The sequence below is a fragment of the Patella vulgata genome, chromosome 3, assembly GCF_932274485.2.
Source record: "Patella vulgata chromosome 3, xgPatVulg1.2, whole genome shotgun sequence".
In the NCBI taxonomy this organism is placed as follows: Eukaryota; Metazoa; Mollusca; class Gastropoda; family Patellidae; genus Patella; species Patella vulgata.
In genome coordinates, this window is record NC_065881.2 from 15,775,374 (window position 1) to 15,847,462 (window position 72,089).

At 36.8% G+C, this 72,089-nt stretch overlaps 2 protein-coding genes across 4 annotated transcripts in view; both read left to right on the top strand.

The window, feature by feature from the left end:
- Positions 1-12,627: 12,627 nt before the first annotated feature.
- LOC126816204 (glycine N-acyltransferase-like protein 2) lies at positions 12,628-45,501 on the top strand. 3 transcript variants are annotated; one of them, XM_050542484.1, is made up of 6 exons: positions 12,628-13,490; positions 28,129-28,223; positions 39,319-39,432; positions 40,811-40,925; positions 42,109-42,229; positions 44,149-45,501. In XM_050542484.1, the coding sequence occupies exons 2-6, from the start codon at positions 28,143-28,145 to the stop codon at positions 44,723-44,725; spliced, it is 1,008 nt and encodes a 335-aa protein (XP_050398441.1). In that variant the 5' UTR covers positions 12,628-13,490; positions 28,129-28,142; the 3' UTR covers positions 44,726-45,501. The 3 variants fall into 3 exon arrangements, with proteins under 3 accessions (XP_050398441.1, XP_050398443.1, XP_050398444.1); XM_050542486.2 differs by lacking the exon at positions 12,628-13,490 and adding an exon at positions 27,786-27,996; XM_050542487.2 differs by lacking the exon at positions 12,628-13,490 and adding an exon at positions 27,786-27,986.
- An 11,771-nt stretch (positions 45,502-57,272) lies between these two features.
- Positions 57,273-72,089, top strand: part of LOC126816214 (hematopoietically-expressed homeobox protein HHEX homolog) — a 17,475-nt gene continuing 2,658 nt past the window's right edge. Inside the window, exons 1-2 of the mRNA XM_050542508.2 lie at positions 57,273-57,989; positions 70,924-71,105. Of these exons, the coding sequence (XP_050398465.1) occupies positions 57,560-57,989; positions 70,924-71,105 (612 nt within the window). The 5' untranslated portion in view covers positions 57,273-57,559. The remainder of the gene's footprint in view (positions 57,990-70,923; positions 71,106-72,089) is intronic.

Below are 72,089 nucleotides of genomic sequence, written 5' to 3' on the forward strand. Positions count from 1 at the left end.
TTGGGTCAGACTTCTCACGAAATCCATCAGCGTTTTATTACTTTTTGGCTGAAGATAATTCTGACTCGGTGTAAACCGAAGGGGATAGGAAATCGTAGACGATAGTATCGACATACTCAGATTGTTTTATTAGCGCGAACCCATAATAAGTTCTTCAATGCCTCTACGTACATGCAATAATTGCCCCGCTTTATAATTGACAATAAAGATTCGTGCATGGCTGATAGTTTTTATTGGAAAGAGACTGGCGGTGTTGTTAAAAGAACTAATAACTGTATAGAGTTCATGCGCCACGTATAATACATACTGTCGATATCATCAAATAGAAATTGACAAATACCGTGGAAATTATATCTAGAGGAAAGTTTATGCTTATATTGTTATGCTACATTTACAGATGAATGGAGATGAAATTGATTTTAACGTCCTACTGTTCTGCTCCGACTAGGCTAATGAAGACGGGCATACGCCATACAGTGTGTTATGAGGGGGGGGGGGATTTTACGCGGACAGCGGCGTTAAGCTGCCGGGTGATCTTACACATGCACACCGGTATGTACACGCGATCTCGGTCTTTCGTCGCATCCGAACGACTAGACAGCTACCCTTGTCAGGACCAATGACAAGGGGAAACCCGGTGAACTTCCTCGGTCACCCCCTGTCTTACGAGCGCACAGCTGAATTTGGTTTAACGTCCGACTAGGCTAATGCATTGTGCTATGATTGTTCACGTTCAACTATTGGAATACGTGTGAACTCGGCTTTTATTTGGTTAAGCCAAGTGGTTTCGAGCCCAAGGTGGGATCGCCGGTCCAACTTTGTAGGTACTTAACTGGTCCCCCAGTTTCCCTCACTGCTAAAGACCGCTACGTACAACCGAATTATTGAATTAAAATTTAACCATATGTTAGTCGTTAAACGACCAAGTTTGTGTCGAATGGACGTTAAGAGAGATAGAAATGGGGTTTAACGTCCACTCGACACAAACTAGGTCATTTCGGGACTAACACATGGTTCAATTTTATTTCAATAATTCGCTTGCGCGTAGGAGTCTTTAGCAGTGGGGGGAAACCGGAGGACCCGGAGAAAACCCACGAGGTTGGACAGGCGATCCTAATCCTTGTCACGTACAACCGGGGAATCGAAACCCCGCCAGTTGACTCATGACAGACCGAATGGACGTTAAACCACTATATCTCTCTCTATAACTTAAATGACTGATCGATTTTAATAACTCTCGGTCCACGTCTATATGTGGCACTGAACCGGGAATACTGGAGTAGGGGTGACAGGCCTTTAACCTCTTAAATAATGTGTCATATTTATTTTATAATATCGACATGAGAATGGAAATCTGTTATATCTTAGTTGATAAAGTTAAAAAAAAACCCAAAAAACAAAAAACAAACCAATGCCAATTAATAGAAAATTTATGAAACAGCGATTTTCATTTTTTTTAGAAATATTTTATCTGGCGGTTTAGTAAAGAAAAATAATTCTTTTTGTATGTCTAGCAGGAAAATATGTCAGTAAATTGGATTAACTTTTTTTTATAAGACTCTATTATCAAACGGTCGATGTACTGAGTTGAATAAATAATCATTGCTTGCAGTCTTCTAGACTCGAACATACACAGTGTTTTTCTTTGGCATAATTTACTTCAAAAGACAATTCGTCTTAAGCATGAAGACGGTGACTTCCTAGTACTAATTACCTCCATTGGTTATCATCTCACGTTTAGACCTTGTCAAGAAATAAAGAATTCTGTCTCATTTACAAAAAGTTCAACTGTCTCAAGGCCTAACACAGAATGATAATTTGATCGAGTTGTCCATCGTAATTTATAGGCAAAAACATAATACATTGTACTTCAATGACTTCTAGAATTAGACCCTTTGAGAAAAAGTCAGCGGCTATTTCAGTTATATCAGCATGGATCCAATTTGAAACATTTCTGAATAGCGAAGGTATTTCCGTGCTTTTAAATATTCTCCGAGGGTTGCTCTCAGAACTTAGGATAACGATAGCAGATCAAAAAAAAAAGAAAAGAAAAAAAAGGTGCATCGTGAGAAAATTCTCATAAAAATGCGGAAGCTTAACCGCTTTGCACGTGATTATTTTTCTACATTTAGCAGAAGAGATCAAAAACATAGGGGCGTTCCCACTAATAAAACATACAAATACGATAAATGAATTAAATCCTCGATAAGGGCCAATGCTTACGATCGATTATTATACTTTTTTGCACCGACTGGGTTAATGAAGACGGTCATACGCCATATAGTGCGCTATGAGGGAAATCTTGCCCGAGCAGCGGCGTTTATTTCAAATTCCATCGGTTAAGGGTTCTTTAACGGGCACACTATAATCTGAACACTACTTAGCTCATCTGGAGAGTTAACATGTTACTTAGGGGCTCTTTCATTGAATTCCAACTGCCAAGGGTTCATTTATGTACACGCTAATGTGTACACTGGTGGCCGTAGGTTTTACATATCGTCCAAACGACTATACACATCTTTCTTTCTTTCTATTAGAATGGTGAACCAAATGTGTGTTTGAGAGACTTGGTACGCAAGTCTATGTGTATTTGAGAGACTTGGTACGCAAGTCTATGTGTATTTGAGAGACTTGGTACGCAAGTCTATGTGTCCGCTCAAAGTTAGAGTATTCATTGTTTAAATTAGAATTAATACTGCTCTTCCTAATATCGTTACTTACAGAAACCTTGTTGATTTGTAATATGGTGTATTATTTCATTAAGTACGAATTAAGTGACTTATTATTAATTTAAGCCATTATTCGGCACGATATTCGGGGCCCAATATCTGTTTACTCGCCCATTTCTTGCACGCTTTCCCGCTGGCTTACATAATCATCCATTACTATTATTAATCTTAATTAGCATAACAAACAGATTTTTGGCTGTGTTAAACTAATACATCAATCTGACCATCATAAAACATGGCCTAAAACATTCACGGGATTTTTGGCTGTGTTAAACTAATACATCAATCTGACCATCATAAAACATGGCCTAAAACATTCACGGGGTCATGCTGGTAAATTTGATACCACGTGTGTGGGGGTGGGGCGTGGGGACGAAGCGTGATGGGCGAACACACAAACACATCTTTGATTTTATTTATATAGATAACTCATTATTACCGTGAGTCGTCCGGTATCTAGATATCTTCAATAGAAGGCTTGATCTCGCTTTGACTACGTACAGCTTATCAAGGCCTTCGCGTAATACCCTGCATATTTCGGCACTAATTTCGATTGGGTACAAGCCCAGCTTCAGAGCCTATCAGATTCCTCGATCGTCGCGAATACCAAGGCTCGCGCTTTCAAGCTAAAATGTCTACCTGTGATAATCGAGTTGCAGAGTCCAAGGTTCATTCAGTGTCAAGGTTTCCGTGGAGGTCGCGATGCCACAACCTCTGATTGAACGCTACTGCTCACGTGTCTGTAGATAACATAGCTATAAGTTAGGGAATTGTGTAGTAAACAAGCAACGTCTAGATGTTGTAAAACTCGCAGTCGTTGCTTCACCTAGAATACTGTTTCACCCAAAACAGTCTAGTTAAAGTAGCTAAGTCTCTAACTCAATATCATACAAAGTCTCACACGTTGAAAACACGAATTATTATCAATTCAAATAAACATTGATGCTGTAATCTTACCGGGAAAAGGTAGGCTTCTGATATCCAATATTTAAGACAAAATAAACATTTTACCATTGGTACACGAATCGTGTACCATAGTGCGTTTCATCGTCATTCGAAACAAGTGACCAGAAAGAGCGAGGCTAGACATATTCCACAACTTATATCATCCGGCATGCAGAACAGACTGGAATAACCAGACGCTAGAAATTTCTATTCGTTTGAGACTCATGCCGTATTTCGCTGGATCTAACTGTTTTGAAATTAGAGTCAAAACGGAAACAATTGAATGTAAATCAGTTTATATACAATCGGATTACATTATTATATGCGTTGCGACCAATTTGGGTCAATTTCTAGGTCCCAAATATTAGCGATTTAGCTCCTTTAAAATAAATTATATTTAATAGGTCAGTATTCTTCCAAATTAATCATTAATAATCCTGATCCTGATTACTCCCAAGTTATTCTTAAACGTTCCATTGACGTCACAATTATTTTATTACTAGCAGGATACCCGGCTTCGATCGGGGGTCATAAGTCCAAAACCGGAAGTGGTAGACTAACGTCATCCGGGCCTATGTTACTCCCCGGTCCGAGCTACCTCTATACCCCAAATTTCAGACTCGGGGCAGACCTAGTGTAGCCGCCAACCCCGAACAGACCGGCTTCGCTCGGGGGTCATAACTCCGAAACCGGAAGTGGTAGACTAACGCCACCTGGCCTGTGTTACTCCCCGGTCCGAGCTACCCCTATACCCCAAATTTCAGACTCGGGGCAGATGTAGCCGCCAACCCCGAACAGACTGGCTTCGCTCGGGGGTCATAACTCCGAAACCGGAAGTGGTAGACTAACGCCACCTGGCCTATGTTACTCCCCGGTCCGAGCTACCCATACACCCCAAATTTCAGACTCGGAGCAGACCCAGTGTAGCCGCCAACCCCGAACAGACAGACAAACGACAGTCACAAATATATATATAGATATAGATAAATACCGCACGATTCTCGATAACTAATCATATTACTCCTTCGTATGTAAATAACTTAATTAAATCAACCTGTCCATAATATCATATATTATGTACTGGACGTTAAATTTGTAATAAACAACAACAACGATAACTAATCATTACTGAAGGACTCCTCATGTCCGAAACGTTTGATTAATAAACCTCTTGATAATACTTATGAAGTTCTCAGACTTATACTGTTTACGAGGGTTATTTTATATTTATAATATGATGGTTTATTCACAGATGCGGTAGAAATCTTATCGATATAGTAATACCTATCCAGTAGTGACTAGGTCCAGTATTTAAGTATTTAAGATGAATATGGCATAAACTGTGTATCCAGGTTTGTTTTAATAAATTTGTCAGCAGTAATGAATTTCAACTTTTTTATCCAGATCTATATTAAACTCACCACGATCGTTAGAACTCACACCTCAATCACCGATTTGTGCCATAAAAGAGGTGCCGGCAGTTTTAGTAAGTATAAATCTTCAGTTTATTGTAATGTTTTATATTAATACTTCGTATTTAAATTACCTTTAACACTTATATTATAGTTGATTTTACATATATATTTAGTAGATACAACTTAAGATTCTCCGCTTCCGTTAACCGCTATGTTAACTGGGAGAAGACGATCACGTGTTCGTTTCAAGCGTTCCCATTGGTAGGTCAGTGAAGCAATATTATGGCCGCCATACGCACTAGAATGTAACTCATTGTCCCAAATTCGCCCATGTTTACCTGCTTGTGTGAAAACAATACTGTTGAAATCTTTGAGAGTTTTTATACGCCCACATTTTCATGTGGACGTATTATGCCGTCGCCCCTGCCCGTCCGTCCACTATTTGTTTGTGGACACTCTACAGGTCACAATTGTTATTCGATTTTGGCGAAACTTAAAATATATGTCAATCTCCAAAAGATCTCGTTTCTTTTCGATATTTGCATGTATCGGACCATAACTTCATGGATTATAGCCCCTGATTGTACGAAAAATCACGTTTTTGGCTTGTGGACACACTCTATAGATCACAAATTTCACCCAATTTCGATGAAACTAAAAGTACATGTTTATAACCCAAAGATTCGCGCATATTAACTTGATGCATTATTGCCCCTGATTGTACGAAAAATCGCATTTTTACCTTGTGGCCCCTCTAGAGGTCACAATTATTTTCCGATTTACAAAATCGTTTGCATATGTGACCGTTTGACAATAATGTTGACCGAGTGCAAATTTCGTGAAAATCGGACCAAAACTGACGGACAAAATAGCCGCCCATCGTACGCAAATAGTGTAAACATCTGGTATATCAAGGTTGTAGACCCTCTAGAGGTCACAATTTTGATCTTGATGAAACTTGAAATGCATGTTTATATCCCAACGATCTTTGTTCCTTTCGATATTCGAACGTAACTTCCTGGATTATGGCCCCTGATTGTTCGAAAAATTGCATTTTTAGCTTGTGGATTCTCGAGGTCACAATTTTTTTTCCGATTTTAAAAATCGTTTAAATATATCACCGTTGCACCATAATGAAGGTTGAATTCCAATTTCAGGAAAATGAAACTGTCCTACAAAATGGCCGCTCTTTGTACGCAAATTGTGTAAAAGTATGTAATACAAAGGTTGTGGACCCTCTAGAGGTCACAATTTTTATCTGATTTTGATGACACTTAAAACATATCTTTATATCCCAAAGATCTCAGTCCCTTTTCATATTTGCGCATTTCAGACTATAACTTTCTGGATTATAGCCCCTGATTGTCCTAAAAATCGCGTTTATTCTTAGCTTGTTCTTTACCCATCTTTTGCAAAATGTGGGCGTATCCTGCCTGGCAGCCACTGATTTTATAGGATTAAATTGTGTAAAATTGCACAAAAGTACTTTTTATGAGCTACTCTCGTTTCTGATAGTAAATTATTTTTTTCCGTGAGTGTTGTTTCTCTCGATCATGACAGCGTGAGACGTCAACATTCCGGGATATACCTTCACGAAATGGATTATTATCGCTGGTTCCTCATTGGTCACTATCACGATTTACGAATCGGAACAGAAGGGATGATCCTGACAATATACTGTATAGATTTATGTGACCCCATTCACCGATAATTTAAAGAAAATGATAACTTTCCGTATGAAATTCCCAATAAATAACAAGTCACGGCTCCTGAATAAATTATACACCTTTCTTCTTCATTATTATGCCAAACACGCCAACAGTGAGGCTGATGTCTCCCGCCGAAATCCCAAAATAAATAGACGACACATATACTATTCAAAAAAAGTAGGGGATATTTGATTTTGGGGGCATAATACTAAAATATGCAAATGACTACGAAAAAAGTCACTATAGAACCTAACAGAAGAAACATTTCCAGTTACATGTGACGCCCAAACGCACCAATAGCTACCGCATGGAATGCAGGTGATGCTTGGGATCATCATGGGGGTCCAACCCAAGATTTGCACGACTCTGACTTTGAATGTTACAGTCATTGTGGCATTGAATTCCAGGGTGGAAACATCAGTTTAATTGTTTTAGTGACCAGAAAACAAATTTTGATATGCGTCGGCTTCCCCAAAATGAAAGGTTACGTGCCCTTGGCATGCTACAGATCGGCACAACACAGGCGGTTGTGGCGCGGACGATGAATGTTTCTCAGTCTGTCATAAGCAGGCTATGGTCCAGATACCGTGATACACAATCTGTACAGGACAGACCACGCTCAGGTCGACCAAGGGCGACAACTCCAGCCCAGGATCGATTTATCCGTACCTTGGCCTTGAGAAATCGTGTCATCACAGCAAATCAGATCAGCGCTCGTCTTCAAACAGACACTGGTGTGAGAGTGAGTGGCCAGACGATTCGGAATCGACTGCATAGGGGTCACCTTCGCGCCCGACGTCCTCGCGTGATCCCTTGTTTGAGAGATCATCACATTCAGGCAAGACGTCGTTGGTGTAGGGATCGTCAACACTGGGATAATCGACGCTGGAGCAATGTGATGTTTTCAGATGAGTCAAGGTTCACTGTTGATTTTTTGGACAGACGTAGGAGGGTGTGGCGTCGTCGAAACGAGCGCTTCCAAGACGTTAACGTCATCAGACATGATCGATTTGGGGGTGGTTCTGTTATGGTGTGGGGAGGCATCACTGTTGCTGGAAGAACGACTTTACATGTTGTTGCAGGGCGTGTTACAGGCCAGTACTACCGGGACAACATCTTGGCAGTCCATGTTGTGCCGTTCGCACGACGTCATGGCCGCCGTTTCATCTTCCAGGATGACAACGCAAGATGTCACAGGGCCAGGATCGTTACAGGTTACCTCCAACAACAGAACATCACCACATTACCTTGGCCAGCACTGAGTCCCGACCTCTCCCCCATCGAGCATGTCTGGGACATGCTTGGACAGAGGTTACGTCAACGTCAACAACGTCCTGCCAATGTCCAAGAACTTGCTGCTGCGTTGCAACAGGAATGGGACAATCTGGACCAAAATGACCTTAGACGTCTCATTAGGAGTATGCCACGTCGGATCAATGCTTGTTTGGCAAACAGAGGAGGATTTACCCGTTACTGACTTGGTTTTGATGGTGTGGTAACTTTGCTGTTTGACCCCGGGTATCATTTTACCCTTATAATGGTCAGTCTGTGCCTTACTTAGTCTAACGATCATTTGGAATAAATCGATGAATGTGAACTTCATTTCATTTTGTCATTTGTTTCTTCGTCAGTTTCATTAGGTGACTTTAATAACACTTAAAAATCAAATATCCCCTACTTTTTTTGAATAGTATATATAATCATATATCAAACACGCATGAAACTCACAGTTCGCTTTCACAGTCATCTATTAAAAGAAAGTTAAACTAAGTAGCTTACCCATTTGTGGAAAAGAGCCGGTGTTGACCTTCACTATTCTGTAACATGTGGTAATAATGCATGCATGTAATTTAGTTTTATCCCAGCTACACTTCCGAATAACCAACCAGGACAAAGAATTACATATCACCTGATAAACAACTTTTCAGACAGAGACCACATTCATAACTGAAAGACTCCAACGAGTTATCCTTTCAACTACCCAAAAAATATTAAAACTAAACCCACATAAGAAATAAGACATTTCAACCACTAACATAAAATAAACCATAATCCAGACAATATAATTCCAGACCCTTACAATAGAAAATCCACCACCAGAAACATCTTCACTAATTTATATTAGCTCAAAACCAAAACTATAAACTCACAAATTCAAAACTACCAATATTAAAGACACTGGCTAGGACATTCATAACCAATGTCAATTGACAGAGTCCCGAAATACGACCCTGTTACAATGAGAAGAAATGAAAATGCAGATATAATCCATAGTATGAGAAGCGATGCAATGGAATACCGCGACCTTAAAACACGACCAGTTGCTTGACTGACAGGTTTTAGCGACTAGTCATGATTTAAGAGCGGAAGATAACAGAGTCTGGTTGCTTTGATAAATGGTTACGTGTTTATTGTATTCTGTGGTCAACCACACAAACATGTGTTGTTCCAGTTGTGTGGGTACAGTCCAACTAACTGTTAGGAAGTGGCCTGAATCCTTGGAACACAACATATTTTGGAGTTACTTCCCTTACAAATCATTAGTACCGCGATCATTCTGTGTAGGATAAAGAACGAGACTGAGGTTATGCTGGGGAAAGAAAGACTGAAGAAAATAACCCGAGAAAAAGAAAAACCCATGCCGGTAGGCCAAGGTTTTTCTGTCGAGGGTTTTTTCTGAAGTCTTTCTTCCCAAGCATAACCTCAGTCTCGTGCTTTATCTTGTTTATAAACCGTCTGTTTACACGTACGCAAGATGAGAATATCCTAGAATTCCCGCAAGAAAAACCTTATATCATGTTTTCTTATGGAAAAAAACCTACCCTGGAAGAATAACCTGTTACAGGTTTAAAGAAAAACTTTCAGAAGAATAACCCCAAATTTCCCTGTATATATCCAAAACCTCCCCTGACTTTCAGACCGCAAGTTATTCTTGGCATAGAATATACCACAAAGATCAAAGAGATTTACCGTTTCAGGTTTATAAGTCCTATTAAATGGTTTTCCACGTCCTATTTTTCGGCACTAAACGTAATAATGTAGACAGACATCCGCTATGCAGTGTAATATGAGGGAATTATTCCGGGACAGCGGCGTTTCCGCCTATTCTATAGCGATTTTGGGTCTAGGACAACTGTCAGCGGACAATTGCCGGCGAGGACAACTGCCGGCCATTTTATTATTTTTTTTTAATTATTATTATAGTTTATAACTGTTGATTTTATGGGGTGTTTTCACTTTCCCAGCAGGTATTGTTTTCCAGGTAAAATCATTGGACCAGTACTAATTAGGGTAACAATGGTGTTAAAACTATAGTCTTTTTCATATCAATATTAACCACTTTACATAAAAGTTATTTTATTAACAAATTTAGCATGTACATATATATTTTTCATATCAATATTAACTACTTTACATACAAGTTATTTTATTAACATATTTAGTATTGTACATGTCCATATTCATATAAAGTCGTCAAACCAGTTCATAATCTTTGTTTTTCATCATGTATTCTTCTGTTTAATTCTATGTATTTTCTTTTCTTTGGACTGAAACGCCTCCATTTCCATATTGTAAAATTTGTATCTCTGTGTAACCATGTTCTGACGTAGTTCTATGAATCTAAAAATATTCGGGTGGTTTGACGATACTTTCTTTAACTTTGAATGCCAACCTTCAACATATTTTTGGTTGTTCTTGCACCTTCAGTGTAGAAATGGTTCCATAAACTTATATCTACACCTTCGACCCTTTGACATATGAACGAAAAATCAGACAGTGATTTATAGTTCATACATGTCATAGGTTAAATTGAACTGTTTCGTGCAATAATTAAAACAGAGTATAACTCACTAATCCATAACTAATCCATAATCCGCTTAATTAGTAGGGTTAATCTGCTGGGAAAGTGAGAACAAACCGATTTTATTGCCAGTGATTTTATTTGTTCTATTTAGTATAGTTTATTAAATGATAAATGAGGCAACAGTTATAAACTATACTTTAAAAAATGTATATATATGTATTCGTTATAAAAACATAACTGTTAATCTTATTGAAAATGGTTTCACTGTTGTTGTTTTTTTAGTATAGTTTATTACTTGATCACAGACACTGCACAGCGTGTACTAAACATTGTCCGTAAGTTCAACGGTTGCCATGTGTTGGAATATTCACGTGGCATTGCACATAATATTCACCTGTGATAATTTGTGTGTTAGTGAGTGCTATTAAAGATAGCTAGTTAGTGAGTGCTATAGACAATGTGTTTAGTAGACTGAACCTGCGTGATAATAATCAAGAATGTTTAATTAACAAGTATTGGTTATTTTTAATACAGAAAAAGAAATATCATCGGCAGCGTTGTCCCGCCCCCAGTTGTCCTGGTCCCGAGATTTAGTGGGGGTTGGGGCATGCCCCATTATCTGGAGGATAACATTCTTATTTCTATAGCATTCGTGGCCGGCTGTAGAATTTCGACAATATTTTTGGGAAATGCCTATAGGAAAATGAAATGAAATGGGGTTTAACGTCCTACTGTTCTGCTCCTAAACGGGGCTAATGAAGATGGGCATACGCCATGCAGTGTGCCATGAGGGAAATTATGCCCGGGCAGCGGCGCTACGGTCTACTCTTATATCGACTTCCAACTGCCAAGGGATCTTTTACGTGCACTCCAATGTGTACACGGGACCTCAGTTTTTTGTCCCATCCGAACGACTAGACAGTTGTCCTTGTCAGGCCCTCCGTCCTGCATCACTGACAAGGGGAAACCACGCCGGAAAATCGGGATGAACTTTCTCGGCCAATGCAGGGATCGAACAAATGCCTATAGGAAAATACTGTAGTATTGTAAAGATTGAGAGTGCAATTTGTAGGAAGTTCTACAGTATAGGAATAAACATTCTGAGTATAGGTTCACTACAGTTTCTGTAGGAATTGGTATATCGAAATTCTACATATTTTTTATTATTATTTTGGAAAAATATAGTTGACTCATGACATCTTCTAAATTGATTGGCCTATGTTGATTTCTCTGCAGATTAATTTGAATTCTACCGTTTGTTCACCAGGTAAACCATGACAAGTTCTCTACTTGGTAACTGAAATACAGGGAAAAACTATAGTTTAATGAAGTCATGTAAGAAAAATGGGAGCTATAATGCCAACACATAGGGGTAGTGGGAGTACCCAGATAAAACCCATGAGGTTCGACAGCGACCTTACTCCTTGTCACGTACAGGCCTGGGATTCAAACCACACCAGATCGTGTGATCTAAAGCGAAAGTGTTAGACCACCAGCGCCTCCCTCGGTGGCCTTAAATGTACAAATACACAGAATGAATTCTTTTTCCTGTAGTATTCATGAATAATCTATCGCATTCTCGAATCCCACAAAATTCTATAAGAACCCACACCATTACCATAAAAATAGTACAATATGAATTGAAATATGAGATCATTCATTGATGTAGCCCACACGTCTATCGCTATTGTTAGCTTATGTGTAGCATTCGATATGTGCACTCTCACTGTTCTACAATAATTCGTCAAAATACAAAGTATATCACCCTTCCGTATCCACAAAGTCGAATACATCGACTATACTGTTCTATATAGTATGTTTGACATTGACCTTCACCCATTCAGACACGTGCTCATCACTCGAACGAACAATTTACGCATCAGTGACCTTCTACCACTTTCATGTCAAAGTCTGTTAAATTACTGACTCACTGGTCTGTATACTGCGTGATTCGGATACCCTCTAGTTATTCCGCTTACGATTACGAAAAACACCGATTATGTCCGAATGCTTGCGTGTCTGCGTGTGTACACCACGTGATCGGTCGATGTGAAGTGTTGGCACGATGGGATATCGACTGATGTAAGGTAGATTATATACGATCGGCAAGCGAGTGAATAATATTGAATATTGCTTGTAATAAGCGAGAAAGTGACTGGATAAAAAAAGCTCTTTGATTCTCTTCACGGAAGAAGAATTTGTTGTTTCGCTGAGTTGAATTATTTGGTAGCTGATCAGACGTTTGTTTTAATAACTATCACATGTGAACCACGTGTTATCTGTATATTGTACCATATAGTTTGTGACTGGATAATGTTACTGCCTGTCATTTGTATGGATTTTAACACTGTACGGTTGAATTATTTATAGCCGGAAAAAGCTGCATATTTATACAGGTCGACTGTTTATGGATTTTTAATCGATTTGCTATTGACAGGAACGAATTGGATAATCATCACCCGGTTTTTAAAAAGGAAGATTCTAGAATATATCCGATGATTAAAGACTTGCTTGGTGACAGACATGACATTATGTAACGATAAATTCAAAATGAATTATTATATTTGTAGTAAACGATATTAAAATAGCATTTCTACGTGGGTTGTGCTTATATTTTATTTATATATTGGGTGCGTTAGAGATTGTATGCACATAGACATCATTCGATTATTCAAATAAGTTAACCACATCTGTTGCTGTTCAACGCATGATCGAGAATCAGTTGCAATCAAAAACTGTCAATTAACGAATAATTCCAGGACTCAGCCAGTATATGATTAACAGTTAGTGATGAACAAACTGTAAGACTTGAAGACATTCCTGTTTTAACATATCCTATCCGGAACCAACGTCATATATTGAAGAATCACGATCAACGAATAATAAGGTATGTTTAGTTGGAATTATATGTTTTAATTAGTTATTGCGTAATACTTGTCCTGGAAGATAACTTATAAACCAGCTCGCGGAACGAAACTCGTGTGGTCCGGGTGGGGGGGGGGGGCGTACGACTTATTCGGGGTATAAATGGGGCGCTGGTGATTTGTCTCCTAGACTTTTTTTTACAGCTAAAACGAACATATAATTATATGTTTTAATTAGTTATTGCGTAATACTTGTCCTGGAAGATAACTTATAAACCCGCTCGCGGCGGAACGAAACTCGCGTGTCCCGGGGGTGGGGGGGGGGTCGACTTATCCGGGGTATAAGTGGGGCGCTGGTGATTTGTCTCTTAGACTTTTTTTACAGCTAAAACGAACACATATTTACAAATTATACCCCCCCACCCCCGGATGTTCGACTTATCCGGGGTATACATGGGGCGCTGGTGGTTTGTCTCCGAGTCAATTAAACAGCTAACGAACGCATATTTGAAAAGTGTACCCTCGCTCCCATCCCCCGCATGTTTTGATATCGGAAGACTAACCGATTAAACATGTTATTATCTGGTTTCTTTAATTGCGCAATAGATCCTGAAAGTTAATAAATTAATTATCCACCTAGTGGTTATATTGCATGCAAATTACAAATATTCTATTCACAAAATGCATTTCTAAGATCTATGTTAATAGTATATAAAACGGGTGATAAGAAGCGCCAGAATTATTGGTGGAATTTTAACTAACCATATCCTGTTTTAGATATTGCGCAACCCGTATACTATTAATCGATCTAAACGCACTTGGCCTACCCCAAAACTGGACTAAACTCTACTCAAGAAACATGTAGACATAATGATGTACAAACATAGCAAGATGAAAAGATAAGTAGACTAGAGCATATATCATAGCTGAACTTGGTTCATTTATCAAAAAAACCAAAAGCCATTAGAATCTTTAAAATTTGTAGTGTACCCAAATCACAGGACTGAAACCCTCAACAAAAGGCATTTAGACATAATTATTCCAATCTACACAATAGTAATTAAGTCGAAACGAAAATAGAACACACTCATCAAGATGCAAGAATTTTAATACATGTACGTTTGCTTACTTATGCAGACTTACATGTGTGCGTTGTGCATGAAAGGAAGAAACTTCAAAGCTTTTTCTTAATATTAAGAAAAGATAACACTCTGGAAAATAAAATGTACTGAAAGTGAAAGTCTACACTCGGAACTAAAATGAAATGGGTTTAACGTCCCACTGTTCTCCGACTGGGCTAATGAAGACGGATATACGCCATACAGTGTACTATGAGGGAAATGTTGCCCAGGTAGCGGCACTATGGCCTACTCTTGTATCGAATTCCAACTGCCAAGGCATATTTTACGTGCACGCCAATGTGTAAATGGGCCTCGGTTTTTTGTCCCATCCGAACGACTAGACAGTTGTCCTTGTCAGGCCCTCTGTTATGCACAACTGATAAGGTGAAAACACGCCGAAAAATCCCGATGAACTTTCTCGGCCACTGCAGGGATAGAACATAATAGAGAGACTGCGTCTGAAATGAAATGAAGTGGGGTTTAACGTCCTACTGTTCTGCTCCTAACCTGGCCTAATGAAGACGGGCATACGCCATACAGTGTGCTATGAGGGAAATTTTGCCCGGGCAGCGGCACTACGGCCTACTCTTATATCGAATTCCAACTGCCAAGGGATCTTTTACGTGCACGCCAATGTGTACACGGGACCTCAGTTTTTTGTCCCATCCGAACGACTAGACAGTTGTCCTTGTCAGGCCCTCCGTCCTGCATCACTGACAAGGGGGAACCACGCCGGAAAATCTGGATGAACTTTCTCTGCCAATACAAGTGATCGAACACCCGACCTGCAGGCTAGCGAGCCAGCGTCTTACCCACTTAGCCACCGTGACCCCCTAAACAAAGTGAGAGTAGCCTAAATAAGCATGGTATACCCGAAATCACTTCGCTTTGGGGGCGTACACGTACGTGGGTAACAATTTTGCTAAGTATTTTGGAATGAGTAACATAAGGTTAACATTAAATTGTAGCACAAATTAGAAATTTCATCGATTGTGATTGGTCGAAAAGTGTGTCAAATGGACAATATCCCCCCCCCCCACACTAATTTATCAAGGCGAATTACTGTGTATAAATATAACAGTGTACTTTGTTTTTCATTTTTGCGCTCAATGATTTTATTCAACTCAAATCTTTATTGGCAAATATCTTCAAGAAATTCTGCACACATGACTTTCACGCCATTTTCAAACATCATCATTTATGAAAACACATTTCTGAAATACATAAAACTTTTAAAACAGTAGAAAATCAGTCAAAATTTAATTAAATAAGTCAATAAGACTTTACGTATCCATTCATGACCTAAACAAGTTTGGAGGACTAGGACCCAACTTGAATACCATAACAATACCGAAATATTATTCCTGTTTTTAGTTACAGATATGTTCATGTCTGGTAAAATCACAAAGCGCCAGTGTTGGATTTAGATGATGAGAGATCTTATGAAATTCCACTCATGAGACCACACCCCTAATCCTACAACCTCAAGCCTCGGATGATGGCTGATGATTTATATAAAGTTCGTGTAGGAAAATATTATACACCTTGGTTTGGTTGAAGGCCCAGTGAAAAGCGAAGCCCCCGGCTTCAGCCTGCCAATTGGCAAACGCAATTAATTCTAAAGTAACAACAACATGAATTCCACCCCTTATCCCACAACCTCTAGCCTCGGATGATGACTGATGTTTTATATAACGTGCGTGTATGAAAATATTATACACCTTAGTTTGGTTGAAGGTCCACTAAAAAGCGAAGTCCTCGGCTTCCGCCTATCAATTGTCAAACGCAATTAATTCAATAGTAACAACAGCATGAATTCCAAGAGAAAGGAAGAATACAAAAACAGTTTTACTACCAGGAAACATATGCACGATCGATAATGTTATCTGAAAATATTAATCATAATAGAATGTAGAGAACTACACCAAATCGTGAAGCTATTGCTACTGAAATTATTTGAATACTAGCTTAGGTATCCTGCGTTGTATGGCGGAAGCATGTCTTATTAAGCTTTCATATTACATATGAAAGCTTATTGTTTCTGTTAAGATTATTATTGTTATTTTTTTTTTGTGTTTTGTCCACAAATCGGATTTCTCAGAATCTAACCATAGGATCGTTCTGAAACTTTTACCTATCCCCCCAAAAATGGGTGGTGGCTGTTGATTAAATATATTTTCAAAACGTTTTACGAATTCGAAATCACCGAATTTTACGAAGGAATGCATTTGACCTACAATGCTGTAACTTTGTGACTATTTGACCTATTTTACTAATTCTTTTTTCTTTGAGTATCTTGAAACATTTACTTCAAATCTGCAATTTCGGATTTTGGCATTTCGAAAATTCGTCGCTGTCATTTCGAACCGGAAGTTATTACCAATTTGACAACTTCTTTAATAGTTGTGCGATTTTCGTGAAATTTAGAATGTTAGTAGATCTTGCCAATGCGACTTCAATGATGTCCTTGGAAATTTTCTAAATTATCTCCCCTTGGTGAAATTAAGGATCAAAGTTTTCAAAAAAATCGTCGAAATATAGGTCAGAATGACCTAAAAAAAAAATTCGATACTAGACAAGTAATTACTGATTCGTACACAAAATATGGAGTTTGTCGATCGAACCGGAAGTGCCACCATCTTTAAACGTGAAAAATCAAAAAGGCTTTTTTGCTATTTTACTTACATACTCGGGCGTCATATTTTCGGAATCCTGGAAGGAATGTCTAAAAATCTATCGGATCAGAATTTTGATTTCGGTCTTGTGATGGTCACCATTTTGAATTGAAAATGAAAAATAGAAGCAATTTGAAGGGCCGGGACTTTGGAACACAAGAACTCTCCTTCTAATTAAGCTAGAATGTTCAAACTTGGTGTAGGCGTTCACTAGGTCAATGTGATGATTGAGTTCAAAGATGAGCATTTTTTGCCTAGGGTAAGCAGAGATAAGCAAGCTGATTTGTTGATTCTTTAGGGCACGATAACATTGGTTATAATGAATGGAGGGCGATGAAACTCTTGTCAATCGAGAGGCTAATAGCTGGCCTGTTGTGTGAAATCATTGTATCATTTTTTGAAAATGTCCGGGGTAGCCGAAAAAAGGAGATCGAAATCCAAAAAGTCGTATTTTTACGATTTGGGGCATTTTTAGAGGTCGTGTAAAGTAAAATAAAGCATGCATATACATATATTATTGATATTAAATATATCATATAAAAAACTAAACAATGAATCAGCTGTCATTGACAGATTTTATATTATAAGCATGGTCAGTGGAAGGTCAGCGTATTGTCTAACTTGAACTCACTGACTCCGTAACATTATTGTGGGTATGGTATAAGCTGAATTTGATGAGATGCACATATCTCGTATGACTATTTGGTACTTACAAAGTTAGACTTTGTCGTAACGTAAATCAAATTTACGCTGTATTATTCATTACCAAGGATTTAGAAAGGAACGAGAACAATTATTTACAAAATCTCGCTGGGATAAATTCCGTGAATGTGCCCATGAATGGCTAAAACTTGATGGGCGAGCGAAATGGATAGCTGAACAGGCGACTTCGGGTGATATAATCAAACAAGGAATTTATCGACGCGCCAAAAGATACTGGATTTCACCCAACATGCTACAGGCCTTTTACAGACAAATTCCGAATTGGGTCTGCCCGTAATCGTATAGATAAAGAAAAATTAAAATCCCCGGCTACAATCCAACCAGGGAATAGCGGGAGTGTAGACGATCTAGGACCTAGCTCTCCAAACAAATTACGCTCCTGAAGCAAAAAGAAAGAGTAAATCGGTGCTGCCTGTTGTTTGTATTATATGTAAAAAACGTGACAGATTTGTCACTGTTGGAGAAAATAGGAAGAAGGATGTATTAACACAGACTCAGACCCAAACAGGCTCAGGTAGGCCTAATGTTAATATTATGTTACTTACTAAATTTATAATTATTACTAATAAATATTAAATATATTCATCCTACAGTTTTTAATTATTGTGTTGTTGTTTTTGTTGTAAATGGAATCAGAAGTGCTACTGCAATCACTGTAAAATTGTTATGAAGCTAGCCATTAAAGCCCTTTACCCCATTTGTTGATTTGGCACAGTCATTGGTTAAAGTGTTGCACATTTGCTTGCACAAGGGATGAAACATAGAGAAGTTAACTTGTTTTTTATTTACTTGGCCCACTTGTAGGTGCCTTGCTAAGACGATCTGTCTCTAGACCATTTCCGCTCACACAAAGGATCTGAACTAAACCGCATGCCAGAGTTGACCAGCCAGGTACATGTACATGTAGGCCTCAAAGTGACATTCCCTCCCCCACCCTTGAGCACAAACAACATTCAACGCTATATGGTGTATAATTTGTTTGCAAATTTGTTTGTAGGCCAACTGTTGAAAGCTGCTGAATTGAAAGAGGATGAAGATATTTTAAGGCATATCAGAGGGCAAGATTGTGTGGCCATTGAGGTCAGATATCACCAAAAATGTTATAGGCAATATACATGTACTGAATTTCTTAGACAGTTATCAGAAAGGTAAATATTTGTGATGTTTTTTTTATTTGTATTCTCCGCCTTCTTGCCACTGGTATTATTCAAATAAAACTGAACCATGGGTGAGTCCTGAAATTACTATGTTTTTGTCCAGTGGACGTTAAACCGCAATTCTCCTCTCTATCTCTCCTTGTACTGCTAATGCCTTCCTGTCTTCATTAGCTGGTTTCTGCATGAAAATAAGATGTTAACCCCTGTGTAAGTGTCTTTTTCCTCTGTTGTACGAAATTAATGAGAGTAAACCAAGCTCCAGAATTTTGTTTTAATTGTGTACATGTATATGTTTATTTATATTTTTCAGCAAAGATGACTAGCCCTCCGTCGAATATTAAACCACATACAATATATTCTGTGAAGATGTCATAAGAGAAAGAATCATAAATGGCCAGCAAAGTTGTCTTGTACAGAGAGAGAGAGAGAGAGAAATGGGGTTTAACGTCCACTCAATACAAACTAGGTCATTTTGGGACTAACATACGGTTTCAATTTTATTTCAATAATTCGCTTGCGCGTATGGGTCTTTAGCAGTGAGAGGAAACCGGAGGAAACCCACGAGGTTGAGAAGACGCCTCTATCTCCATGCCACATACGCTCACACCTGGGATCAAAGCCACAGCCACAAGCCAGAGGTGACCGACCAGCTAGAGGTCGAAGCGCGGCACTCTAGGCCATCCCAACCCCCCTTTCTTGTACAGACCTGTGCATGTGTAGTCAATGTGAAAATGAAAAAAAAACTGTTAAAGAGACCGAATTTGATGTTAATACATTTAGTGACAGTGATGATGATAATGAAGATTAACTTTGATGACATTTGATGTGCAGAGTAACTGTTTAATTTTGATTTTCAATGATTGTTTCACTTTAATAAATAATTTCACAACTGTCCATCCTGTTTTCTAACCTTTCCCTTCATTCCAGCCCAGATACACAATTATTTTTTTTAACTTATATCTACATGTATGTTTGTAATTTGACCATTAATCATATCCGAAATAGTAGTTCACAGCTACATTACAGTTGTAAAAATACTGTAGTGGCTAATTGAAAGGGAACATGTATGTGGGTTTAGAATGTTTATCTTAGTGGAAAAAAATCATGTGGTTCAATGCTTATAAAGTGCTACTGATCTCCATTATTTCAAAAGCATATCACTCAACTACTGTCAAACATATCCCCTGGCTAGAATATGCTACAAATCGACTCTAGCATGTTCCATACAAGCGATAATTTCTGAGCAAACATCCAACAACCAACCCTAACAGGCCCTTGAGATCCAACAAACAAAATAATTATTGGGCTTGTTTGCCCACACCTGGTCTTATGATTCATACAAGACCTGATAGTCTATCAATTACAGGCATTTGACAGAAAGGGAGATAATTCTTTTTTACCGTTAATGGATTTCCACAATTCTTTATTCACCCATGACATTTGTGTTTTGAGCATTTTTATTTACATCAAAATCTGTCCAATAAACTGTTCATTGCCAAGGATGAAGGCATGAGGTGTTTTACCAACTATTTAATTTTATGTCAACTTCAGAATTGTTAGTACACAAATAGCATTTATTTGACAATTTTGACGAATTTCATCTGGCCCTAAATCAATAAATTGCAAACATTTTGCTTGGAACTCCCAGATTTTGTCTTCCTGGCATCATAAGCTTTCCAAAAATGTATAGTTTTTCTTTTATGGAAGACCGTGTAGCGGAGTTGTGTTTCTAAGCTAGCTAGAAATTTTGGCTGCAGGCCTACACCTCCCAAGCTAAATTTCCCTCATGTCATCCTGTATAGCAAAGGCATATGCCTGTCTTAATTAACCCAGTACTAAACACAATTTACTTGTTTAATTTTTCCAGCATTTTTCAGGATAGCTGATGGGATGCGGGTCAAGTTATGCCACTTGTCTATTTAATTATTTACCAGTGAAAAATCGAATTAACTTCACCAAATTTTTACTCATTATAATGATTTTTTTTTTCTGTTCATATTATTTCTATGACATGTGACAGTGACTGTGAATATGAAAGCTTTAATATCTGCTTAGCAGATCTAGTTTAGTTTTGATTTTGTGTTTTAGAATTTGTCCGAAATATAGAGGTAATGTAGTCTGGTATTTTCTAGAACATTTCCTCACAACATCCAGTTTTAATTGTCTATTTCATCATTAAAGATACATTATGGGAGATACGATAACGAGTTGGCAGTTCTCACTATAATAGTTAAAAACTAGATAATTTAAAGGCAATTTGCTGAAAATTTCATTCAAATTGATCCACTATGAACCGAGAACAAAGCGATTGATTTCCGCCTAGCCTTGATCATCATTACTTAAGTCAGTACGATAAACAGCATAGTCTCGATTATCCATTTAATCGTTAAATCGTGAAGGAAAGTTATGCAGTAAATCGGCTCATAATCCACTAAAGATCGCAGGCTAGCGATGTCATCTAGAGTTGATTATGGCCTGGATAGGTTAATTAATTTCCAATTAATAATTTAGAAAACATGTCAGGCCTAAAGACAGACCTGCAATAAACAGATTTAGCTCTTGCATAATGTATGTTTAAATACTGCACCAAATATTACAAAAATATAAAGCGCCATTAAATGCGGTATAAAACAGTTAATTAAGTTCAATCGTTTGGCTTCCTTTAGCAAATTAACAAACAAACGAACAAAATTCATGTATTATACATGTAGACAGAAGGGAGCGTCGAAGTGGTTGGAAATTCTCACGAGTCGGTCTAAACACAATAATATTTTGAGCTTAAGAGTTGGTAACCCTAACCCAGAATTGCCAATGAATGACTTTATAAGCACACAAAATTTTCCTTTCAAGTAAGCTGCTGTCGATGCATGGTTGTTGAATGGCCTTATTATCACGCTATCCTTACACTGTAAAAAATGGATGTAATTAAATACTATACGCAGTGTTAATTAAGAGTAAATTTTGCACCACAGATAGCGTTTTTAAATTGTAACACTTTTGCAAGGGTAACCATCTAAAAGAGCTACACCTAACATGTGTAACCGATATTCATGACTATTGAACACCTGCATAAGCTACACCACTATCAGTGTTCTACTGCATTTACACCAAAGGGTGTAACTGATAATGGGGAATATATCATACAACAGTGTTAATTTTACATCATTTATTATGTTGCAAAAGTGTAACCGATATTCATGAGTATTGAACATGAGGATAGGTGTAATTGTAGCCGCTAAAGGGTGTTAGGGATGAGCTACAACTCTACAAGCGTTTTATTGTATTTACACCAACAGGTGTAATTATTTTATTAAGGAAACATTCCTCCGAATAAGGTGTCAATTTTACTCTGTATCTTGCGTTACCAAAGTGTTTGTGTATTCTAATTTGAGTGTTTATTTTGTAAAATATGACGTTAATTGCATTAGTAACACAGGTATAACTCATTTTAGAGTGTTTATCAGAATATTATCATGATATAATAATCTTAATACATTTTTCATAACGCCTCAAGTATAGATTATATTAGCTTAAAGACGTTTAAATGTTCCAAAATATTACCAAGTACTATATTTTAATTAATTATTCTTAATTCAGATGTGGTGCATAAATGAATAAACCACATTTTTCAGCTAATTTGTAAGAATATGTGTATTGATTTTTTCCTCATGATTTATATTCATTGTAAATTGATGCAGATTGTCTAATTACCCAACAGTAGTTGAATTTGAATCAGTCTGATTGACATTTGTCAATTTAATTAATGTCATTGTAAAATGAAGCGAAAGTATAGCTGAAGGTGTATATGTAATCTGGGTCGGACTAAACGCTCTATACATGTACCAATTATCATAGAGGCCTATAGTCAATTTCAAGTTTTCTGAACTTAGAAGTCTTTGGCTTGAAATAAATATCCAACCTACAATGTTGTACAACAGTGTTTTCAACAAATCAAATTACACCCGCTTTGGTGTAAAATTAAAATGGAAGTGTAATTTACAATAATACATCCTTGGGTAACATTACACTACCTGGGTGCAACACTCATCCGTGTGTAGTGTATCAGGCAGGTTACGCTACTGGAAGTGGCAACTAGTTTCCACCTGAATTGGTGTAATGTTCTACACTAATTAGGTGTTATCAGTTTACACCACTATAGGTTAGGAGTTACCCCTAACCACCTTATTATTTTTAACAGTGTACGTATAGAAATGACCTAGCTAACCAGCCTCATCTCCCAAAGTGGCCTAAATAAGAAACAACGTACCCACTTAGACTTGGCACATATTTTATCTCGTAGTAACTTTCAGTACACATGTAAGTCAACAATGAGTGTACAAAATGATGACAAGCTCATGGTCAAACTGACAATTTAAAACGTCTCTTAAACTGAAGCTTAATACCCAGATCAATTACCCGGATACGTTACTATGTATAAGGTGGATAGATTTCATGTGCGGGGTTCACAAACGAGGTGTATATTTTGAAGGTTAGTGTGCCATGACTTGACCCATTAAATTATGTGGCGCAATCATGTTAAGGACAAAAGCGCGGCTTACGTCTTGGTACATATTATATTATAATGTATGACAATGTTAAAGGGAACATAAGACTATACTGAGCATGGCTTTACAATTATCAAACATTCCAACCTGAAGACAATGGTGTACAAAAGAATTTGTCCGCTCGATATAGAGATCGCAAAGGTTGATCGTCAAATATTATAGTTTTGATTATTTTGCCTTATATTAAGCATGAGATAATAATCCCTGATTCGAAATATTTTCATCCGTGCTATTTGAGAAAGTTCACTGTCGTCTGATTTCCTCTTGTCAGTGGTACTGGTCAAGGAACATTTGAAATCACTTATCATTCTCCCAATTACATTTTCATTTGTGATTTGGGGGGTCATGGTGGCTAAGTGGGTAAGTGGGCGTTCGATCCCTGCATTGGCTGAGAAAGTTCATCCAGATTTTCCGACGTGGTTTCCCTTGTCAGTGATGCAGGACGGGGGGGGGGGGCTGAGTAGAACAGCTGTCTAGTCGTTTGGATGGGGCAAAAAACCGAGGTTCCGTGTACACATCGGCGTGTACGTAAGAGATCCCTTGACAGTTCGAATTCGTTATAAGAGTAGGCCGAATCGCCGCTGCCCGGGCAAAATTTCGCTCATAGCACACAGTATGGCGTATGCTCGTCTTCATTAGCCCAGTTTAGGAGCAGAACAGTAGGACGTTAAACCCCATTTCTTTTCATTTGTGATTTGTAGTTTATTCTTTAAAACAGACATGCTGATGCTCATGCTAATCAGTTTTCACAATTTCATTTAATTTATACCTGGATAATGGACAATACGTGAAAACTTTTAAATTTTAAGGTCATCTCAAGGACGAATTTTAATTTCAAATAATATGAGATTCATGTTGACCTGTAAGTACCAAGGAGTAGGGTCTCCTGATCAACCTCGTGGGTTTTCTCCGGGTCCTCCCACTGTTGAAGACTCCTGCGCGCAAGCGAGTTATTGAAATAAAATTGTGCCATATGTTAGTCCCGAAACGACCTGGTTTATGTTGAGTGGACGTTAAACCCCATTTCTCTCTCTTTCTCTCTCATGCTCATGTTTTATCGCTTATATCTCTTCTTTTCTTAAATAGAGAAAAATCTATACATGTTCAGAGTATCGTGTCTGTTTGGGTCACAAATGCGAGTTTTATAAGGTATTGTAGTATTACGTGTGAAGCATAATGAAGGTATATTTATTTAAAACTATAATATCAGTTTGTTAACCATGCGTGTATTGTACGGTCAACACTATTGTTGAAACTTACCTACACACCGAGTGGTACAATGTTTAAAGTGGAATAAACCAAAAGGTTCTGTACTTATCACATTAATATAAGTTAGCGTTCAAGAGCGCTGTTCGGCCTCCAAGCCGCGCCTCGGGCGAACCGAGGAATTCCCGCCCGGCCGTCTCTTACCCGCCAAGCCGCGCATTATTTCACAGTCGAGAAATCAAAATTTGACATTCTGATTTAAAACACGTACTATATTAACACTATTATTTGAGCGAGTAATCTGCAACTTTGGGTTAAGTTGTCAAACTTAATGATATAGGTACAATACTCTTTGAATTATTCCACATTGTGTTTGTGGGGGTGGGGGACACCCAATATATAAGATACATTTATACCTTGGGTGTCGTGTTTCGGGGTTTTGTTTCTTGGCAACCAACTTCAAATTGATTTTGTTTTTGTCCAAAATACTGGTTTCAAGATTAATGAATCATTATATACATTGCACTAGGGTGGATCGGGAAGATTGTCTCCCCCAGGTTACGATATAACATGTTGAATTTCAAGTGTGATTTGTACCCAAATATGCTACTTTCATTTCTCAAATAGTACCAAAAGCTCTTTTTTTTTCTAAATTGACATCATCGGTATTGCCCCACTGCTTCGTTATTCTTTTGTCAGCAGTGAGATAACTGCCCCACTATTTACTTCACTGCACGTTGTGGTGGACAACTAAATCTGTTTACATGTACATTATATTACAAAGCAGCATTTATGTAAGCTACAGAGAGAGGGAAATGGAGTTTAACGTCCAATCGATACAAACTGTCATTTCGGGACAACACATGGTTCAATTTTATTTCAATAACTCGCTTGCGCTTAGGGGTCTTTAGCAGCGGGAGGACCCGGAGAAAACCCACAAGGTTGGATAGGCGACCCTACTCCTTGTCACGTACAACCGGGGAATCGAAACCACGCCAGTTGACTCAATGACAAACCATGTGATACAACGCGCACGTGCTAACCATTCGGTCATCCAACCCCCTATCGCTTGTGGACTTTATTGAAGCTGACATTATCACCTCTCACCCTGTTGACTTGCAATACATGCACAGTGATTATGGTCAGAGGTAAGACCCTTGATCATTTAGAAAATTCTTGTGGACACTCTAATGTGATTATGTTCGTAACTCGAAAAATGTTATTAAATCCAATTGATTTTTGATCGATTACAAGTGTCTTTGGATTACCGGTACACGTTTTGTTTATGTTAGCACCAGTAAAAACTATAAGTCTATGAATTTGTTTCTTTATTTCTGAAAATAACTTCATTTGTCGTTGGCCCTGGTCACATTACCGTGTGGCCCGCTCAGAAGATTTAGCTGTTGGGGGGGGGGGGGGGTATTTCGTTGCCCGGCAACCTATCTTTAAAGGGACTGATTATGAGGACAAATGTCTTGTTAAACAGGTGACCCTACTCTTTTCCACGTACAATTGTCATATAAAACTCATTAATTGCTTAGATATTGTACCTATAACCCCAGGTGATATATGTGTATTAGATCTCGTTTCCTTCCTAGGCCTATATAGCCCAGTGTTTGTAAATACTAGTCTGTAGGCCTACAAATAAGGAGCTAAATGGCTAATATTTGGGACCTCCAAATTGACACAAATAGGTCTCAACGTATATAATGATGTAATATGAATGTAAATAAACTGATTTACATTCAATCGTTTCCGTTTTTACTCTAATTTCAAAGTAGTTATGTTCGGCGAAATACGTACGCCAGAAGTCTCAATCGAATGGCAATCTCTAGCGTCTGGTTATTCCACTCTTTACCGATAGTATGTATTGTGCATGCTCTCAAGATAAGAATATGGCATCCCCGTTTTACATGACTTGTTATATATGTCTAACCTCGTTCTTCGAGTCGCTTGTTACAAATTGCGCTGAAACGGATTATGGTACACGATTCGTGTACCAATCGTAAAATGTTTATTGTGTCTTAAATATTGGATATTAGAAGCCCATCTTTTCCCGGTAAGATCACAACATCATTGTTGGTTTAAACTGATAAATAATTCGTGTTTTCAATGTCGAATATATTGGATGATATTGAGTTAGAGACTTAGCTACTTTAAATAATTACATAAAAAAGCACCCCCCCCCCCCGAAGGACATGATATCAAGCGATCTAGAAAGATTAAGCATACCCTTGTGCACGACATATGCTATACAATACTTGTAATCCCAGGTGCGACGGGGGGTTGGATGGCTGAATGGTTCGCGTGCGCGCGCTGTATCATAAAGTCTGTCATTGAGTCGACTGGGTGGTTTCGAATCCCCGGTTGTACGTGGCAAGGAGTAGGGTCGCCTGTCCAACCTCGTGGGTTTTCTCCGGAGCCTCCGGTTTCCTCCCACAGTTAAAGACCCCTACGCGCAAGCGAATTATGTAAATAATATTAAACCATATGTTAGTCTCGAAATGACCTAGTTTGTGTCGAGTGGACGTTAAACCCCATTTCTCTCTCTCTCTCTCTCTCTCTCTCTCTCTCCCAGGTGCGATATTAATTAGGTCTAGAAAGAAAAGGCATACCCACCCTTGTGCATGACATCTGTGAAGATCATATCTTAGAAAAATATGACCTGTAGTAAAGCTTAATATTATTTTTACAACCCTTCTCTTTATAATAGGTGATATAATTATCCACCATAAGTGTATTACATAATAGATTTATTGTGTATATATCTCTGGGCGATTTATTGACGTATATAAATATTGTACGAACGTACTGATTAACACACAGTTAATATACATGTATATGCTTGACACAGGAAACGGTGTACGAAACTCGCATCGCTTAAGAAAGGGTCGTTTATTGTTAGTTATTTATGAAAACTCGCATTTCTGAGAAAAGGATGTGAATAACCAACAAAGGAGGTGCTACATGTGAAAGCGGTGTTTTGTCTTTTCTTTATCAGCTATAGCCGTGTTTCAATTAAGGGAAACATGCTTTTATTGTGAGAGGGTGAACAATAGATCGAGCATCGAGGTATGAAAAGGTAACTTTATGTAACAGCAAGTCATGTAGTGAAAGAATTCAAACACCATTTACAAACGCAACGACGGGAAGATATACATGTTGATTAAGTAGGTCTGTGATATATATAAGTTTCTTTAAATTTTTATTGTAGACAACCCTGCAAAAATGATCTTTAGAGTTCTTGGAAAGGAAGATGTTTCCGAATTAACTGAAAAATTAAGAGGAGGTTTCCCGGGGTCCGCTAAGGTGAGTCCATGTTACCTTTATTATTTATGCATTTTTTAAATGTTCTTTTAAACGTTTTTCTAGCCCCATTAAAATTTTACAGGCAAAAATCAAGCCGTGCGTGTGGATGTTTTCATTCCACATTGCATATTCGTATATTGCTTTATATATAGTTTCCATATACTAAGTCGATCAAGACCTAATGGTGATCTATGGTATATCACGCGTGTTGACTGGGGCACGTTCGATTGTAGCCAACATTATCATCTTACTTCAATGCTGACCAGCTGACAGGCTGACCACCACGTGCAAACGGCGTGGTCAATGGATGATTGAACTCTGAAGTACACATGGTCAATCGAGATAGCCGTTAGTGTTGCGTAACACAATGCAATATTTCCATAGAAAAATGACCTAAAGGGGTTTTACCTAGATAATCTAATATAACTGTGATTTAGTCATTTATAAGTAATACGATGGCAATAATCATCAAAGCCAGTAGTGTTACTAAATATAGGACATCAGGATTAACTGCTAAAAGTTTATGTCCTGTTTCAAATTACCAAAAAAAAAGAGAAAATTATGAAAAACTAAGTGCACTGCGGGTCGTTAATTCATCTAAAATTCTCGTGTTTTTACAACCTTGCATCAATTCTGCTTTTCCATTAGTTAGGAGACAGTATTATAACTGCTTTATCACATAGATTCCGCTACTCTAGACCTAGAATTTAAAATATTTATTTGGCTTTTTATACGCCCATGTTGTACATAAATGTATTATCCACGTTTTTAAAATTTTATATATTATAATATACTGTTTACATTGTCGAGATAAAGAAGCCGTTTTGAAAATAAATTATCAAGTTATTACCCCTGTTCCCACTGTATAAAGTGAAACTCAGAAGCACATCGAATTTCAACAATTTTTGTTAATTATACCTAGTAGCCTCTTTTGTTATAACTTCGATGGTTCAGACTGATAATCAATTGATGCGTAAATAACAATGTCGGCATTTTATACGCCCTTGTAGTAATGTTTTCGGTTTGTTAATGTTATTGTGAATGTCGGGTGATATATTCAATACTCACCTTTTTTAAAATGAAAATCTACATTTTAATGAAATTTCCAAACAAAAATACAGAATAAATAAGGGTTAGTAGATGACATCCATTTATATGGCTTTATAGTCAGGAGTAACAAATGCATGAATATAGCGAGCTGGGGTTTAAAAAGAAAATAATAAAAAAAAACAGGTTTATTTGTCACGATTATTTTGGTCAGACGAAATAGTTTTAAAAAAATAGCTTATTAATCTACGAAGTTTTAAACCGGTCTAAAGTAAGCGTGTGAACGGCTATTAGATATTCGATGAAGAAAATAATAAAAAGGGTTTTGTCTATAGTATAAGCTCGAACACAAAACTAATGGGAACGGATGCGTGCTTAATGGGAACTGAAGACGTAGGACTCGCTATCCGTGACTCGAATCAGATAACTGGTTCAAATCTTAAGCATTTAAACGCACTTTACTTATTTAAATCTGACAATATTATTAGAAAAAAAATAATTAGATAATCTAACAAAATTACGAAATTAGATAATCTAACAAAATTACGAAATTAGATAATCTAACAAAATTATGAAATACGTTATGTAAAAACGGAAACGCCAGTGCTATTGGAGATACTATATATTACAATTGAAGTAGAAACATCAAATATTAACGAAGCAGTAGTTTTACAATATCAGTAATCTTTATCAATAGGCCCTTCTGTTGTTCCCACCTTTAATATTATATTCCCAAGAAAAGGGAAGCGAGAATTCAAGTTGGTGTGGCCTTTATGTTTACCACCTGTTAGTAATCGGTGTCAATTCGGGTTAATATTATGTTACGGTGACATAATCGAGACACATAATTGGTAAAGTGACGTATCTGGACTAGTGTTTACATAATATTTTCGCTACTCCTTTAAATCAAACAATTCTTCTGAGTAATTATGAAACGCCAATCTTTTAGCCCAGTTATATTAAATTAAGACATTTAGAGGACCATAGCAATGAAAAGAGTTTTAGCGATTGAAATACAATGTTTAAGATTCAAACAAATAAAGAAACAAGCCCATCTGAACCAAAAAAAAATGACTTGTCCCAAATTACCAATTTCAAAGCGTTCGCCAGGGTTCTGGCATGCACAGATCGTTCAAAGCAGTCTTATCTTTTAAGTCACAACCACTTTTCTATGGACGTCGTGTGGAACCCTAATTACAACCATGAAATTTAGTTAAGGCTAATCTGGTGTTGACGGATACGATACACCGCATTAGAGCAGAACAATGTTAATCTCATGTTTAAGGTGACACCAGAAGTATTTGACCTATGCTGTGACGTATATAAATCAGTACACATGTATTCAATAGCACGTCATAATCGATCACCTTTAATTGATTTGTTCAGGTTAATCTATGTTATGGGGACACGAAACGTATTAGGGCTAATCGTTTTATTGTATACAATGGCGTAACCAGTTTGATAAATGACACCAATTCTGTAGAATGCCATGACATTGATACAATAACGTAACCAGTTTGATAAATTATGTCAATACTTTTGAATGTCATGACGTCGATACAATAACGTAACCAGTTTGATAAAGTATACCAATACAATAGAATGCAGCGATATTGAATACAAGAACGTAATCAGTTCTATAAATAATGTCAATACTGTAAAATGCCTTGGCATTGGTACAATAACGTAACCGATTCTATGAATTAGCAAGTTTGATAAATTATGTTAATACTATAGAATACCACGACATTGAATACAAAAACGTAACCAGTTCTATAAATTAAGTCAATACTGTAAAATGCCATGACATTGGTACAACAATGTAACCAGTGTTATAAAGAATGTCAATACCGTCGAAAGCCATGACATTGATATACTACCATTGAATGCCATGACGTACAATAGCGTAACCACATTATGTAAATACTCTAGAATGACATGGCATTGACAATAAAGTAACTATTTTATAAATTATGTTGATACTGTAAAATGTCATGACATTGATCGAATAACTTGACCAATTACAAAACTTTGTCCATTTCATTTTTTGGTAATTCATAAATATCTCTTAATTTATTGATTATATAACTTTTTTTCACGCGATGACATACAATAACGTATAAAATGTTATGAATTATGTCAATACTAGAAAGTCATGACATTAGTACAATAACGTAATCACATTCATGAATTATGTCAAATCTGTAGAAAGCCATGACATAACATGTGGCACAATAACATAACCACATTTATAAATTATGTCAATACCACAGAAAGCCATGACATTGGTACAATAAGGTAACCAGTTCTATAAAGTATGTCAATGCTGTAGAATGTCACGATATTCTAACGTGACCAGGTCGATCAAGTGTACCAATTTCTGTAGAATGCCACGACATTGAACCATTAAATATTACAGCCTTGTAAAAACAACACTAAACTGATTACAGCATTTCGTAATGTGCAACAATAATAATGTACATTATATCCGTTATTTCTAAAATAGATCACCTCAGACGAAAACTAAACAACAACATTGCCTGACATTTACCTGGAATATTTGCACACGATTTATCTAGGCAGGTAGCTATGTACCTTCCTGATAACAAGGTATTACATCATTTTGTTCAGTGTATTTTGTGTTTAAACACGAGACGGCAGAATGGCAAATGGCACGTTGTTCTAAAGGTGTTTGATTAAAAACCAATCGTCCTTGTCTGGTTTCAATCCAACCCCGCGGCAAATGTTTCACACTTTGAGAACTCAGAATAACAGAGGAAATCGAAGACTCAGATCAAAAAGATTTTAGGTTTGAGATTTACCGTATTGACTCGAATCAGACTTGTATTTCCCAGCGAAAATATACACCACTTTCCGATCACGCAATGCATCAGTCTTGGCAAGAAGATGCGCGAATGGCCGAATGGAATTCTTTGAAATGTGGCAGGAATTTACCTTAGATAGGTATGGAACAGGACCAGTGGTAGATCTTAATAGTGACAGAACAGGACAAGGGGGAGGCTTAATAGGGACGGAACTACACAAAGGATAGACCTGATAGGGGCGGACCAGCACAAGGGATAGATGTGATAGGGGCGGAACAGCACAAGGGATAGACTTGATAGGGACGAAGCAGGTCCAGGACACATTTTTGACTCATTCTCTGAGAAATATTGCCGGAGTTTGATTTCAAATTGATATAAATGTTGTTGGTTGCGGTTGTTCCAGGTGGGGGTGTGGTTTTTGACTCATTTCCTGAAACATATAAATGTTGATATGATTGCAGTTATTCCAGTTGTTCATAGGGGCGTGATTCTTTACACTTCCTTTAATAGATGATACCGGATTTCGATGTTAAAAATCCTTCAAACCAAGCAGTGATAAGTTTATTTAATAGGAACACATTTCGTTAGAGGTCAGCTTACCAAAACGAAGGTTCATACGTGACTATTATAGAGTTTTAGAAAAGGGATGGTTTTATTTTCACACAAATTAAAATTAGAATTCGGTGGGCATTCATGGAGACCATCTTACAGGCCATAGTTATCGGTCACCTAATCCCTTGATAGTGTGTACATTAGTCAAATGCCTGAAGTATCATGTAACAAACTTGATGGGTAATATCATGCGTTTGATAGTTTCATGCAGTTAAACATGCATTATGCAAGAGCAAAATCTGCTTATTACAAGTCTTTCTTTAGGCCTGAAATGTTATTTAAATTATCAATTAGACATTAATTAACTTATCCAGACCATAATAAACTCTCGATATCAAGTCTAGCCTTCGATGTTGGCTGGATTAGATTCCTATATGCCGCTAACGGCCACTGATAATTAAATCAGAAAAAGTGGATAATCGAGACTATGCTGTTTATATTAATGATTTTAGTAATGATGACCGAGACTATGCAAAAATTTCACCCGCTTCTTTCTCGGCTCATAGTGGATCAATTTGACTGAAATTTTCAGCAAATTACCTTTACACTATCTAGTTTTTAACTATTATAGCGAGATCTGCCATCTCGTTATCTTATCTCCCAAAATGTATCTTTTAGGATAAAACTTTAATTATTGCGTTTCTTTTATAAACATGGGCATTACTACCACATTCCAATCAGTACTCGTTCTATTTTGGTATATCCTTTAATCACCTAATCATAGGCCTATTTGGTAACGGTAATTAAAATGTAGAGATTAAATTAACAGAAATATTAACCGGTAACCAAGTAACAGAACACACACAGACCGGAAGGTTAGTCGTCAACCTTTTTGTGACGGTGACAATGCCCTCTAATTAAGGAAACTAGACATTGAAATATTACCCACGGCAGCTCCACCCTTCACATGAACGCTCCCAACAGCAAATTTAATTAAAACTGAATTGGATACTTATGTGTAGTTAAAATACGTCATGCGGATTACGTTATCGGATCACGTGGCATATTAAGCAGTTTATAGGAAAGAGAGGGGACAAAGGGGGTTGGTTGTACGATAGTACATAAGTGTATATATGCATATAATTATTATCGCATCGCTGAGTATAACATGTTCTGAATGTTAAACCGGCATTATGCAAGAGTTAAATCTGCCTATTGCAGGTCTTTCTTTTGGCGGGGGGGTTGGATGGCTGAATGGTTAGCGTGCGCGCGCTGTATCATAAAGTCTGTCATTGAGTCGACTGGCGCGGTTTCGAATCCCCGGTTGTACGTGACAAGGAGTAGGGTCGCCTGTCCAACCTCGTGGGTTTTCTCCGGGTCCTCCAGTTTCCTCCCACTGCTAAAGACCCCTATGCGCATGCGAATTATTGAAACAAAATTAAACCATATGTTAGTCCCGAAATGACCTAGTTTGTGTCGAGTGGACGTTAAACCCCATTTCTCTCTCTCTCTCTTTCTTTTGGCCTGAAATGTTATCTAAATTATTAATTATATATTAATAAACTTATCCAGACCATAATCAACTCTCAATGTCAACGCTAGCCAGTGATATCCTGAAATGGATAATTGAGACGGTGTTTTTTTTTTATCGTACCGACTTTAGTAATGATGATCGAGGCTAGGCCAAACAATCAATCGCTAAAATCTCGGTTCAGAGTGGATTAATTTGACTGAAATTTTCAGCAAATTCCCTTTACATTATCTAGATTTTAACTATTATAGTGAGAACTGCCAGCTCTTTATCTAATCCCCCATAATGTATGTTTAATATGGCGATACACGTTATTATAACCCGCACCACAAGCTAATACCTAACACAAACAATACTTGTTATCAATCAATTCCAAACGTATCGTATGATAATACAATGAATACAAAGTATTTGGATCAGGTCCAAAACCGTTTACTATACTGGCTGTCGACAATAAGTAAATACAATACCCATTTCCTATCAATTGCTGCTCTACCTTCTCAAGGTGATCTTGCCATTCATGTTTATCTACTGAACATTTTTCTCTTTTTACTTAAAGTGAAAGTAGAGTTCTTTAATACTCGTGATATTATAAATCAAAACTTTTTATATCATATATTGACGGATTTAATCAATCTCTGTACAGACCAACACGCCTTTCTCTATGATTATTTACCAGGCTGTGAATATTCTTTCTTTTGGAGTTGTACGTGACGAGGAATAGGGTCGCCTGTCCAACCTCGTGGGTTTTCTCCGGGCACTCCGGTTTCCTCCCACTGCTAAAGACCCATACGCACAAGCGAATTATTAAAATAAAAAATGACCCAGTTTGTGTCGAGTGTACGTTAAACTCCACCCCTCTCTCTCTCTCTCTCTCTCTCTCTCTCTGATCGGACGATATCCGCAGACAGTTCCTATATTGCTGCACTATGAAAATACTCTAAAATACCACTCTTCCACACCTCTGTTCTAAGGCTATTATGGAACCCTTTCCTTCTATTTTCACCGTGATTCTTCTTTGCTCGCCACAGGAATCATTTTTTATTTTTGCCACAGCTGAATTTATAATAATTTAACACTATTTTCAAGTAGAATTTTGCGATTATAACATACAAAAAATACGTTTGAACTGATCAACCATTAAGAGACACTAACATGCGCAGACCGCATTTAATCACAAAATTCTACTTGAAAATAATGCTGAATTATTATAAATGTGTGTTAGATATGACGAGAAATGATTCCTGTTGCGAAAAATAAACATTCACGGTGAAAAGTAGAAGGTAAAGGTTCCAAAATAGCCATACACCAGAGGTGGGGATGGGCGATATTTTCATATTGCAGCTATATGTGGACGGATAGGAACTGTCAGCGGACATCGTCCGACCAGAGACAGTTCCTTAAGGAACTAGGATCCGTGGTGGCTCAGTGAGTAACCGGGTTAGATCTCGATGTCGATCTAGAATGGTCCTCGTGGTTTTCCAGCCTGACTTCCATTTCTCATTTGATAACGAGAAGACGGTAACGCCCCCCTGTCCGGGCTTTTTTTCCATATGGCACGCTGCATTGTATATGTCCGTCTTCATTAGCCAGGGAGTCACGGTGGTTAAGTGAGTAAGACTGGCTCGGTAGCCTGGAGGTCGCCGCCAAGAAAGTTGATCGGGATTTTCCGGCTTCGTTTCCCCTTGTCAGTGGTGTAGGACTGACGGCCTGAAAAGGACAACTGTCTAGTCTTTCGGATGGGACGAAAAACCGGGGTCCCGTTTACACATTGGCGTGCACGTAAAAGATCTCTTGACGGATGAAATTCGATATAAGCGTAGGCCGTAGCGCCGCTGTCATGGCAAAATTTCCCCAATAGCACACTGCATGGCGTATGCCCGTCCTATCATTAGCCCGGTCGGAGCAGAACATTAGCCCAGTTGTCACCGAAGAATAGGACGTTAAACCCAATTTTATTTTTGTAAACGGGATAATAATACTTCGTAACAATCTTACATATTTTAAAGAAATCTCGCATATAAAATGTAGGTACAAAAAGTTATATCATGTTTTCTCTCATTATTTATATTATTACATAAGAAACTAAACTGGTACAACCAAATAAAAAAATAAAAAAAATAGATGAATGGGCTATTGAAAACAACTTGACAAAGAAATATTTTTTTTATGTCGAAATACATTTGATATAATTAGATGATACATAAAGTCGACCATCAATACAACACATTGCCTTAGAAATTATAGACTTTTTTCTGTATAAAGAAACGAATGAATAATGAAACAGTATATCAATTGAAAAGATACGTACATTAAAACTTGTACACAATGCATGCAATGGTATAAAACTCTTAAATTTATTGCATATACTTAATTTATTTAAAAGTGACACAGCAGGTGGCAGGAGATCGATTCCCTTCGTTCGTCCGTTCGTTTCTAAGGTGATATCGTAGACAATATTCCATTCGACTACGATGTTTGTTTTATTTAATACGCATCGGCGTACAGAGAGGGGGGAGGGGTAGAGGAGGTGTGAGCCCGGAGCATTATTCACTATAGCAATCTTACCTGTGCGATGTGTATCTTTAAGTTACCCAGATACCTTACCTTTATATATATTAAGCATATAGGTAATTAGTTAGTCTGAATACCTACATAACAAAGTCCACCTGTATTCTAGTATAGTATGAATAGTTTATATTTAGATGTGGGAGTGCAGATATGGGAGTTATCGATCTATATGTTACGATCACCACAACCTTGATAAACGGTAAATATTGCAGGTTTACTTGCACCAACATGTGACACGGATTTTTCTAAATAAAATTCCCTGGGCTATAGTTTACTGCAAAGTCAATATATACGTTTAACTCGGCAATAAGACTTTAAACTTGAGCGTGGTACGTGAACTGTGTACACAAAATGATTCATTCATAGTCACTATTTCACGCACTCGATATCTGCATATATACATATATAATATCTGCATATATACATATATAATATATCGTCGTCTTCCTGAACCTATTATTTATCGCTGCTGAGATCCCAGTTCAGATGTCCTTCTACTACTAGTCTCCAGCTACACAAGACCTTTCTTTACGAGAGTTGTCATCGCTTTTCACTGCCATATATATATATTTATATGAGAGAGAGTGGGGGGGGGCGTGAGAGAGAGAGAGTGTGGGAGAGAGAGAAATGAGGAGACAGAGGGGCGAGAGAAAGAGAGAGAGAGGGGGGGGGGTAAAGAGTGGGAGTTAGAGAGAAGTGACTAGAGAAAGAGCACAAAAGGGAGAGGAGCTAGAGAGAGGGGGCTAAAAAGAGAGGGGGGGGGGGGTGAGGAGGGCGAGAGAGGGAGATCGATACTTTACTTTAAATTCCTCATGTCTCGATTAACACTCGGCGCATCTTTAATTTCGGTAATTCACTTGTGCGCAAGGGCTAGGAGGTCATCAGAGCAGAGTACCACAGATCAGCCACGAACTTAAACATGATCAAATCATGACTTGCATTATTATAGATAACATACCGTATGATATACGTCGCGCGCTTAAGTCTGCTCGGACCACCTAACAATGCCGTACATAACATGGTTTAATAATTATCTCCCCCACTGACTTCAATTTTAATCCATGACATTTCTTGGCAGATAACATATTTTTTTTTTCAATCTGATTAAAACACAGATCCTACTTCCTTTCGTTTTTTTATAGTTCAAAATTTCGTTTTACTTGTCTTTGGTAGACTGGGATCTAGAAGAGATGTTACATAACCCGCATTCTGGATGATGTGAGGGATTAGCCAATGAAACGGTCTGTTAAGGCTAGTTTTTGGCGTGAGGTGCACGGAACTGTAGGTAACCCACTAGAAACATCAACGCTGATTGGTTAATCATATCTAACGTCATAGGGTCAAAAACCGCTCGAATGACCTCTAACGCGACCTTCCACTACGATAGGTCAGATCTTTATGTAGTAGAGGCCATCAAAAGTATAAAAAAAATCGAAACGAAATAATAGATCTGTATTTTAATTTGATTGCATTTTTTTAAATATACAGATGATCTTTATAACCACAAAGGGCCCAACATGTCACAATCATGTGATAAGGGGTTAACGGTTTCAATTTTTTCTAGGCCTGGTCAAAGGATTCTATAGGCAGTAACATCATTTTAGATAATGATCACCCTAATTCATTTCTGTTTACTGCCTGATCCCTCCGCCTAAAAAATCATGAATATTCAACATGAACAGTCACATAAACCATGAACAATGACAAACTAAACTACGAACAAAATATCTCCAATTAAATCATATCTTGTGTGTCATGATTCTATTCACACCAGTTCTGCTTTCTGGACTGGTGGATTTTTATAACATCTGAAATCAACTCCATATTGTATTTTTGACCTATATCAAAGATCTTTATCAAAGACCTTTAAAAAAAACACCCGATTGAATATTCTTACGTCCTTGAAGGAGATATTTAACAAGACGACAAGATATCGGGTGATAGCTATGTCGAAGCGGCAAGAAGACACCTAATTGATAGTTATGTCGAAGTGGGAAGAAGAAAGACTAATTGATAGTTATGTCGAAATGAGAAGAAGCCTAATTGATAGTTATGTCAAAGTGAAAAGAATCCGAATTGATAGTTATGTCGAAATGAGAAAGCCTAATTGATAGTTATGTCGAAATGAGAAAAAGAAGCTTAATTGATAGTTATGTCGAAATGAGAAGAAGAATCCTAATTGATTTTTATGCCAAAGTGAGAAGAATCCTAATTGATAGTTATGTCGAAATGAGAAGAAGAAGCCTAGTTGATAGTTATGTCTGATTTTACAAAGTTAAACTCCAGGGGCCTGTTTCACGAAATTTTAACTAAGATAAAATCCAAATTTTAGTAATTTGATTGGATAATATTAGACTGATTTTAGTGCTTAGCCAATCGAAATTGAAGTATCTACTAAAATTTGGATTTTATCTTTAGTTAAGATTTCGTGAAACCGGGCCCAGGATAACAATAAGTATGTGTCAATGTATCATGTTATGGTTTTCTTTGTCGTTGCCTGGCAACCAATCTTAAATTTTATATTTATTATTCGACTATGCAAATAATATAACTGATTTTATCTTTTCAGATATATTATGTGTTGAAGAATTTTTTACGGGGAACCATGGAAGGTTTTGAAGTTATAGTGGACGCATGGCCGGAATGGCAGTGTGTGATACTACGTCCTGTAAATCAGGAAGCGGTAGGTCAAAATTCACATCACGATTTACTAATACCCTCAACACAGACATTTTAGATTTTAATTTAATACATCATCAGTGGCGAGTAATGGGAAAGGTTTGCTAACCCCCCCCCCACACACACACACACACACCCTACACCCCCTCCTCGCTTTACAACATTATTTGGTACAACTTTTCATGCGTCGAGTACACTTGACTTTCAAGGACAGCTGTCTAGTAGTTCAGATGGGACGAAAAACCGAGGTCCCGTGTACCCATTGGCATGTACGTAAAACAAATCCCTTGACAGTTGGAATTCGATATCAGAGTAGGCCGTAGTGCCGCTGTCCGGGCAAAATTTCCCTCATGGCACACTGTATGGCGTATGCCCGTCTTCATTAGCCCAGTTCGGAGCAAAACAGTAGGGACAAAACAATAGGATGTTAAACTCCATTTAATTTCATTTTTGTTGTATTAATTGTAATTTAGAACGAGTCCAGGGGAGCAAAAATATAGGATGTTAAACTTCATTCGTTTCATTGGACTTTGTATTTAGATCATCGGCACTGAATAGGAGATGATGAACGTGACATTTACTCGATAGTCAACCAGGATGTTATTAAAATATCACATATTAATCACTCCTACACTTTGTTATTGTTATATAACCAAATGTCAGTTACCATGACATTTGAAGCAGAGTATTTCCGCAGATAATTCGGGTAAAATAAAGTTCCCCGGGAATTTGCCAGTGTGTGCCCCCCCCCCCCCACTCTTGTCTGTGATGCGGGACAGAGGGTCAGGCAAAACAATAGCATCTAGACGGTGATATGGGACGAAAAACACACGTCCCATGTACTTGTTGGTGTGCAGGTAAAAACGTTTATCTCAGTGGGGGCAAACGTTCCCTGTGTGGATTTTCCGGTGTGGTTCCCCGTTGTCAGTGATGCCGGACGGAGGGCCTGACAAGAACAGCTGTCTAGTCATTCGGATGATAAGAAAAACCGAGGTTCCGTGTATACATTGGCGTACAACATTATTTGGTACAACTTTTCTTCCACTTGTCTTTCAAGGACAGCTGTCTAGTAATTCGGATGGTACGAAAAACCGAGGACCCGTGTACCCATTGGCATGTACGTAAAAGATCCCTTGACAGTAATTGGAATTCAATATAAGAGTTGGCCGTAGTGCCGCTGTCCGGGCAAAATTTCCTTCATAGCGCACGGTATGGTGTAAGCCCGTCTTCATTAGCCCAGTTCGGAGCAAAACAGTAGGACGTTAAACCCGATTTCATTTCATTTCCCTGTGTGGTGTATGCCAGTCTTCATTACCTCAGTTGGTGCAGAAACATAGGGCGTTAAACTCCATTTCATTTCATTTCTTTTCTTTTCATTTCAGGTACCTGGTTATTTCCGGCATTATTATATATGTTACGCCAAAACCGTAACTTCTTTAAAATTCTTCTTACAACGACCAGGTGTGATAGATTGGGATAAGCCTGCGACATTTACAGGTAGGTGTTCTTTTTCTTCTTCTGGTCGGGTTGAACGTGCGTTTCCACCTTGAGGGATATCGCACGCAAATGTTTCCAAAAGGAAACAGGGCCGTAACTAGCTCAGAGCAACGAGGGGGAGGGGGACGGGAAGTGTTCTCAGGGGTGCTGTATAATTGACAGACAATGTAGATCTATTGTTTTTATGGTCGCCCCCCCCCCCCCCCCCCCCCTAGTCACGGACCAGTCATAGGAAATTTGCAAGAAGAGCCAGTCGTAAATGAGAGATTTGTCTAGCGTAGACTGGAGATGGATGAGCGAGGGGGAACTTTTGCCGCCATCATTACCTTGATTAAAGGCGCACTCGTTTCTTTTGGGATATGTCCTTTGAAGATGTTATGGACATGGTTTGGTAGAGTTTTGGGGGGCTTTATTGAAATATAGTCACTTTGTGAACGCTCTAGCGACAACAGGTATCGTCGTATTTGCCTGAAATTTTTATGCACTGTTTAGCGACAGAAGTTACACGGTCAAAAGCGTGTTATTTTTTTTATATACCACTGCCTTTGTTGTATATAGATGCTGTGTACCTATATTTCGTTTCCCGGCATCCTATCTTCTTCCTGTTTCGAGCGAAGCGAGCGTACCTTTAAGAATAGATTTTACTGATTTTTTACCGGCATTCGTCTTAATTTGTTACATCCTTAGAACTGAGAAATTATATTGATTACGTTGAATATAGTAGGTGTAACATATATACTCACCTTTGTCTTTTATATTTTATATGTAGGTGTTTCATATGATATATGAACCTCTTTTTATTATATATCTTGTATAGTTTATCTGTAAATGTACCATTTATTGCCCATCTTTGTTATTATATGGCTTGTATAGTTTATCTCTTGTGTAATCTATCTGTAAGTGTACCATATATTGCCCACCTTTGTTATTATATGTCTTGTATAGTTTATCTGTAGGTGTACCATATATTGCCCACCTTTTTTATTATATGTCTTTTATATTTTATATGTAGGTGTTCCATATGATATATGAACCTCTTTGTTATTATATATTTTGTATAGTATAACTGTAGGTGTACCATATGATATATTAACACCTTTGTTATTATATGGCTTGTTATTATGTAACTGTACCATATATTGCCCGCCTTTGTTATTTTATGTCGTGTATATTTTATCTGTAGGTGTACCATATGATATATTACCAGTTATACAAGAAGTCAGTAAGAAACGCGGTGGTCAACTACCTTATATAGAACCTAGATTTATGTACTGTTGGTCTAAGGATCCACCTGAAATACCCAAGTAAAATTTTATATTTTTTCTTATTTTCATTTATTAATTTTATACTGTAAACAACAGAAAGATCTAAATGATTTGGCTTTTAATACTTCAATTGAAACATCTGATTCAAAGTACGAAACTACTAGCTCTTTACCCTGAAACCGGAAGTAGTAATACAACCATTATTATTTTGGCTCATGCGACTCCCCGACTCGATCTGCCCGCATACCCCAAAGGTCAGTCTCGCTGCAGCTCTCGTGTAGCCACCAACCCGGAATAGATGGCACTCACGAATATACACTGTTAATTAAACTGAGACTATTGACTTATAAACATATGCCTTGTCGTTAAATCATACAAGTTATCAATACTCTAAAACAAAATGGCGGCCTAGATCTGTTTGTGTCATTTGTAAAAGTCATTTGTTCGTACGTCAACGATATAAAATTTACAGTGATATTTATATAGGATAACGGTATTTTTTCCTGTTGGATATTCTGCTCTGTGTGCCTGCCGCGAAGTTAAGTTAATGATACACGAATATTGTACCTAAATGGGGAAGTAATTTTAATATTCCCAAACAGTCGGGTGACGGACTATATCTACTTTCAAAATTAAAATTGTAACCAAATCGGGAAGTGTTTTAATTTTCTCAAACACAGTCGGTAACTGATCTTATCTACTTCAAAATTAAAATTGTTTAAAGATACATTTTGTAAGATTTAGATAAAGGGCTGGTGGATACTGTTATAAAAGTTCAAAAATAGATAAATCAAAATGAATAGGCCTATTGAAAATTTCAATCAAATTACTTTATTCTGAGCCAAGTTATCACTGTTTGTAGTTTTGACAAGATGTGTGCATTATCCTAACCACGGTACTGGTATATTCGAGACTTAGACTAGATCCTCCATTTTTGAATTAAATCATTAAATGGCCGAACCGTTCTAATGTAGTTAAAATCTTGAATATCCGATGGCATCGAGGGTTGATTATTGTCTGGTCATGTTAATGTCTAATTAATAATTTATATAACATATAAGGCCTAAAGAAAGACCTACAATAGGCAGATTTAGCTCTTGTATAATGTATCTTTAATGACGAGAATGTTCATCGGGATTTTCCAACGTGGTTTTCCCTTGTCAATGGTGTAGGACGGAGATCCTGACAAGGACAGCTGTTTAGTCATTCGGATGAGACGAAAAACCGAAGTCCCGTGTATACATTGGCGTGCACGTAAAAAATCCCCTGGCCGTTGGAATTCGATATAAGAGTAGGCCATAGTAGAGTGCAAACGCCCAGGCAAAATTTCCCTCATAGCACACTGTATGGCGTATGCCCGTCTTCATTAGCCCAGGTAGGAGCAGAACAGTAGGACGTTAAACCCCATTTCATTTGTTTCTTTAATGAACTGGGTGCAAAAGAGATAACTCATATAATCTAGTAGATATATAAAAATATGTCTTATCAACATTTTGCTATCATGGTCAAGTCGTCTTTCTCCTGGGCTTTAGATAATAAAATCTGTCATTTAGGGGGCGGGTGCGAATGGTTAACACGTGCGCTGCATCATAAGGCTTGTCACTGAGTCAACTGGCGTGGTTTCGAATCCTTGGTTGTACGTGACAAGGAGTAGTTTGGTCGCCTGTCCAGCCTGGTGGGTTTTCTCCGGGTCCTCCGATTTCCTCCCACTGATTTCGATTTAAAGCCTGTAAGTACCAAGGAGTGGGGTCGACTGCCCAACCTCGTGGGTTTTCTCCGGGTCCCTTTGTTTCCTCATACAACAGCTAAAGACCCTAAGCACAAACGAATTATTGAAATACAAGTGTACCATATGTTAGTCCCGAAGTAACCTGGGTTTTTTTGAGTGGACGTTAAACCCTATTTCTGTCTTAGTCTCTTTTACCGCTTGAACACCATGAATTGATTTATATTTTCAGAATTCCAGAAGGTGTTAAACTTACCACATTGAAACCAGAGCACGCCAAACGTTTGAGGCAGGATTGGAATAACGTAAGAGGTGGAAAAGACTTAGATAACTACTTCCGCAAAGTTATAGAGAATTTTGACAGCAGCGCCCTCATCAATGCTAAAGGGGAATTACTAGCGTATATATGTATGCAGTTTAATGGCTCAATGGCCATGTTACATGTTCATGCTGACCATCGAGGAAATGGATACGGTGAAATTATATTAAAATCCATGACACATAAACTGGCATCAAAAGGCGAAATTCCATACGGTTTTGTTCCATCCAAAGACTTATTAGGGATACAGAAGGCCCAGTACTTTGGGTACACATGGGTCCCTCAGGGAAATATGGTCTGGGTACGGTATATACCGAAACCTAAAATAGATTACTCAAAAACAGGCAGCTTGGAATCAAGAGAGAAGTTAAATGCATCTCACGAGGAAGAAGAAACTCACATGTTTATTAACGCCATTCCATTGGCAGTCAATGACAAACCTAAAACTCCAATGAATAATTATTTTACTACGGCTGTCAGTTCTTCATAATCATTACCATAACCAGTCTGATTAGAGTTCATGACGCAACGTAATGCTGACTAATTTGTAGCGGAAATGGGATATCTGGTCGTTTTAAATATATTTCCGCGCAGTCGCAGTTTTTATCATATGAACAAATGACTTTTACCAATCAAAATCGCACTCGGCAAACCTCGGGAGATTCGGTTACTCTACATCTAGCCTCGGCTGTATGGCGGTAAATGATATGTACCTACGCCTATACAATTGCGGTGCGGCACCGGTTTACTTATTAGGAAAACTTGGCGCTTTTAAAAAGAAGTTCTCAAAATTGCGTCGTTCGAAGGTGTGTAGAATTTTTAGTGCAAAATGTCCTTGTTTCAAGAAAATTGGATAAACTTGAAAGAAAAACAGCTTTAGACTTTAAAATATTTGTATGATAAAACATTCTTCAAAGGCGTCGTCATGGGCAACGCCGTTGGTAATCCTGGAACTTGAAAGTAGTTCCAATGGCGGACTTCGTCATACAGCTGAGACTAGATGTAGGGTACTGGAATCTGTTGAGGTTTGCCGAGTGATGAAAATCTATGACACAAACAGTTCTAAGTGGCCATTTTAGTTTAGAGTAATGATAACTTGTATGATTTAACGACAAAGGGAAATAACTGTTTCAAAAACAAACTGTTTCTCGTGATATTTTTTGGCACGTTTAAAAAACGTTTAACGCCAACGGTACTATGCGAAATGAAATGAAATGGGAGTTTATAAGTCTTACTTTTCTCAATCTGATTAAAACACAGATCCTATTTCGTTTCGTTTTTTTTTATAGTTCAAAATTTCGTTTTACTTGTCTTTACTACACTAAGATCGGGAAGAGTTGTTATAATTGACGTGTTCTGGATGATGTGGGGGGGGGGGGCAATGAAACGGTCTGTTACGACGAGCTTTAGGCGTGTGGTGCACGGAACTGTTGGTAATACACTAGAAACATCAATACTGATCGGTTAATCAAATATCTGACGTCACAAGGTCAAAAGCCTCTTGTATGACCGATGACGCGACCTATCGCTACAACCGGTCAGATCTTTATGTAGTGTAGGTCATCGAAAGTATAAAAAATCGAAACAAAATATAGATCTGTATTTTAATCAGGTTGTACCTTTCTGCGCCTCACTATGCAAGACGACGAATAACAACGAATGGGCATATCTTAATACAATCAGCCGACCGAACTATTCGTTCCGTTGTCTAATACTAAGTATTAAAATGTAAATTACGATACCAATTGACGAGCGTTACCAGACAACGCAGGAACATTACTTTAAACAGTCAGCAGTGCAACTATTATTTTAGTTGTCTATTATTAAAATATAAATTACGAAACAAAGGATCTAGTGTTACTTGGCAACGCAGAAACATCACTTTAAGCAGTCAGCCGTGCAAAATATTCGTTTCGTTATCTCATCATAAATATAAAAATATAAATTACAGAATACGCTATCTAACGGAACGAATCGTATTGTGATTTTATAATATCAGACTGGTTCATTGTTATAGATTTAATGTATTACTGTAATAATGTATTATATGTACATATTAGTAATTCATGATAACATATATTATATTATATTGTGATAATAATATGGTTGTTATCATTCTTTGACACTCTGTTCACGAGTGATCGGGCTGTAGATGATGTATTTGCATTAGTGTTATAAAGATCAGGTGACATGACGTCACATGAAAACGGTTCATTTTCCTAGACTTGTAAATCAACCAAACCGGACTGATGAACATGTAGTGTGCTATGCGTGACAATTTGCCCGTATAGCGCCTACTCTTCATCGGCTTCTTTTATGTGCACGCCTACGAATACACCAGACAGGAAATTGTAATGAAGACATGCATACGCCATACAGTGTGCTATGAGTGAAATTTTGCCCGGACAGCGGCACTACGGCCTACTCTTATATCGAATTCCAACTGTCAAGGGATCTTTTACGTGCACGCCAATGTGTACACGGGACTTCGGTTTTCGTAACAACCGAACGACTAGACAGCTGTCCTTTTCATGCCCTCGTCTCGCACCACTGACAAAGGGGAAACCAGATTGGAAAATCTGTATCCATGCTAGAATGTGCTTCTTTTAAATTCACACACTCCATTGAACTAGGATGTTTATTGTACTGTATTATATGATTGTCATTGTTTGCTGTCAAATACCTTGTATAATTTAAAATATAATAACAATAAATATTTTTATATAAAAAAAAATTATGAGTATCATTTTTTTAAAATTGTTCTTATTGTATAAGATGAGATGAGATCAAATGGGGTTTAAAGTCCAACTGTTCTGCTCCGACTGGGCTAATGAAGACGGGTATACGCCATACAGTGTGCTATGATGAAAATTTTGACTTACGGCCTACTCTTATATTGAATTCCAATTGCCAAGGGGGCCTGTGTGTGCACGTTAATGTGTACACAGGGCCACGGTTTGTCGTCCAAACGGGCGACTATACGATGTCCCGTTTCAGGCCCTCTGTCCTGCCCCATTGACAAGGAGAAAACACGACGGAAAAATCCCGATGAACATCTCGGCCAACATAAGGGACCAAGTACGACACCTCCGGGTTAGCGAGCTGCACTTTATGTATAAGAAAGAGAGAGAGAAATGGGGTTTAACGTCCACTCGACACAAACTAGGTCATTTCGGGACTAACATACGGTTTAATTGTAGGGGTCTTTAGCAGTTGGAGGAAACTGGAGTTCCCGGAGAAAACCCACGAGGTTGGACAGGCGACCCTACTCCTTGTCACGTACAACCGGGGATTCGAAACCACGCCAGCCGACTCAATGACAGACTTTATGATACAGCGCGCGCACGCTAACCATTCAGCCATCCAACCCCCACACTTTATGTATAAAATAGAAAGTTTGTTTGGTTGTTATCGCGCTTACGAAACCAAACGCCTGAACTTTAATAACCAGTTTATTTACAAGAAATGTAAGGGTGCTATTTATTTTGTATTTGGTGTAGTATTTAATGATGAAATGGGCAATCAATGACACAACACTGTTCCCAGGATGTCCCAAGGGAGAAAACTCCATTTTGTGATATTGGGTCGTGGGATCTATCCACAGTTCACAAGATGAGATGTAAAGAAAACGAATTTAATACAACTTCATATATGCATTTTTACAAGAAGGCTAATGGTGCTATATTTATGTTATACTTGGCCCAGTATCCAGGCCTAATGCTGAAATTGGCAATGTGTAGGCCTATTGCATTATTATGGGTGTTACAAAAATGGAGATCCAAGCAACGTCGGGTAACCAAGTTAGATATTGGAATCCGTGTAAAGGTTTATACTCATATATGCCGGTTTTTCACTAATTCACTGTCCATGAAACACGCCCACATTCGGAATTAATTTTAGTCCTATCCTAATCGATTTTCGGTGGCCAAGTGTAAGTGATAGCAAGGGAGTTAACTCCATTTCAGACACAACTTATAAGGATGCAGACCACCATTAATTTCCCCATTGACTTCAATGTTAATTATGGCCTCTTTGCCCACCTCCAACTTTTCCCCAAATTTTCGTTGGCTGAATGCTTTTCCCTACAGACAGAGGAATAAATGGTTTTGTCTTTACACTAAAATTTGTGTAAGGTTGACCTCTAAAGTTTTGAGATACCCAAACTTGAAGAAGCATACTTAAAACATGTAACTAGTTGCCGTACATATCACGGTAGCCAACCTGATGATCCCGTTATCCTTCCGCCTCAAAATCGTGAATATTTACCAAAATCCGCCAGAAAATGTTAATTCAAACCCCCTTCGTCCATTCTAGACCAACAAAATCAACAAAAATGGGCATGCAAAGGGGGGGGGGGGAGAGAGAGAGAGAGAAAGAGAGAGAGAGAGAGAGAGAGAGAGAGAGAGAGAATTACTATAAATAGACGAACTGGTGAAATTTAATGGTGGTCTGCCTCCACAGCTTGTAACTTCTATTATGTAATGTTTGTTTATTCACCTACACAGAATGCTGAATTTTAAGAAATTCTCAATTGATCATAATGATAATGGATCATAATGATGATTGATCAATGATCATAATGATAATTGATCATAATGATTGTTAATGTTGCACCGAATTGAACAATATTTATATTTTGTCTGGTATTACTTTTAGAGAATCAATGTTTACAACATGCAGTTTGTCAGGGATTCTAAGCCCTCAAATCTAGATGCCTTATTTTATAATAATATTATAAACCACGAAGTACAATATAAATTGTTATTCAAGTCATGTGATATCATGTGCATAATACTAGCTACTTCTTATAAAAAAAATGAAATAGGGGTTTAGCACCCTACTTCTTTCCACCGACTGGGTTAAAGAAGTCGAGCGGATGATAACACTATCGAGGATTCCTTTACGTGCACGCCAACGTCTACAAAGCCAAAATGTCAAGGGTAGATTTCCCGACTTGGATTCAATCGCATTAAAAGGTGTCCATCCAAAGATTCCGTTGATGCTAACCCTCATACCAGACAAGAGCCCACTGTCGGCAATGAAACACTATTTTCTATCAAAATCAGCAGTCTGCGTTGGATCGTACGTAACACAAGAGTTCCCTCCCTTAAATAAGGTAATCTTTAACGATTATCAATACAGAGAGTTTTATATCTGGATGTCAACCAAGGGTATGTGCGTAGATGTGGAGGACGGTCGATCTCAAAATAAGTGCACTCACTGCAGTTGGTCTCCAAATTATGCATCGGCTACTAAATGAACAAACAATGCCAAAACAGAAATAGAAGGGAAGGGAAAATCCCAAATACTTAATATGAATACATCTGTGTATACGTATGATTGCTTTGATTCGATATCGCAATCCGACCCAGTTTTTCCAAAGATCAAATAACTAGAAACTGTTATGCGTTCAGTTATAAAACAAGAACACCCAATGAACTAGTGAGCGTGACGTGACGGACACGATCGCCGAACACCTGATGAAAATATGAGGACATAGTCATATCTTTGATAATTTATGTATATATTTACCACAACAATATATCGAAGATATAGGTCCATGAAAATGATGTAATTATTATCACTTTCATAAGTTGTCAAAGCTTCACGGTACTTTATACGTTCTTGCAAAATTCCTAATAAATCAATCTGATTAAAACCCAGATCCTATTTCGTTTCGTTTTTGTATATTTCAAAATTTCGTTTTACTTGTATTCACTAAACTAGGATCTGGAAGAGTTGTTATATAACGGGTAGTCTAGTTGATGTGAGGAATTAGCCAATGAAACGGACTGTTACGGCTACTTTTTGGCGTGCAATGCAGGGAACTGTGGGTAAACCACTAGAAACGTCAACGCTGATTGGCCAATCAATGTCTGACATCATAGCTCAAAAGCGGCTCGTGCGACCCCCTGACACTACCTTCCAGTACAACTTGTCAGATCTTCATGTAGTGTAGGAGTGTAGGCAATCGAAAGTATAAAAGAACGAAACGAAATATAGATCTATATTTTAATCAGATTGCTAATAAACATGAATTCCCATGCGTAGTACTCAATTTTGCTCATATTATAAGTGTTTTCTGCCATCCGATTTCTGCAAAGTCTGGAGCCACGGTGGCTAGGTGGTTAAGACGCTGGCTCGCTAGCCTGGAGGTCGGGTGTTCGATCCCTGCATTGGCCGAGAAAGTTCATCTGGATTTTCCGACGTGGTTTCCCCTTGTCAGTGGTGCAGAACGGGGGGCCTGACAAGGACAGCTGTCTAGTCTTTCGGATGAGACGAAAAACCGAGGTCCCGTGTATACATTGGAATGCACGTAAAAGATCCCTTGGCAGTTGGAATTCGATATAAGAGTAGGCGATAGTGCCGCTGCCCGGGCAAAATTTCCCTCATAGCACACTGTATGGCGTATGCCCGTCTTCATTAGCCCAGTATAGGAGCAGAGCAGTAGGACGTTAAACACCATTTCATTTCATTTCCCAGTCATGGATGCCCGGGGCCGTCTCCCTCCATGTACGCCACTGTGGGTTGTTCGGGGTCAGATGCAATAACTAGGCATGGATAACTGGGGCTATTCTGAATTAGGACAGGGTTCCTCTAGCACAGTGGTGCACGCCAATATGTACACGGGACCTCGGTTTTTCGTTCCATCCGAACGACTAGACAGCTGTCCTTGTCAGACCCTCCGTCCTGCATCACTTACAAGGGGAAACCACGCCGGAAAATCTGAATGAACTTTCTCTGCCAATGCAGGGATCGAACACGCGACCTCCAGGCTAGCGAGACAGCGTCTTACCCACTTAGCCACGTGACCCCCTCCATGACTGGGAGGAATTGAATCAAATATTTAAATTAAAATCAAACATACATTATGTAAGGGCTAAATCTGTCTATTCCAGGTCTTTCTTTTGGTCTGAAATGTTATCTAAATTATTAATTAGACATAAATTAACTTATCCAGGCCATAATTAACTCCGATGCCATCACTAGTCTATGATATTTTCTGGATTTGAGTACATTTTGTGATGGTTGAGTTAACGTCATAATGGATAATCGAAACATTTTTATCGTACCGACTTTAGTAATGATGATCGAGACTAGGCCTAAACTTCAATCGCTAATATCTCGGTTCAGAGTGGAGCAATTGGATTGCATATTTCAGCATATTCTTTACGTTATCTATTTTTTAACTATTATAGCGAGAACTGTCAGCTCTTGATCTAATCTCCCATAATATCCCTTTACGTTTTGTGAAATTTGCAATCTGATTAAAACACAGATCCTGTTTCGTTTCGTTTTTTATAGTTCAATATTTCGTTTTACTTTTTTTTTTACTACACTGGGATCTGGGAAATGTGTTATATTACCGTCGTTTTGGTTGAAGTGAGGGATAAGCCAATGAAACGGACTGTTACGGCACGGAACTGTGGGTAAACCACTAGAAACGTCAACGCTGATTACATAATCAATATCTGACTTCATAGGGTCAAAAGCCGCTCGTACGTCCCCTGACAAGACCTTCGAGTACAACTTGTTAGATCTTCATATAGTGTAAGTCATCGAAAGTATAAAAAAGAAACGAAATATAGATCTGTATTTTAATCTGATTGCGAAAATTGAAATTATTGCTGTTAACTTTGTTGTAGAAGCTGTCCTACATAATTTGAATAAAAAGTCTATTTTATATGTTTTCACATAGAAAGTCTTTCTTTCTCACATTTCTGAGTACTTTGTCTTCGAGCATGCAATCAGAAATGAAATGAAATGAAATGGTGTTTAACGTCCTACTGTTCTGCTCCTATACTGGGCTAATGAAGACGGGCATACGCCAAACAGTGTGCTATGAGAGAAATTTTGCCCGGACTGCGGCACTACGGCCTACTCTTATATCGAATTCCAACTGTCAAGGGATCTTTTACGTGTACACCAATGTGTACACGGGACCTCGGTTTTTCGTCCCATCCGAACGACTAGACAGCTGTTCTTGTCGGGCCCTCTTTCCTGCATCACTGACACGGGGAAACCACGCCAGCATGCAATCAAGTAGTTGATCCATGTTTCTACACACCACTGTAAAGCCCCCGTCCAAAATACCGCTGTTTGGCGTACCAATCATTACTGTAAAGTAACATAATAAAGGAACGTTCGGGTTGAGTTAAAGGGTTTGTTATCGAGGTTCATTTACCTATGAATTTTAAGCTGTATGTAAATTTGGTTCTATAATTGTTTTCCTATAGAGTACCTTATGTCATATGACATGTTTATCGCGAGATCACGATAAAAGTCTCCTCGTGCCCTTCTGTGTGGCCTAACTACGGCGCAATGAAATCCCTTAGTCAACAAAAGCCATGAGCATTTTCAATGAGGGGAAAGTTAGCAAATTGATAGCTGGCAATAGTAGGGGCCTATAAAATCGTTTTCAAACATTTCAAAAGCTTTTGGTGTTCTATTTCATGATGGTAATGGCCAATCGTCTCATTGATGACAAAACATGCTTTTAGCTCAAGTGTTTGTTGAGCCTTTCAGTTTCGAGTCAAATGTCTCGCGTAGTCTCGAAGTGTTCACGTGACCTGTCACCTATGAATGGTGGCCACGCGTTTTGTAGACTGACCAGTAAACTAATCCCTTTGGTTTGTCGAAAGCCCCTGTTGACATGTTTAGTCGTTGGTCTAATTGCTGGTTAATTAATCGGAAGTTTATTATTCCTCGGTATTTATTCGCTTAGATTTATCAATGTAATAGAAGCGTATTGCCACTAAAGTGTCCGAAAATTAATATTTGTTATTTCGTTCCGCTTCTAAACATTTCAATACCAGATTTGTATGTTCCTTTTGATCGACCATTGGGAGTGGAGACGGGAACGAAACGAATATGTTTAGTATCACCTGCTTGTTAATGATCTTTGGTTAATGGGGTATGTTATTAGGTAAACAATTGTAGAATAATGGGGTGGGGTAACAACCTAATAGTATAAACATCGTTATTATATAAGAAAATGTCTGTCCTCAAGAGTGATTAACCTCGCAACCATGTAGACTTCTAGTGCTTATTAGAAATCCTGATTTATTTTACTTTCCGTAAGGTTGGTTGTTTTTTTTTTAACTGTTATTTGCTGTTGTTTCGTTATTATAAAATTGAATTTAGGTTTCTGTTGGTACGGTGAATATTTATATGTCCCAGAGTTATCTACCGTGTATCGAATTTTAAACAGTTAATCGTCTTCGTCTTCTTTGTCTTGGTGTTTGCTTTTGGTTGTTTCTTTTTTTTTATCATTAAAACTGATTTGGGTAGGCCTATCTGCTAGTGTGGTGTCTTTATCGTATTTTTCTTTTTCTTTGCTTTCTTCTTTTCTCTGTTTTAAGAACTAATTGGCGCTCTGGCAGTTTTGCGACAATGTTGTTCTTTTCTTGTGTTTTTTTGGTTTTATTTACTGAAACTAATTTGGGTTTCTGCTAGCCTTCTTCTTCTTCTTCTTCTTGTATATTCTTGTTGCTTAAGGGTGTTTTTTTTTTTTAATTTTTTTTTTTTTTAAAAGCTTATTTGGGTTTTACTCTTCTGCTTTTATGGGTTTTCTGATGGTGTTCATGGTTTTAGCGTTCATTTCTCCTGATTCTTTTTCTCAATCTTCTTCTTTTATTTTCTTTTTATTAAAACTGATTTGAGTTTCTGCTGGTGTCGTGATTTTAGCGTCTACTTCTACTGATTTTTTTTCTTGCTCTTTTATTTTTAAAACCAATTTGAGTTTTTGTTGGTGTCGTGATTTTAGCGTCAACTTCTTCTGACTTTTTTTTCTTTTATTATTTAAACTAATACGGGTTTCTGCTGGTGTTTGTGGTTTTAGCGTCAACTTCTTCTGATGCTTTTTCTCATTTTTCTTCATTTACTTTTTTTTATTTTTTTAATTAAAACTAATTTGGGTTTCTGCTGGTGTCGTGATTTTAATATCTATTTCTTCTGATTAATTTTTTTTTTTTTTCGTGCTCTTTCTTTTCTTATTAATATTAATTTTGGGTTCTACTAGTGTCGTTGTTTTATCTTCTGCTTCTTTTCTTAATTGTTCATTGATTTTGTTTCTTCCTTTCTTTATATTAAAAATAATTTTGGGTTTTTGCTGGTGCCGTATGTAGTTTACGGTTATGGTTTGATTTTTAGACATTTTTACTAACCTTTTCCTCTGCTTCTCTTTCTTCAATCGTGCTCGGGTGTTTTTGACTATGTATATCATATCCTGTCTGACGAAAATAATTAAATGTTTGTTAGGTGAATCAAGGGTTAGCAAGTCCCCTCCCCAGTAATTCATGTATGTGTTGTCGCTTAAAATTGTGAAGTGTCAGTTGTTATCAAATTAAACATAAGGTCAATAGCTTGGAGGCGCCACTTGCCTTATAAAACAAAATATAAAAAGTAAAGGACTACCGGTAGTGTTTACTTTCCATTAATCTTACAGATAATTGAAGATGGCGTCTAAAACCGCCCACAATTTATAAAATATTTCAGGGGAGGCGTCAATGAGCGAGTGAGATATTATTGAATTTATTCATATCGCTTCCATGCCTTGATAGCCTTGTAGGTTTTCTCCGGGTCCTCCGGTTTCCTCCCACTGTTAAAAGCCCCTACGTGCAAACGATTTAATGAAATAAAATTGGCCCATATGTCCCGAAATTACCTAGTTTGTGTCGAGTGGACGTTAAACACCATTTCTCTCTACCTGATATATTTTTCGCTACAATATCAAATTTTTCACGGGTTGATTCACGCAAATATGTACTCAGATTTATTATTTAACATTTAATTAAGAAAACAAAATCAAAATACCAATACTAAATAATGTCCCGTATTGGATTCAGTTGAATTTAAAACAGGCCTACCTATAAATTTTCGCGGACCACTAAATGGCTGCGGGCTTATAACATAGTGGACAGCATAGATCTATACAATTTCAATTCATCATGTAAATACTGAACGGAATTGAATCATATTTGGACTGGTATTCCTATTTGAGATTCATCTTTCACAAATATTGTAGTTTGCAAGTGATTCCCGTAGCTTAAATTGACGCATCGGGACTTTAACGAGAGAGCCCAAAAATGCAGAATTTTCTGTGGCTCCATATTATGTGTTTTGACACGCTAAGCTTTTTTTGTGGGGGTGGGTGCGTTGGGGGTGGGGGTGGGGGTGATTGGGGATTTGGATAAATAAAAAACGACATGTATAACGTAGTAATGTCGTTACTAACTTAGCATAGTCAACTGTGTCCAGTCCTACTGAATCTTATAAACCTCAACATTTTCTAAATAACCAAAATATTATCAACTTGCATATAAACTTATTTTCATAGATTACAATTTAAGAAGAAAACGGGGTGTTTTTTTTATTTTTTTTAATAATATGTAAAGAAATAGTAATTATCACAAATCGTGTGAAAATATAGTTGGTTTTCAACATACATTAGACTTTTTAAGTATATTCAAAAATATTTTTCTATGTTAAATCTATCAGATTGGGAATTTTTAATCGTCATTGAACGTATGTATTACATATGCCAATTCACTTGACGTGTAAATTTCACCAAGCTGACTGGCCGTGCACATGTTGTTCAAATTTCAAAAATATTTTTCTATGTTAACTCTAACAGATTTGGAATTTTTTAATCGTTGTAATAGTGAAGCACGTTGAACGTATATATATGAGCCAATTCACTAAACGTGTAAATTTCACTATGTTGATTGGCCTTGCACATGCTTTTGGTCAAATTTCAAAAATATTTTTCTATGTTAAATCTAAAAGACTATGAATTTTTAATCGTTATCACAGTGAAACACAAGCCAATTCACTAAACATGTAAATTTCACTATGTTGATTGGCCTTGCATATATTTATTTGTTAACATTCAGTTGTTTATATTTATAGGAGATGGGTTAAATATACAATCCCCCTTCTTCAATCTCATTCATTTATGAATTAAATACTGTTTATATTATTATAAAACAATAATCTAACAAATTTGGGAATTCCTGTTGATTATACTGTTATAGATCTTTGCATGTTTATTAAAGGCTCAATACCACTCTTGTAACTAAATAATATGTCCCAATCTTTATTCTTGTCAACAAATTGTACTATTTTACAATATTCCAATTAATTGGTAACATAAATTTCATCTTAACACACCTAATTTAAAAAATTGGAAAAATGCGACTAAGTGATTTGAAAAGCCTGACGTAAAGCTTTTCAAATGTGACTTGGATTTAAAAATATTTTTGAACCCTCTGGAAAAGTAAAATAGGATTTAATGGATAATTTACACAACAGGTAGAACACTAACACATCTAGTACTACAATAATTAAATTGAACTAGAATTTTGATTAACAATAATTAAATTTAACTAGAATTTTTATTAACAATAATTAAATTTAACTAGAATTTTTATTAACAATAACTAAATTCCGATTCAAGATTTCCAAATTGTATTTACTCATTCCACTTTTTTTTAAAAAAAAAACAAAACAAACTAAAATCAATAATTTGTCGCTCTACATGCGGTCCTCTTCAAACCTTTATAAAGGATAAATACTACGATATGAAAAAAATAGGTCCTTAACTTATATCATTTACCTGGGTTTTTTTGTAAATGCAAAGGTGTGGTTTATCATTATTGGGTGGGTTTGTCAGATAACTCTTGTGCTACAACATCAGTTATTGTGAAATAATATTGTCATGTTTGAAAATACTTGACACTGTGGACCCCGCCTCTTCTGCTGTATAATTATCGCTAATTATTCCACAAAGCATCGTCGATTATCGTATAGTCAGTTTATTTCTCGCTTTATTGGAACGAAATCGCTGATATCAGAGTATATTGCAGCGATACATCAATCAAATTACTTTTACCAGTCGATCAAAGAGTTCCTGTCGATCGCATCACTATCAATAACAAAACGACGCCTGTGGTTCGCCGATAAGTAATCACGTGATCATATATCTCCGCCCCTAATACAAATATTTGTAATTGAATGATAATGTCGTAGTATTTTGGGTATCTAATATCAAATAAGAGGCATGGTATGAACTAAACAATATTACTAGACAGCTATATTTCATTAACCGAAAAATCGAACCGAGAAGAAGGATATAAAATATTAGAAGAAATTGAAATCATTGGTTCAAAATAGTAATTGAAATTACCAAGGAACGATAACCATTCATAAGGAAATATATTTAAACATTAATACTTACTTAGTGCTTAGTGTTTCCATTAGTGATCAATAATGTGGAGGACTCATTGCTTTTATTTGTGATTTGTGACATTTTTACGAACGAAATATGATTCATCCGTTGAGTCAGCAACATTCGAACCTGTTTTCTGGGACCATTCCAGGGATGTACACAGGCGTATCGTTACCCCAGAATCACGGATCGGCGTTTGTTGGTGCCACTGGACAGACTTCATTTTTAATAGACGATATACTCGGAAATCCGTGCTCCTCGGCTAATATGACATTATCCCCCAAATCTAACTTGGCTCGACCAACGCCCATCAACCCCGTTACCTTACAAACGAACTCATTAACGGGGCCGTTATCGGCTTCTAACCTTTACAAACCGTTAGCCATATACGATCCGTCCGTTTTATCCCCGGCATACCTACCACACATGGGTTACCCCGGGGCTTACGTCAATCCAGCAGTTTATTCTTTACCATTTAACAGATCTGAACTCAGTTTATTAGACAGACATCTACCCTTTACAAAAGGTAAGAGTATTTCTAGAACACCGGATACCATTTTTATCTATACGAGAAATTCATATAGCTAACCATTGTATGTTTGTATTAAAATAACACTATCGTATTATATTTACTGGAATATGTTGGGGGTGGGGGGTGGCGGAGTGGGATTGGGGGATTCTTAATGATCATTTTTCACTGTTACTCTACATTATTATTCTTTAATATTATATTTGATAAGGAAAAAAATTGCTTAATATTTCCACATAGTAAGCAAGAAATGATTGTATGATTAACATATATTCACATTATTAGCATCCTATATTAGTGTATTCTCAACGATATTTTTCACCAAAATGAATAAAAGATTCTCATATTATTGAACCTAATATAATTATAAATCTATTCTCAACGACCATTTAACCAAAATCTAAGAAATGGATGTTCAAATTATTTAAAATCCTATTATTATTAATGTATTCTCAATAACAGTTTTCACCAAAATGTGAATCTTGCATAAGTGTTCTAATTACAATTACACTAAGAATTGTACAAATGTACATAGGTAAAGAGAAGATTTACAATTTTCTATTAAAATACATTTACCTGTTAAACCCCTGAATAAATTCACCTGTAGATTTGTTATCACACTGGATTTTAAACATAACAGTTGTAAATCAGTATAGTTGTTACATATATGTTTACCTGCTCTCTACACTGACAGTTAAAATACTTAAAGTAGCAATATACATGTATAGTTATTGTGTATAAAATCCAACCACCTACAGGGACTTAAAACATTCTATATTATGGTCATATTGTAAACTAATTCTATTATACAAACATCCATTTTTCTCAAATATAACGTGTGAATACTCTAATTCTTAAATTAGTAGGCTACCTAATTAATGTATGTTCACAGTAAGTGACGTTATAGAGATATAAATATTGGGCATTATTCAAGAATATTTTAACTACATAAGCTTCAACTGTTATAATTTTTGAATTAATATACAAATTCAACACATTGGTATGATAAAAGATTAAATAATGACAACAAATTATTTTGGCTTGTACATTTATATACTTATTGTCTATTAAGGTGGAGAAATAAAATATAAACATGAGTTATTGTCTTGAAATGTATGTTTAGCAAAACAAAACATACTCCACTTTTTTTCTAATCTTAATCTAATTGTTTTATTCATAATAACACAACTTTACAGATTTACTACTTCTTGGTGTATTACATGCAACGTTTCAATACTCTTACGGGTATCTTTTTTATTACACGCAACGTTTCAATACTCTTACAGGTATTTTTTATCGTTCAGTGATCAATAATGACTACAACCATATACTCATAACAACACTAATTAAGATAATAATCTATTCATTTGAACATGGTTTCCTAATCTTTGTTTTATTGGAAACATCATATTATTAAAGCATACATTAATATAATAATATTATTCTTTGATAGGTATTTAGTAACTGGATAGAGAAGCAAACTATATATATAACAAATGCCTATGGAACAAAAAGAGAGAAATGGGGTTTAACGTCCACTCAACACATGGTTCATTTTTATTTCAATAATTCGCTTGTGCGTAGGGGTCTTCACCGGGGGGGGGGGCTGAAGAAAACCCACGATGTTGGACAGGCGACCCTACTCCTTGCAATGTATAACCGGTGAATCGATACCACGCTAGATGACTCAATGACAGACCTTATGATACAGCGCGAACGTGCTAACCATTCCCCTATCCACACCGCCCCCCCCCCCATATGGAAAACACTCTTCGAAATATCGTATTATACAAGCATACATTAATCAAATAATATTCTTTGGTGGGTATTTAGTAACTAAATAGAGTAGCAAACTATAACACATACTTATGGAAAACAGCTAATCTTTGATAACGTACAGCGAATACTCTTTGAAACGTTGTCCTAATATAGTAGTAGCCGTTTTCCATAAGTGTGTATTATATTTTATCATTAATAGAATAGTAATAATAATTAACAAATTTAAACCTTCTTAAGCTAAGCATGGCAATCAAATACTTTATATACCACTGATCATTGCCAAATAATATATAATTACAAAAACATTAAGAAACGTTATAAAGCTTTTTATACTTTATATATCGGGAGTCATTTTAAAATGATATATAATAATGAAAATATTAATAACGCTTATTATACTTTGTATATCAGGAGTCATTTTAAAATGATATATAATAATGAAAATATTAATAAAAGTTATGAAGCCCTACTTAATACACAATAGCATATATAATGTAATAAAACAGAAATGGTATGAAACTTTATACTAACACACACCAGCATAGAATAAAATATTGAATTTATGATACTTTATTGTTAATATACAACAGTATAATAGATATATAAGAACAGTTATGATACTTTTATTAGTAATATATACAACAACATAATAGATATATAAGAACAGTTATGATAGTTTTATTATTAATATATACAACAACATAAATTATAGAATAAACTGTTAACACAAGTTATGAAACTGTATTACTAATATTCAACCGCATAAAGATCAAAACATTAAGGAAAGTATTGGCAGTTTGTTACTAATTTAGAACAAAAGAATAAGGAAAGTTATGAAACAACTTTGTACTGATACACACCAACATAGAGAGCAAATTGTGCAGTAACTGCTATAAGATAACAACCTGAGGCTAGTAAAGATTTTGGGAAACAAGATTTTTAAATTTCAAGATTATATCTTTATATATCTTATCATGTAATTTTATCTAATCTTAAGTATCAAAACCATAATCTATCCTAATTTATATTGAATACGTTAGTCTTAAACTCCCGATTGCGTGAATAAAATACCGTTTTATGCTTTATAAACTAAATGAAAATGGACTCGATCGTACAAATAAAAGACCATTGTGTCAATTGAAACGTTTACCAAACAGAATAATTTTAAAATGATCTATACTCGTTTGATTGTCTTTGACAAGTTTGGGGTCATCGCTATTTTCGAAAAAAAAACCCCATATAGATAGATTTTTATCAGTAAAGTATTTTCACATATACTTAATAGATTTTAGAATAATACGAACAAGTCAAAGATGTTGACGTTAAGAAGTAATATCGTACATATAGGGGATGCTTTGAAGATGTTATCAAATGAAATCAGAACTACATCAACAGAAATTTATTGCCCAATAATATTTTGTAAACCTTTTCACGCCTATCTGTTAATTCTTTATTTGTCAAATTATCGGGCAATTTGATATTATTCCGACAAAAATCTTTCTTCAGGGTATTACCGATTTGCTTGACCTGACGTTAGAGGTAGCCGTCGTTTTAATTTAAATCACAAACAAATTTTATGTATGAATATTAACAAAATCTTATGTATGAATATAAACTCAATTTTATGTATGAATATGAACTACATTTTATGTTATGAATATCAACAAAATTTATTCATAACGTAATCTAAAGATTAAGTTGTATCTAATGAGGGGGGTTGGATGGCTGAATGGTTAGCGCATGCGTGCTGTATTATAAAGTCTGTCATTGAGTCTACTGGCGTGGTTTCGAATCCCCGGTTGTATGTGACAAGGAGTAGGGTCGCCTGTCCAACCTCGTGGGTTTTCTCCGGGTCCCCCGGTTTCCTCCCACTGCTAAAGACCCCTACGCGCAAGCGAATTATTGAAATAAAATTGAACCATGTGTTAGCCCCGAAATGACATAGTTTGTGTCGAGTGGACGTTAAACCCCATTTCTCTCTCTCTCTCTCTCTCTCTCTCTCTCTCTCTCTCTCTCTCTCTGTATCTAATGAATAGTCTTGCAGTCTCTCTGAATCTGGTTTGATTCCATATTTTTGATGGTTTGAGAAACGGTTAAACATAACGCAAATATGTCTAATTAATATATACAATCTGATTAAAACACAGATCCTATTTCGTTTCGTTTTTTATAGTTCAACGTTTTGTTTTACTTGTCTTCACTACACTAGTGGAGGTCATCGAAAGTATAAAAACAATCTAAAGGAAATATAGATCTGTATTTCAATCAGATTGATTAATACACTTCGTCTTCATTATCCCGGTCTGTGCAGAACCGTAGGACGTTAAACCCCCTTTTATTTCTAATTATTACAAAGGAATTGAAAATATTGGATATTGTAACATATTTTTTGCATGTACTATTCAATACTACATTTGAACTTCGATATACAATAGATGAAAAAAAACCCCATCATGATTGATTTAATTGTATAAACTTCCAGTTACGGCTTTATATTGTAAAACCGCAGTCCTGCGTACAATTTTGCACACACGTAAAAGTACTCTTGACAGTTGGAATTTGACGAAGAATATGTTCGGTGTATTGTTCCTCATCGCACTATATGGTGTATGCCCAATCTTCGTTAGCTCTGGTGTGTGTGTGTGTGTGTGTGTGTGCGGCGGGGGTGGGCTGTTAACGCGTGCGCGTTGGATCATATGATCTGTCATTAAGGCAAGTGGCGTGGTTTCGATTCCACGCTTGATCGTAGCAAGGAGTAGGGTCGCCTGTCCAACCTCGTGGGGTTCCTCATTGCTAAAGACTCCTACGGGCAAGCGAATTATTGAAATAATATTGAACCATACGTTAGGACCTTCAACCCATTTCATTTCATTTCTGATTTTCTAAACAGATCAGTTCTTGTAAAGAAAGGTAATAACTATAGACGTATGCTTCGCCTCATTTTAAATTTGTTCCTTTTGTTAAGTTCTTTAGTTATCACAGGGCGGTAAGTACTTTTGTGCAGTTCTGGGTTTGACCGTCGAGATATGGTCGAAATTATCAATTTCTGCTCTCTCGGTCCAGTCTATAAAAACAGATAAAAAACGATAAAATGTGTGCAGAATCATAAGATAACTTACTATTAATTCCATAGACATGAAGTCAATATACGTAATAGGATACTATGTATATTATAGCGAGAGATAATTCTGAAAAAACTATTGGCGGGGTTTTCATATGTGTGTATGTGTGGACGGGGGCGGCGGTTTGATACATTTTGTCAAGCACAACACATGTCGTATATTTACCGTCTTCAGTTCACCAGATGTTTCCTGCTTTTAAATCTGTAGGGCCATGTTCAAATAACGCTTGTTTCAGATAACCAGTTATTATATCATTCGATGAACGATATAATAAAGTTTAATCGTACAGTATCCGTATACTTGTATTTATTCTGATATAGGAATATTCATAAAAGCTTTGTCAATACCGCGTTGGTGTGGGAAGGGTAGGTCGACCCGCGGTTTGCAAGGGACATATCTTAATTACAGGAAGAGCCCGTACGTATTCGTAAATATGTAGAAAATACCGTGCATGTTTGTAACGTATCTTTGTAAATATATTGAATGGGAATGTGCCATTTTTGGAATGCTACCCCCCTTCGAGATTAAACTTAAAGGAGCTAAATCGCTAATATTTGGGACCTAGAAATTGACACAAATGGGCCGCACGCATATAATAATGTAATGTGAATGTATACAAACTGATTTACATTCAATCGTTTCCGTGTTTACTGTAATTTCAAATCAGTTATGCTCGGGGAAATACGCTAAAAGTCTCAATCGATTGATTACAAATGATGCTGAAATGCATTATGGTATACGATTCGTGTACTAATGGTAAAATGTTTATTTTGTCTTAATTACATGATATCAGAAGCCCACCTTTTCCCGGTAAGATCACAACATCAATGTTTATTTAAATTGACAAATAATTCGTGTTTTCAATGTCGAAGAATTTGGATGATATTGAGTTAGAGACTTAGCTACTTTAATTAATATTGTATTTTGCAAGGGAATAAACGAATGAATGAATGACGATCAACGACTTTAAAACGTTCAAATTACAATCAGTTATCAATAATAAATATAATTTGAAACAAATCTTAAAGGTATATTCCTGTGTGCATTATATATATGCAAGATTAGATAACGAGCTGGCAGTTCTCGCTATAATAGTTAAAAAAAAATGGAAATAAAAACAGAATGTGCTGAAAATTTGTTTAACTCTGAACCGAGATATTAGCAATTCAATATTAGGTTAGCCTCGGTCGTCATTACTACCATTGGTACGATAATAAACAAAGTCTCGATTATCCATTTTTTACCGTTAAATTATCCAGAACAAAACGTATTCAAATCCATTAAATATCGCAGGCTAACCATGGCATCGAGAGTTGATTATGATCTGAATAAGTTAATTAATGTCTCATTAATAATTTAGATAATATTTCAGGCATAAAGAAAGACCTGCAATAGGCAGATTTAGCTCTTGCATAATGCATGTTTAATTACAAAATTAATGGACAGAGTTTATTCTGTGAATTATGGGACTCGTATCTTCAGGCCTGGAGGTCGGGTGTTCGATCCCTGCATTGGCCGAGAAAGTTCATCCAGATTTTCCGGCGCAGCCCCCCCCCTCCCTTGTCAGTGATGCAGGACGGGGGGGGGGGGCTTGACAAGGACAGCTGTCTAGTCGTTCCGATCGTCCCGTATACACATTGGCGTGCACGTAAAAGATCCCTTGACAGAATTCGATATAAGAGTAGGCCGTAGTGCCGCTGTCCAGGCAAAATTTCCGTCATAGCACACTGTATGGCGTATGCCCGTTCTTATTGCCCAGTTCGGTACACAACAGTAGGACATTAAACCCCATTTCATTTCATTTCATTTCGTATCTTCAGGTACAAAATATAATAATCTTTAAGTGGCATTTAGCGATTGGGAAACACATTAACAGAACACAGTTTTTATGGGAAACAATCACTAGTTTTATTCTAAAAGCACGACGTTTCGACAAGTATCCTCTTATCGTTATCAAGCACCATAGGTACAAAATAGACACATTTTGAATGGAATGAAATTAAGCGCGTATAAAGCATAATGCGAATCCTCTTCTTTGTCACTTAATTACGAAATTAATGGACACCGTCCATTCTGCGTATTATAAGACACACATCCCGTATTCTGATCTATTTTTGATACATTTGTGTAATTCAGTTTATGAAGTTGTTAATTAATATCAATTGGTGTATAGAGTTTAAGTTTATTCAAAGTCTATATATCCACATGCACCTAATTATTACGTTTGATCTTTGTGTTCTGGATTCTAATTTTGATCAATGTTGGTCTTTGTATAATTTAATACTTTGTAAAACCTGATACCCTTTATATGACTTCCCACATGTTCCCAATATTCATATATAGTAAAATTTGTGGTTTCCTGCATGTGAAGTTTGTGAACAAGAAAGCTGTTGATTTAATTCATTTCTAGACAACCAGGGGTGGCGTCACGATTTTGTTTTAGGAACTGGAAGGGCGGGTGCGATGACATCCCGATTTGGGATGTGTCCTGGCTAAGGAGAACAGAATCAGAAGAAAGAATTAGTTCTTGGCATCGATCAAGCTGTGGCGATATTCGCTCTGGTTTGGAATATGAAAAATACATACATTAATTTCTGAATTAGGCGCTCTCCACTGGACAATTATTTGTCGATTATATCCTTTATACTATATATACTATAGTGGATTTGGTGGTCCAATGGTCTAAGGCCTGTGCTTTAGACCATAAGGTCTGGCATTGAATCAAGTGGCGTGGTTTCGATTAATGAGTGAAATAACATTTAACCACATGTTAGTTCTGAAATGGTCTAGTTATCCCCCCACCCCCACCCCTCTCTCTCTCTCTCTCTCTCTCTCAGTGACTGGGTATTATAGTCTATATTATATTCTTTGTACTCTATTACTCTAAAATACTGGATATTGAAGTCTATATATATAAGTGTAACAAAAGCACTTTGAAATGTTAAAATAATCAAACTCGTAATCATAAGTTATATTTAACACTCCACCCACTCTCGACTTTATCACTGTATTTCATCTCTAGATTCTGGCTATTATAAAGTTTTAAAGATGACCTCTGTAAGAAGAGGGTTGACATCGGGCGTCATTATGACTAATTAATACAATAACTTGAACAATATCCTAACACGTTTCCGAGTGGTATACTATTATAAAGACAAAGACGAGACAGGGGTACTGTTAAGGAAACATTCTTGATACTTGAAATAGAGCCGAAATGAGAGTTTTAAGTCTTACAGCTTTTTATGTGACTGAATACGTTGTTATAGTCATTGCAGACATTATCAGCAACGCCAATTTTCAAAATGTTCCTGAAACAAACGCCATCGTACTATTATAAAGACAAAGGCCAGTCAGGAGTACTATTAAGGAAACCTTCTTGATACTTGAAATAGCGCCGAAATGAAAGTTTCAAACCTTATAGCTTTTTATGTGACTGAACAAGTTGATATAGCCATTGGAGACATTATCAGCAACGCCAATTTGCAAAATGTTCCAGAAACATATACCATTGTACTATTATAAAGACAAAGACGAGACAGGGGTACTGTTAAGGAAACATTCTTGATACTTTAAATTGCGCCGAAATGAAAGTTTCAAATCCTATAGCTTTTTATGTGACTAAACATGTTGCTAAGTTCATTGCAAACATTATTAGCAACGCCAATTTGCAAAATGTTCCTGAAACAAATACCATCGTACTATTATAAAGACAAAGACGAGACAGGGCTACTTTTAAGGAAACCTTCTCCATACTTTAAATTGCGCCGAAATTTAAAGTACCAACTCTTATAGCTTTTATATGTGACTAAACATGTTGTTATGTTCATTGTAGACATTATTAGCAATGCCAACTGGCAAAATGTATCTGGAACATATACCACCATACTATTATAAACACAAAGAAGAGACAGGAGTGCTTACAAGGAAACCTTATCCATACTTTAAATTGCGCCCAAATAAATGTATGAAATCATATAGTTTTTCTATGCGACTAAACACGTTAATCTCGCCGCGAATTTAAAGCCATGGGTTTAATAACTTCAGAATGTATGCAAGTATATTAAACGGATAATGTTCAGATTTTCTTACATAAATAGAGTTCAACAGCCATTAGCTATTATTTGCAACGATTGTTGTTCATGAAACTTGGTACTATTTGCCATGAGTGTTGTTCATGAAGCTTGGTACTATTTGCCACGACTGTTGTTCATGAAACTTGGAACTATTTGCAACGAGGGTTGTTCATGAAGCTTGGTACTATTTGCCACGTGTGTTTCTCATGAAGCTTGATACTATTTGCTACCGTGTTGTTCACGAAGCTTGGTACTATTTGCCATGGGTATTGTTAATGAAGCTTGGTACTATTTGCCACGAGTGTTGTTCCTGAAGCTCGGTACTATTTGCCACTGGTTCATACGACGGGGCTTCGGCTGTTCCCATTTGGAAAATCGCTTAGATTCACAGCGTTGAATTCAATTTTACATTCGAAATTAGTCACCTTCCGAATCGTTAAGATTATTGGGATGTTAGGGAGTTTTTTTTGACAAAAAATATTGGTGGTGGTAGGAGTGCAGTTGTTATTTATTGCTTTTAAGAACACTGCATCTGCAAAGCTTAAAACATAATAGTGAAATAAAATCAACAGTTACCCTCTTCCACGCAATGATGATCAAATATTAGTTCATAAGTCCTAATTGTGTACGTGCAAACTAATGTATACATGCCTATTGCTGATATTTCAACATTTAACAAAAATAGATTATTTAAAGAGCAGTTTTTGAAAGGTCAATTAATAGCGTGAGCTTTTCGACAAGTCTATTACCATTATCGAATACAAATTGATTTCCCCATACAATGTTTACGTGTGACCAAATACATTCATCTGTAATCATGTATATTGCCAAGTAATTTCTCACATTAGAAAACGGACAAAAATAGATTATTTAAAGAGCAGTTATTGAAAGGTCATCTAATAACGTGATCTTCTCGACAATATCATTACCATTATGGAATAAAAATTGATTTTCCCACACAACTTTGTCAGGGGTCGCCCTGTAAGGTCCTCTTTAAGGCTATCTAACAAATATAAAAATCCGCATGTATTTCCTTTTGAAGCGTATCATATGTTTAAAAGTATTCCTTCTCTTTGTATATTGTTGGCAATTACTGATCAACACACGATTACACTTAAGATAAATGCGGAAATATCGTGTCTTATAGTTCAATTATTTCCTTTACTCTTACTTGGTGTTAGTGGCCTATATTATTTGGCGGATAAATTGGCGGAAGTGTGATAAGATGGTATCCTGAGTCGACCAACAGCCACACTACTGTACCGACTGTCAGACTTAAGGACGGATTGTGCGTGTTTCGGGCGGTCGTCCCGGTTCGCTTTGATGTAACCAACTTCAAAACTCAGCGCGTGTGCTGAGTAATATTTCCTATTGTTATAATAAGTATTTGCTTGTGATCAAACATGATATCTTGGCTTGATTATCCCCTTCCTGTAATGGGTTGTTAAGAGGCTCAATGTTTAATTAAATTGGTTAATTTGAACTGAATTTGAAAAATAACGGTTATTTCGTTGGCGTGATGTGGATGATGTCATTGATATTTAAAAACCCCAAAATTATTCGAAACGCAATTAATGTGACGCTTTAGTTTTAAAATGAAGCTTGTGATGTCGAAATTCTATTAAATACTTTGTTGTAAAGGTTTGAATTTTAATATCACTGGTCTAAAAGTTTCCGCAACTAAAACAACTATGAAGTCAAAACATTGTAGATAATTCTTTCGGTAATTTTGAGAAATGAAATGAAACGGGGTACAACTTCCTACTTTTCTGCACCTACATGGCTAATGAAGACCGAGTATACGACTTGCAGTATACAGCCTATTGTTATTTCAAATTACAAGAAAGACGTTGTATTTTGTCTATTTGGTATTAATAGAGAGAGAGGGAGAAGGGGAGAGAGAGAGGTTTAACGTCCACTCGACACAAACTAGGTCATTTCGGGACTAACATTTGGGTTCAATTTTATTTCAATAATTCGCTTGCGCGTAGGGGTCTTTAGCAATGGGAAGAAACCGGAGGATCCGGAGAAAACCCAGAGGTTGAACAGGCGACCCTACTCCTGGTCACGTGTAACCGCGGATTCGAAACCATGCCAGTTGACTCAATGACAGACCTTATGATACAACGCGCACGCGCTAACCACCCGCCATTCAACCCCCTACTATATTTGACATCCTATTTTCCAACGTCGCGTCTCTGTGCAATCGATTTAATGTTTAGTCGTTCGACTATATCGATAAGAGAAACATGGAAATATTTTATTTGAAGGTCCACGCATTGGCGATGAAAGACCCATCTCCATTACAGAGTTGTTTCACTTGCATCTGTAAGATAACTCTGTTGACACAACATCTTTAAAGTTTCTTTTATCTGGGGCCAATTTCTCTCTTTAACAAGTACACTTGTCGGTAAGATGGTTAAAGTGACGGTTCTATTAGAAGAAAGACGTAGCTGTAATGACGTTATATAACTTATTAAGTGTTGGCTAACAAGATAACTCTAGAACTCTATTGATTGAACCACCTTCCAACATCAGATCACAAACTATACCGACTCTTTATCTCCGTCCACCTCCACGTGTCCTCGATAAGATGACTTGAATACTCCCTCCGACTGATACTAGAAACTTTTGATACAAGATCGACTTCTGTCAATACCCTCGTCCTTGTAGGTGTAAAATGCTTCTCTAATGCCCACAATACCAATATCACCAACGATATAATGCCATCATTCCATCGGTTGTTTATAACCACAACACAATGGGACGTCGGTGGTTGCCATCATCGCTATAGAAATATAAAGACATATCATCCCATGCTATCTATTCAGTCAATATTTTTAAACCTAAGTTACTTTGTATTTCACTAAATAATCACCAGATTAGCAATATATCTTTATCATAAAGCACTTAAAGGATTGACCTATCAGCTATGTGGCGCTAACATCGAGAGAACCTGTCAAATCAGTGGACACATAGGTCTGAAAAGTATTTATTTGTTGGCAACTATAGCGACTTAATTTGGCTGAATCGGATTTTTGAATGATATGAAATATTCGTTGCAGTCGAGCATGAAATGGGTTGACTATATCTGATCAAATTTTAGGTTGAAATCGGGTATTCCGTTTTGATATTTGATCAAAATGTAGGTTGAGATACATCCTGTATTCATTTTTCTAATATCTAATCAAAACCACGTATTTCTTTTTGATATCTGTTCAAACTGTAGGTTGAAACCACGTATTTCTTTTGATCTCAAAATGTATGTTGAAACCATGTATACTGATGTCCAAAAGAAAGTATACTCTGTGCATTTTGTCCTGCTTCAAACAAAGTCGTTTTTCCATTGTATGCAGTATTTGAGTACAATGTCCATTTGTTTTGCCTTTTATTTGCTTAGAAATATTGAGTTTGGACGCACGAGACATGTTCAGTGTAGTTTTATCACATTTTTTTGATTTAAACAAAACTTAGTCATATTTTTAGTGTGTATACTTTCTTTTGGACATTAGTCTATTTCTTTCTGATATCAAAATGTTGAAAGCTTTTATTTTCTTTTTGGTATTTTATCCCGTTATAAGTTGAAATCATGTATTTCTTTTATTTTATATCTGAACAAAATATATGATGATGAAACCATATGATACCACAATTTAATAAAAAAAAAACCCGGAAGATATATTCTCATCGAAGAGTAAGAAGAATAAGACAAATCAGTTTACAAATGTGTAGTTTTCAATTCACAATGCTTGTTCACGATATTTGTAGTATTTTGTTTGAATCGCGAAGTACGTTAGTATTCAGTATTACTATGACAAATTTCAATACCAGGATATTTGGAGACGGGGCAGGGGGGGTGGGGGGGGATATTCAACTTAATTTCTAATTTCTTTAGTTATAATCTTGGCTTTCATTGTTTGTTTTAAAAGAAATAACACTGTTTTGTTTCTGTTTCAGGCCCGAAGCCAATGTTTTGGAATCCCTACCTCCAACGTCCATTACACAAGCGAAAAGGTGGTCAAGTTAGGTTCTCCAACGATCAAACGTTAGAACTGGAGAAAAAGTTTGAATCGCAGAAATATCTGTCACCACCTGAGCGAAAAAAGCTGGCCAAAATTTTAACCTTAACGGAGAGACAGGTGAGAGGCGAATAAATAAACATATTTCTTTAAAAACTCATTTTGTAAGATTTAGATAACGAGCTGACAGTTCTCGCTATGATAGTTTAAAAAACAAATAGATAATCAAAAAGAAATAAATTGAAAATTTCAGTCAGATTACTTTATTCTGAGCAAGGTTATCAGTGTTTAAAGTTTTCGTAGTCTTGATTTTCCTTGTTACCATTGTTACGATGATAAACAAAGTTTCGATTATCCATTTTTAAATTAAATTATTAAATGACCATCCGATGTTCTAGAGAGTTGATTATGGGATTGTCGTATGTACTAATGTCTAATCAATAATTTATTTAACATTTGAGGCCAAATACAGACCCATACGCAGATTTAGCTCTTACATAATGCATTTTTAAACAAGCAGAGAAAATGTTTGATCAGCCATATTTATGTGTCGCAGGCATCGTATTTTGGAAACGGCGCAAAGCATTTAATTTACCGATTTTTAGTTTTCTGCATTTTTGTCTTTAGAAATGATTTTATTTTTATTTTTCCAACGCTGAAAGGTGATAGCTTTTCAGAACTGCGTGGAATTTGCTAATTTTGATTGATTTGGATTGTGTGTCATTTGGTTGAATAATTGCCAGTCTGTTTTTTTTTCTGAATGATAATGTTATGATGAATACCGACTTCAAAATAAAATGTCTCAACCCTTATTGAAACACTTTTCACACAAACAATCTTTAGATACATGATTTTTGATCCACGTGTTCTAGCCAGAGCCAGTCACAATATATACTATTACTACGAATATTGTTGTATTTTCTTTCCATACAGGATCTGTAATAATTATTGCATTTTATTGTGTAATAAAGTTGAATTTAAATATTCGTATAGTTACAGATTGAAAAATAAAATATATTAAAAATAATACGTATCTAACTAATGTACCGACATATGCGTACCATTTTATTTTTGATTTCTTCTTTACCAGTCCTATGTATTTAC

What these genes read in the sequence shown, in the direction of transcription:
- LOC126816204 (XM_050542484.1), top strand. Translation starts at nt 28,143, where the DNA reads ATGATCTTTAGAGTTCTTGGAAAGGAAGATGTTTCCGAATTAACTGAA. An exon ending in TAAGCCTGCGACATTTACAG is followed by an intron (nt 40,926 to 42,108) that starts GTAGGTGTTCTT and finishes TTTTATCTGTAG; the next exon opens with GTGTACCATATGATATATTA. An exon ending in GATCCACCTGAAATACCCAA is followed by an intron (nt 42,230 to 44,148) that starts GTAAAATTTTAT and finishes TTATATTTTCAG; the next exon opens with AATTCCAGAAGGTGTTAAAC.